Genomic DNA, 72089 nt, shown 5'->3' with positions numbered 1-72089 from the left:
CCCCTCCCCTCCCTCCTAAACCGTACCAGGCCACATACCCTCAACATTGGGAGGATGCTTTGGGGGTCTGTGACCCCTCAAAGCACCTTGTTCCCATGTTGATGAGGACAAGGGCCTCATCCTCACAACCCTGGTCTTATTTAACCATTTTTACACTTTATTTGTAAAATGGTAGGGGTACTTTTGTACCCCCTTACCATTTCAAACAGGGGGGGCGGGATCTGGGGGTCCCCTTGTTAAAGGGCGCTTCCAGATTCTGATAAGCCCCCCGCCCGCAGACCCTCACAACCACCGGCCAGGGTTGTGAGGATGAGGCCCTTGTCCTCATCAACATGGGGACAAGGTGCTTTGAGGGGTCACAGACCCCCAAAGCATCCTCCCAATGTTGAGGGTATGTGGCCTGGTACGGTTCAGGAGGGAAGGGGGGCCGCTCTCTCGTCCCCCCTCTTTTCCTGCGGCCTGCCAGGTTGCGTGCTCGGATAAAGGGTCTGGTATGGATTTTTAGGGGGACCCCCGAGTCAATTTTTTTTTAAATTTGATGCGGGGTTCCCCTTAATATCCATATCAGACCTGAAGGGTCTGGTATGGATATTTAGGGGGACCCCCACGTCAATTTTTTTTTTAATTTGACACGGGGTTCCCCTTAATATCCATGTCAGACCTGAAGGGCCTGGTAATTGAATGTAGGGGAACCCCCACGCTTTTTTTTTTTTTTTTTTTTTTTTTTTTTATCAATGAATGAATGAATTGTCGGCTAATACAGAGAACACTCATTGAGTGTTCTCTGTATTACAGGGAGCCGACAATTTAGCCGCAAGTGATTTTAAAAGACTTTTTTTCCTGCACAAATGACACTTTGTGCAGGGTAAGTTCTAAGCACCAGAAACATGCGCCCCTTCACAGGCATACTATAGACACCCCCCAGCTACGAAATTTAAAGGAATATTACACTTTTATTGTTTCACTTTAATCATTATTAAAATCACTGCTCCTGAAAAAACGGCCGTTTTTAAAACTTTTTTTTTGCATTGATCCACGTCCCCTGGGGCAGGACCCAGGTCCCCAAACACTTTTTAGGACAGTAACCTGCATATTACCCTTTAAAATTAGCACTTTAGATTGTGAACGTTCGAGTCCCATAGACTTTAATAGGGTTCTAAAGTTCACACGAAGTTTAGGTCTGTTCGCAGGTTCTGGTGCGAACCGAACAGGGGGGTGTTCGGCTCATCCCTAGTACCCGTCAAACAGGTGCCAAATAATTACTCTTTGGGTGTAGACATGTGCATTCGTTTTCGTCCAAATTTCAGCTATTTTCGTTTTCATTTTGACAAACGATAACGAAAGCACAGAATCCGAAAAACGAAAGATCCGACATAAATAAATGCTTTATTTTCGTTTTCATTGTTACAACAGTTCGATATAGAATAGGAGATTCGACGTGACTCTGACAATAACAATCTGTCTAAAGAACCTGTGGTCGAATGTGCCTAACCCTTCAGGTCTGGTATGGATATTAAGGGGAACCCCGCGTCAAATTAAAAAAAAAAATTACGTGGGGGTCCCCCTAAAAATCCATACCAGACCCTTTATCCGAGCACGCAACCTAGCAGGCCGCAGGAAAAGAGGGGGGGCGAGAGAGCGGCCCCCCTCCCTCCTGAACCGTACCAGGCCACATGCCCTCAACATTGGGAGGATGCTTTGGGGGTCTGTGACCCCTCAAAGCACCTTGTCCCCATGTTGATGAGGACAAGGGCCTCATCCCCACAACCCTGGCCGGTGATTGTGGGGGTCTGCGGGCAGGGGGCTTATCAGAATCTGGAAGCCCCCTTTAACAAGGGGACCCCCAGATCCCGGCCCTCCCCTGTTTGAAATGGTAAGGGGGTACAAAAGTACCCCTACCATTTCACAAAGAAACCTGTAACACAGGCAGGTTTCTGTTACATCAGAGGGGGGCGGGGTCACCCATACGGCACGGGGAACCCCGGGTTTCCCCTTGCGTCAGAGGGGGTGGGGTCAGGTGACGGGTGGCCCCGCCCTCCGTATATAAGAAACGTCAGGCCGCCAGGGGGCTTCCAGATTCTGATAAGCCCCCCGCCTGCAGACCCCCACAACCACCGGCCAGGGTTGTGGGGATGAGGCCCTTGTCCTCATCAACATGGGGACAAGGTGCTTTGAGGGGTCACAGACCCCCAAAGCATCCTCCCAATGTTGAGGGTATGTGGCCTGGTACGGTTCAGGAGGGAGGGGGGGCCGCTCTCTCGTCCCGCCCTCTTTTCCTTCGGCCTGCCAGGTTGCGTGCTCGGATAAAGGGTCTGGTATGGATTTTTAGGGGGACCCCTACGTCATTTTTTTTTTAATTTGACACGGGGTTCCCCTTAATATCCATACCAGACCTGAAGGGTCTGGTTATGGATATTTAGGGGGAACCCCACGTCAAATTTTTTCTTAAATTTGAGGCAGGGTTCCCCTTAATATCCATACCAGACCTGAAGGGCCTGGTAATTGAATTTGGGGGACCCCCACACTTTTTTTTAAATTTATTTATTTATTATTTTATCAATGACTTTCAATGAGTGTTCTCTGTATTATGGAGCCGACAACTCATAATAGCTGCGAGTGATTTTAAAGGACTTTTTTTCCTGCATAAATGACACTTTGTGCAGGGACAGTTCTAAGCACCAGAAACATGCGCCCCTTCACAGGCATACTATAGACACCCCCCCCCCCCCCCTACGAAATTTAAAGCTATATTACACTTTTATTGTTTCACTTTAATCATTATTAAAATCACTGCTCCCGAAAAAACTGCAGTTTTTAAAACTTTTTTTTGCATTGATACATGTCCCCTGGGGCAGGACCCGAGTCCCCAAACACTTTTTAGGACAGTAACTTGCAAATTAGTCTTTAAAATTAGCACTTTAGATTTTGAACGTTGGAGTCCCATAGACTTTAATAGGGTTCACAGAAGTATGCTATATACTAGTTCCATCGAATCTTCTTTATACATTCGACAGACACCATAAGCCTTCAAAGACAGATTCAACCGTAATTCATGTGGATTTTCGGACGAATGCAATTTTTGAACGAAAAACAAAATAAATAAAAACGAATTTCGGGAGTAACTAAATAAATTAAGTTTTCGGACAAAAACGAAATTCCGAAACGAAATATTTTACTCTACAAATGTCTATTTGGGTGTCAGGGGCACCTTTCTACCATAACCCTATAGAGGTACTCTTGATGAAAGCAAGAATTGGCCTTGCTGTAAAAAATTGCAATAATATGCACCTGTCAAACAGGTGCCAAAAAATTGGTATTTGGGTGTTAATTGTGCCCATGAAACCTATACCAAAAACATTCTTCCAGATGAAATGATTTAACACCCTCAAAGCTAGGCAGCCTCAACGTCCTGCAGAGATTCCACATCCCAAAAAGACTTAATCAGTGACATCAGGGGCTTCAAAGCTGGTAATCTAGGACTGATTAATTTTTATAAAAGTCAAACGGTCCACGGAGTCTGTGGAGAGACGCATTCTATTATCAGTAATGAAACTTCCTGCAGCACTGAATGCCCGTGAAAGCACGCTGGATGAGGGCAGCCCAGCAACTCAATAGCATACTGGGCATGTTCTGGCCAGTGGTCTATTCTCATGACCCAGTAAGTCAGTGGATCATCAGCTGGAAAGCTCTCCATCTCTCTTTTGGCCCCGAGATGATCAGCCACTGCTCATGTGATGCAGACGCTGCTGATGGGATGTGGAAGCTGACAGCCATGAGCGGCGAGGACTATTTTTTTTTAAGATGCCTCACTAAGACGGACACCTTCTCCAAAGCTCCTCTCTTGACCAACAGAAGACTCAAAACTATGTTTTTCACCACACTGTAACCTACTGGAGTCAGGAAAAAATGTTCAATTAAAACCTCTTTAACGTGTCCTCAAAGGGTTTTATCTTCTGAACTCTCTGTGGAGACGGGATGAGTTCTAAGACCTTCCTCTTATAACGGTAGTCAAGGAGGGTTGTCAATAAGTAATCATCCTTCTCCTTTATGCCACGTATTCTTGGGTCCTCTCGGCCTCCTTGGGGTTGTGACATCATCATAATTATCATCATCTCCATCTCCTCACCATTGGAGACAACTTGGCAATACGCTGCGGCTTGAGGAACATGAATGCCAATTTGTCTACCAGTGTTCTTCCCTCTATCTAGGCTCATGTTCCTGTCATCCTCAACCTCAGAACCAACATCTGAATCCAGTAATGTCTGGGCATCTTCAAGGAGCAAGTGGCTGACGCTGTGGTCAAATAACTCAGCTAACTCCTCAATGGCTGATGTTGGGGCTATGGCAGGAATAGATGTGGACAAGGAAGCAGGTTTATCCACTCTGGCAACTGCAGGGGACTGCACACTTGTCTCTGCTTGTGTGCAGAGGATGAGGAGGATGAGGAAGGTTTAGTAAGCCAGTCCACCACCTCCTCTGCATGCTGTGGCTGGATAGCATGGGCAAACTCACTAAACAATGGAAATGATTCCCTGCGTGTACTGACCACTAGGGATGAGCTTCGCGTTCGAGTCGAACGCATGTTCGACTCGAACATCGGTCGTTCGTGCGTTCGCCGAATTCCGAACGTTTGGGCCGTTCGCGGCAAAATTCGTGTGGCCCACAATGCACTGCGATGGCGCAATGCATTGCTGTCTCACGATTGGCCAAGCATGCACTGTGACCCCGCATGCTTGGCCAATCGCAGCGCCAGCAGAGAGGAGAGCCATGATTGGCCACAGGCATCCTGCCTGTGGCCAATCATAGCTCAGGCTGTGTAGTGCACGCCCCACACTATATAAGGCCGCCATTAAGGCGGCCTCGTGCAGTGTGTTGGCGTCTGAAGCAGTGGGTGTTCTGTGTACCTTCAACACAGTTACACACCAATCGTTTTTGGCTGATTTACTATCTTGCTCTTGTGTAGTGGTTACTGTCTGTGCCCTGACCGCAGTATACACCACTATATTCACCTCACCTATATAGCTAGTGATCTAGCTTTAATAATAGAGCTTGCAGTCAGTAGTGTTAGTGCGTGCTGTCTGCGTGCTCTGTACCCAGTACATACCACTATATACACTTACATAGCTGTTCTCTATTTGAGCCCGATTGTCATCTGCAGGAGTTATTGGAAGTTGTGTGTGCTTCCAGCACAGCACAGTATACATCTGTATATACCCCTTTAACTCTGCTGTTTTCTGGTTATTGTCTGCGTGCCCTGACCGCAGTATACACCGTGATATTCACCTCACCTATATAGCTAGTGGTCCATCTTTAACAATAGAGCTTGCAGTCAGTAGTGTCACTCAGGTGATAGTGCGTGCTGTGTGCGTGCTCTGTACCCAGTACATACCGCTATAATCCACCTACATAGCTGTTCTCTATTTGGGCCCGATTGTCATCTGCAGGAGTTATTGGAAGTTGTGTGTGCTTCCAGCACAGCACAGTATACATCTGTATATACCCCTTTAACTCTGCTGTTCTATAAAAAAGGCATCTGCAGGAGTTAGTGGGTGTTGTGTGCCTCCAGCACAATATAAACTACCCAACTACTGTTTTACCCAACTCCCTTCAGGCCATTACCATGTCTGGAAGGCCAGCAAGGAGAGGCAGACAGGCGCGAGCCGATAAAAGAGGGCAAGCAGGCTCTGTGTCTAGAGACAACAGTGCTGGTCGTGGACGCGGTGCATTGTCATCAGCACGTGGCCATGGGACATGCTTGTCCTTCTTTTCTGCAGCTGGACATGTTGAACCGCAACATGCCAACGACTTGGTAGAGTGGATGACCAAGCCCTCTTCATCCTCCTCATCCTCTCTCACCCAGTCTCAGGGTAGTAGAAAAGCAGCTGCCAACAAATCGTCGTCCCTCCTCTCAATGTCATCATCAGTGACTCCTTCCCTAGACCCACCACGTCCTCCTGAGGAGTCTCCTGAACTCTTTGAGCACAGTGTTGGGTACATGCTCCAGGAGGATGCCCAGTGTTTGGTGGGCTCTGATGATGACACTCAGCTAGAGAAAGGCAGTAGCGTGAGCGCAGAGAGAGAGGATGCTCAAGAAGCACAGCAATCTGGCAGTCATGTTCCACAAGCTGCAGCATACTGCCAGGTTTGCTACCGCGATGAAGAGGGAGGGGATGATGAGGTCACTGACTGCACGTGGGTGCCTGGAAGGAGGGAGGAGGAGGAGGAGGAGGAGGAGGCACATGTCCAACGAGGCAGGATGCCCTCCGGGGGCCAGCTTAGGGGCAGCACACCGACTGAATCACACCGCAGAGCTCCGCCTGCGCAGAGCGCTTCCTCTGCGCGTTATTCTAAAAGTTCTTTGGTGTGGGCCTTTTTTGAGACGAGTGCATCAGATCGCACCGCTGCTATTTGCAACATATGTCTCAAGCGTATCTCACGTGGCCAAAACATCAGCCGCTTGGGCACCACATGCTTGACCAGACATATGTTGACCTGCCATGCAGCTCGTTGGCAAGCATACCTCAAAGACCCACACCAAAGAACAAAGCGGACCTCTCCTTGCTCCTCATCAGCTGGCATCTCCAACCCCACTAGACCTTCAGTCCTCTCTGAAACCTGCTCTGAGAGGAATGAAGGTGTAGAATTAGGTGTGTCACAGCCAAGTGCTTCCGGGAACTCTGCTAGTGGTACATCCACGTCCGATTATAGCAGGCAAATGTCCCTGCCCCAGCTGCTGGACCGGCGGAAGAAATTTACTCCCAGCCATCCACATGCCCAGCGGTTGAATGCTAGCTTGGCTAAATTGCTAGCACTTCAACTGCTGCCTTTTCAGTTGGTAGACTCGGCCCCCTTCCGTGAGTTTGTACAATGTGCGGTTCCTCAGTGGCAGGTCCCCAAACGCCACTTTTTCTCACGGAAGGCGATTCCGGCTCTCTACCGGCATGTGGAAGGCAATGTCCTTGCCTCGCTGGACAGGGCGGTCAGCGGTAAGGTGCATATTACCGCTGACTCATGGTCCAGCAGGCATGGACAGGGACGTTACCTGTCTTTCACGGCCCATTGGGTCACTCTTCTGGCTGCTGGGAAGGATGCAGGACAAGGTGCAGTAGTGTTGGAGGTTGTTCCGCCACCACGCCTCCAAAATGCTACTATTGGTTGTGACACACCTCTCTCCTCCACCCCCTCCTCTTCTTCTTCCTCCATGGCCTCTTCCAGTGCTCTGTCCTCAGAATCAGCGGTGCTCCGTAGGCGTTGCAGGGGCTACGCAAGTACGCAGGCAAAACGATGCCATGCCGTGCTTGCGCTGGTTTGTTTGGGGGACAGGAGCCACACTGGGGCGGATGTTTTGTCAGCTCTGCAGGGGCAGGCCGAGAGGTGGTTGACGCCACGCCAGCTTAAGCCAGGAATGGTGGTTTGCGACAATGGCACCAACCTCCTCTCCGCCCTCCGACAGGGACAACTGACCCATGTGCCCTGTGTAGCTCACGTCCTTAACCTGGTGGTGCAGCAGTTCTTGGGCAGGTACCCCGGCTTACAGGATGTCCTGAAACAGGCCAGGAGAGTCTGTGTGCATTTCCGCCGATCATTTAATGCCTGTGCTCGGCTGGCTGAGCTCCAAAAGGAGTTGAACCTGCCCAAGAACCGCCTTATATGTGACATGCCCACCAGATGGAACTCAACATTGGCCATGCTGCAGCGGCTGCACACGCAGCAGAGGGCCATCAATGAGTACCTGTGCGACTACGGCACCAGGACAGGGTCAGGGGAGCTTGGTTTTTTCTCACCACGCCAGTGGGGCATGATCAGGGATGCATGCACTGTCCTGTCACCGTTTGAGGAGGCCACAAGGATGGTGAGCAGTGACAGTGCATGCATCAGTGACACTGTACCTCTTGTCCACCTCTTGGAGCATACGCTGCGTGGAATAATGGACAGGGCACTTGAGGCAGAACAGAGGCAGGAAGAGGAGGACTTCCTTGCCTCTCAAGGCCCCCTTTATCCAGACAGTGTTCCTGCTGTGCCACCCATCACACAGGAAGAGGGTGAGCAGGAGGAAGAGGAGGAGGAGGATGATTGTGTCAGCATGGAGGTGGAGGCTGGCACTCAGCATCAGCAGCAGCAGCAGCAGTCTTATAGGGATGATTTACAGTCCCAAGAAACACGTGGACTTGTACGTGGCTGGGAGGAGGTAGCTGCGGATCATGTTGTCCTTAGTGACCCAGAGGACTCCGGACCGAATGCCTCAGCTAACCTACGCTGCATGGCCTCCCTGATCCTGCAAAGCCTGCGGAAGGATCCTCGTATTCTTCGGATCAAGGAGAGGGACCATTACTGGCTGGCCACTCTCCTTGATCCACGGTACAAGGGTAAGGTTGCCGACCTTATCTTGCCATCGCAGAGGGAGCAGAGGATGAGACATCTCCGGGAGGCCTTGCAGAAAGCTCTGTGCAACGCGTTCCCAGAGACTGGGAGGTCACAAACTCCTGGTCCTGGACAACGTGTTGCTGAGGCATCAGTCAGAAGGAGCGGTGGAGAAGGTGGCCGTCTGACTGATGCTTTCAGACAATTTTTTAGTCCGCAGCCCCAAGGTATGATTGGTTCCAGCACCCATCGCCAGCGTCTAATTTACATGGTGCAGGAATACCTAGGGGCAAGGTCAGACTTGGACACCTTTCCCACTGAAAATCCTCTGGCTTACTGGGTCCTGAGGATGGATCACTGGCCAGAGCTTGCACAGTATGCAATTGAGCTACTGGCCTGTCCTGCATCCAGCGTTCTTTCGGAACGCACCTTCAGTGCTGCTGGTGGCTTCGTTACCAAACACAGGGTGCGCCTGTCCACCGAATCAGTTGATCGACTGACCTTCATCAAGATGAATCAGTCTTAGATCACCCACAGCTACCAAGCACCTGAAGCTGATGTAACCGAATAATTTTTTTTGAAATACCACATCCCTTCAAGACTGCCTATGCTGATGCTGAGTGACTGTCCTGTTATGTTGATTGTCTATCCTCTTCCTCCTCCGCTGATATGTTGGAAGAACATTTTTGGTTCTGGGTGATGCCAGCAGCCCAATTTTTCTGCCCCTGTTTAACAGGGGCGTTTAAGTACAATTTTTGATGCAATGCTTTGCAGCAGGGCTAATTCCTGCAAAAAAAACTAGAGTGTATGGCAGAGGTTGCAGTGTGATGGCACCAGTGCCTAAGGCCCAATTTTTCTGCCCCTGTTTAACAGGGGCGTTTAAGTACAATTTTTGATGCAATGCTTTGCAGCAGGGCTAATTCCTGCAAAAAAACTAGAGTGTATGGCAGAGGTTGCAGTGTGATGGCACCAGTGCCTAAGGCCCAATTTTTCTGCCCCTGTTTAACAGGGGCGTTTAAGTAAAATTTTTGATGCAATGCTTTGCAGCAGGGCTAATTCCTGCAATAAAACTAGAGTGTATGGCAGAGGTTGCAGTGTGATGGCACCAGTGCCTAAGGCCCAATTTTTCTGCCCCTGTTTAACAGGGGCGTTTAAGTACAATTTTTGATGCAATGCTTTGCAGCAGGGCTAATTCCTGCAAAAAAACTAGAGTGTATGGCAGAGGTTGCAGTGTGATGGCACCAGTGCCTAAGGCCCAATTTTTCTGCCCCTGTTTAACAGGGGCGTTTAAGTAAAATTTTTGATGCAATGCTTTGCAGCAGGGCTAATTCCTGCAATAAAACTAGAGTGTATGGCAGAGGTTGCAGTGTGATGGCACCAGTGCCTAAGGCCCAATTTTTCTGCCCCTGTTTAACAGGGGCGTTTAAGTACAATTTTTGATGCAATGCTTTGCAGCAGGGCTAATTCCTGCAAAAAAACTAGAGTGTATGGCAGAGGTTGCAGTGTGATGGCACCAGTGCCTAAGGCCCAATTTTTCTGCCCCTGTTTAACAGGGGCGTTTAAGTACAATTTTTGATGCAATGCTTTGCAGCAGGGCTAATTCCTGCAATAAAACTAGAGTGTATGGCAGAGGTTGCAGTGTGATGGCACCAGTGCCTAAGGCCCAATTTTTCTGCCCCTGTTTAACAGGGGCGTTTAAGTAAAATTTTTGATGCAATGCTTTGCAGCAGGGCTAATTCCTGCAATAAAACTAGAGTGTATGGCAGAGGTTGCAGTGTGATGGCACCAGTGCCTAAGGCCCAATTTTTCTGCCCCTGTTTAACAGGGACATGTAATTACAATTCTTGATATAATATTTCACAGGAGGGCCCCTTCCTGTGCCCACCCAGAGTAACTGTGAGGACTTATAGTGTTGTGGCACCAGCACCACAACCACCAAAGGTCAATTTTTCTACCACTGTTCAACAATGGCATGTAATTACAATTCTTGATATAATCGTTCACAGCAGGGCTCTCCAGCGCCCACCAAGAGTCACTTTGAGGGCTTACAATGTTGTGGCAAAACCAACACCTTGTTCCGCCATTTCTGCAGAGCATATAGGGCAGGCCCCTACTTTCAAACATCCAACTTACAAACATCTCCTACTTGCAAACGCAAGGAGACAGCAGCAAGTGAGATGAAAAAAGATGGACGACAAAACAAATTATACAGGGGTGATAACCCTTCCCTATGTTTTCCAAAAAGCTTAAAAATAGTTTTTTTGACTGGAGCTACACTTTAAAAATGTACCAGTTGAAAATTACAAACAGATTCAACTTAACACAACAAACCTACACAGTCCCTGTCTTGTTTGCACCACCTGTATACTGCTGTTCTGAGTATATAGGGCCTGGGGGCCACACACATTTCCTTTTTTTAATATGGGTACGGGGTTCCCCTTAATATGCGTACAAGACCCAAATAGGCTGGTAATGGGCAGGGAGGGCTACCCATGCCATTTTTCTGAATGATTTTCAACCATATTGCAGGAACCAGATATAACATTAAAACCGCAAGCAGTTTTAAATGGTGTTATTTCCGTTTAATGTCATTTTGTGCAGGGACTGTTCTAAACACGGGAAACACGTGGCACTTCACAGGCATACTACAGACACCCCCCAGGCACCATATTTAAAGGAATATTTCATTTTTTTTTTTTCACTTTAATCGTCATTAAAATCAGTGTTCCCGCCAAAACGGCCGCTTTTAAAACTTTTTATTGCATTGACCCATGTCCCCTGAGGCAGGAGTCAGGTCCCCAAACCCTTTTTAGGACAGTATCTTGCATATCAGCCGTTAAAATTAGCACTTTCCATTTCGAACGTTCGACTCCTATAGACTTCAATGGGGTTCTAACGTTCGTTACGAACGCGGGGTCCGTTCGAAAGTTCTGGTGCGAACCGAACCGGGGGGTGTTCGGCTCATCCCTACTGACCACCACATCCACCTTCGTATGTGGACACATTTGTTGCTGGCCCCCTTACACTGTCATGATGACAGTGTTCGTTCATGACTCTGACAGTGCTCAGTAAAATCTTCAGCCAATCAGGGCTTGCAATGCACTGTTCAGCGCCGCAATGCATTGTGGTCGATTCGGGGGGTTGAACAACAAAAGTTCGGCCCGAACTTATGCTTGAGCCGAACCATTTGCCCATCCCTATTCCTGTATCTTCATATCATTCCCAATTCCTGTACCTTCAGACCTCAGATGATTCCCAATTCCCACAACTTCAGACCTCGGATCAGCCCCAATTCCTGCACCTTCGAATCTCAGATCATGCCCAATTCCTGCACCTTCGAATCTCAGATCATGCCCAATTTCTGCACCTTCGAATCTCAGATCATGCCCAATTCCTGCACCTTCGAATCTCAGATCATGCCCAATTCCTGCACCTTCGAATCTCAGATCATGCCCAATTTCTGCACCTTCAGATCTCAGATCATCCCTAATTCCTGCACCTTCAGATCTCAGATCATCCCTGAATCCTGCACCTCCACACCTTGGATCAGCCCAATTGTTGGACCTTCAGATCTCAGATTATCCCTAATTTCTGCACCTTCAGACCACAGATGACCCTCAGTTTCTGCATCTTCAGACCTCAGATCAGCCCCAGTTTCTACTTCTTCAGACTTCACATAAGCCCCAGTTCATGCACCTAAAGATCTCAGAACATCCACAATTCCTGCACCTTCACGCCTCTGACCAGCTAATTCTCGCATCTTCAGATCTCAGATCTGTCATGGATCTGCAGTAATATTCCTGTCGACTTACCTCTCCTTGTGATCAGTTTAGAAGACTGGCAGCCTTTCACCTGGCTGCTTAACCACTTTCAGACCGGATCATTTTGCTGGTCAAAGACCAGACCACTTTTTGCTATTCGGCACTGCGTCGCTTTAACTGACAATTGTGCGGTCGTGCGACATGGCTCCCAAACAAAATTGACGTCCTTTTTTTCCCACAAATAGAGATTTCTTTTGGTGGTATTTGATCATCCCTGCGGTTTTTATTTTTGCGCTATAAAAAAACGCATTTTTTTTTACTTTTTGTTATAATAAATATCCCCCAAAAATATATAAAAAAACATTTTATTCCCTCAATTTAGGCCGATACGTATTCTTCTACATATTTTTGGTAAAAAAAATCGCAATAAGCGATTATTGATTGGTTTGCGCAAAAGTTATAGCGTTTACAAAATAGGGATAGTTTTATAGCATTTTTATTAATAATTTTTTATTATTTTTTTTTTTTTACTAGTAATGGCGGCGATCAGCGATTTTTATTGTGACTGCGACATTGTGGGGGACCCATCGGACATTTTTGACACATTTTTGGGACCATTGTCATTTATACAGTAATCACTGCTATATAAATGCAGTGATTCCTGTGTAAATGACACTGGCAGTGAAAGGGTTAACCAGTGGGTGGCAGTGTAGGGGTTAAGTGTTCCTAGGGATGTGTTACTAACTGTTGGGGGGTTGGGCTTTCATTTAGTGAACACTGATCTCTGCTCCAATCACATGGAGCAGAGATCAGCATCACTAGTTGCTAGGCAGAATGGAGAAATGTTGTTTACAACGGCACTTCTCCATTCGGCCGCTCCGTGAGACGATCGCGGGGATGCCCGCGGCAATCGAGTCCGCGGGTCCCGCGACCGGACTCACAGGGGCCCCGACCAGCACGGGAGCGCGCCGCCGCCGGCGCGCTCCCGATGGCAGGGCGGCAAATTTAAAGGGACGTACATGTACGCCCATTTGCCTGCCCGTGCCATTCTGTCGACGTACATCGTCGTGCGCTGGTTGGCAAGTGGTTAAGTAATCTTCCCTCAAGCATGGCTCCACCCCAGCCTCTGATTAGGAACACTATATTAACCAGTGCATTGCAAGCCAGCCTCGCTGATCAATATTGTGTGTTTGGCTTCTGTGTGCACATTGCTGTGTGTCCTACATCTGATCCTGTTTAACTACATTGGCTTGTTCTTGACTGTCCTTGTCTGTTCATATCTCGATCTTTGGTGTGTTCTTTGACTATCCCTATCTGCTTGATGCCCTGACATTCTTGTCTTGGTCTGCTGCTTCCTTTCTATCCTCCAGTAGTCTACTGTTAGCATGAGCTGGGAGACCCTGGGGGCTGTGACCTGGAGCCAGACTGCAGCGAAGTCCACCATCAGGGGCCCTGGTGAACACCCGCTGGCTCTTAGATTCCATGACCTGGTAAATCTCATACACTAGCTCCCAGTGTGATCTGTGTTGGTGCTCCAGAGTACCTGCTTTCCAAAACCACCCAGAGCTCCATCCACAGCAGTCAGCCGTAGGGTCTACTACCTCAGTGGTGCACTCTTGACCCCAACGGGGTGCATCTGTCACCTGGCCTCAGGTGACCTGACAAGATCATTCCAAATTCCTGCACCTTCAGAGCTCGGATCAGCCCCATTTCCTGCACCTTCAAAGCTCCGATCAGCCCCATTTACTGTACCTTCAGAGCTCGGATCAGCCACAATGCCTGCACCTTCAGATCTCAGATCATCCCCATTCCTGCACCTTCAGATCATCCCTGAATACTGCACCTTCATACCTTCAATCCAATTGTTGCACATTCAGATCTCAGATCAACCCCAATTCCTGTGCATTTACATCTAACATCAGTTCCAATTCCTGCACCCTCAGATCTCAGATGACCCTCAATTTTTGCACCTTCAGGCTTTAGATCAGCCCCAGTTTCTGTACCTTCAGACCTCAGATAGGCCCCAGTTTCTGCACCTTCAGATCTCAGATCTTCACCAATTTTGATACCTTTAGACCTCAGATCACCCTCAATTATGCACCTTCAGACCTCAGATCAGCCCCAATTCATGCGCCTTCAGACCTTGGATCAGCACCATAACACACCCCCTCAGTTCTCAGATCAGCCCCCAAACCCTTCACCTTCAGAAATACAAGGATTTTACATATCTTCTGAAGGGTTCAAACAAGGAAGAAGAGTGTAGAACAGCAGTATGCTTTTAGTCACATTGGGGACATCAGGGAGGTGGGTGAGCTATGGTCAGGCCAGGCTTTGTAATAGACAAAAACAAAGAAGGGGAAGGCGCAAACCCCTAGTGCAGTGATGGTGAACCTTGGCATCCCAGAGGTTTTGGAACTACATTTCCCATGATGCTCATGCACTCTGCAGTGCAGTTGAGCATCATAGGAAATGTAGTTCCAAAACATCTGGGGTGCCAAGGTTCACCATCACTACCCTAGTGCATTTATCCAAGTAAAAATGTAATTTATTAATCTAAAAAGCAACCAATAAAATGCATATTCACAAAGGTGCATACTGTAGGTATACAGCAAGTACATAGAAGGATGACATGAGGTAGAACATGTGTTTCTGTGGCCTCACATATGCACGCTAAATTGCTTCGGGGGCGCACCCCCTTCTTCAGAGCCGTGCTTCGTAATTGGCAGCCTAGTGAGTTGTCAATTTAAGCCAATTACATACAGCTCCAGGCCTTGTGTGCCCACCGCAGGACCTGCCTCAAGTTGTCAACCGCCAATTTAATATATCACCCATCATGGCTGCCACATATATGTGTGTGTTTTGCTGGTCCTACTAAAATATTATGTATTGTTTATTTTCCTTCTAACTGCAGAACTTGTTTAGAAAGCACCTCACAGCGACTTGTGAATGAAATATACTATGGGCCTATGTTTATGCTTATGTAAGTTTTACAGTCAATAATTTATATCAAAACGGTCCAAATGGCAGAACTCCAAAGCATTTTTGTGGGCTCCATCCTTCCAGTAAAATCTCCATAGGCCCTTACTTTGTCTGACATCATCCCTTTTATATGCCGGGTCCACAAGCATGAATTCACAACATGTGTTTCTCCTGAAAGCTTGGACACAACTGGTTTACCTCAGGTTGGAGTCATGCAAAATGGCTGCCAGGTTAAGCTCAGCAATTTGAGCTAGCAATTTTTTACTGTTGGTTTCAAGTAAATAAATTTCTCACACACAGAATTCAATCCACTTAGGAAAAGAATTACACTCAAGGTATACGTCCAAACTCTTTTTTTTTTTTTTGGATAGGGTGGAGAAGGATTAGAATCTTTGTCGGAATTTCATTGCTGTCTGGGGCTCAATTGGAGAACTTTACCATCATTTGCTGACTGGCAATGATTTCATCAGGCAGGAAGACAGCATCACAGCCAAAATGTATGCTTTGTTTTTTGTTCCTTTTTTTGCTATTCAGTTTAAAAAGGGAAATGTTTGATGGCTTTTTTTACCTATTTGGTCAAAATCCATGTTACATTGTAACTATTATTCAGCATCTCTGTGAATTCTTTGCCAGCGTGTAAGCCCTGATTAACTACTTGAGCTGCTGAAGATTTCACCCCCCTTCAAGAGGAACTGCAGTCTGCTGACTTGTAATAAAAACATCTTTGCCATTCTGAAGCTTCCCTCAAACCACTTTGCATATTACCGTATATACTCGAGTATAGGTCGATCCGAATATAAGCCGAGGCCCCTAATTTACCACAAAAAAATGGGAAAACGTATTGACTCGTGTATAAGCCGAGGGTGAGACCTGCCTGTCCATCCCTGTGTGTCCGTCCATCCCTGTGTGTCCGTCCATCCCTGTGTGTCCGTCCATCCCTGTGTGTCCAGCCCTGTGTGTCCGTCCATCCCTGTGTGTCCGTCCATCCCTGTGTGTCCGTCCATCCCTGTGTGTCCATCCATCCCTGTGTGTGCAGCCTTGTGTGTCCAGCCTATCTGTGTCCCGAGCCTGCGTCCCGAGCCTGTGTCCCGAGCCTGCGTCCCGAGCCTGCGTCCCGAGCCTGCGTCCCGAGCCTGCGTCCCGAGCCTGTGTGCTTCTGCCATGCCAGGATCGCCACTCTTCTCGTCTGACAGACGGCGTCGGCGCCTCGGCGGCCATTCCACTGTTCAAAAGCCACGCCTCCGTCTGTGATAGGCGGAACACTCAATTTCCCAGCAGTCTGTGTTCCGCCTATCACGGACATATTCTCATCCTCGTCCGTAGTATGAGGATGAGCGGATGTCCGTGATAGGCGGACCAGTGACTGCTGGGAAATTGAGTGTTCCGCCTATCACAGACAGGGAGGCGCGGCTTTTGAATAGTTGAATGGCCGCCGTCTGTCTGCTCGACACGCTGATCGGGTAGACAGACGGCGGTGACTCGAGTATAAGCCGAGGGGGGCACTTTCAGCCTCAAAAAAGAGGTTGAAAATCTCGGCTTATACTCGAGTATATACGGTATTTTATATATACTGTGATTCTGTACTTGCCAAACAGGCTGAAGAAATCTCCCTCCACTGAGTCTGGCTGTGACTATTTTAACTGTGGGCAGCTGAAGCTGCTGCCTGTTCACTTCCTGGATTTACACAGACACACACCCCCAGCTCTGCAGCTCTCATTGGCCCTCTTATGACTCACCCCCCTCCCTTTCTGGCAAACTCTCACGAGAGTGAGAGAGAGAGAGAGAAGGTTAGGCTAATGACCAGACAAGAAACAGGAAGTGGGCTGTATAAGGTATTTAATGGCAGGAAAAAATGTTTTACTATCCAAAATTAATACAACAAGGACAGAAGATTTAATAGATGGGTAGTTAAAAAAATTACTGAAGTTCCACTTCCATGATCAATAGACATGTGTGATTAGTTTCGTACAAATCGAAAATTCATATGAATTTCTGTAACTTCGTACATTCGGGAGGATCCGAAATACGAATTGCTAAGCTTCCAAATTTTGTGCGAAATACGAAATTTTGTTTCCAAATTTGGGATCCAAATTCCGTTACAAAGGAAACGTGACTGGTGTTTTGTTGACCAATCAGAGGTTTTCTTCTGCTGCTGAGTGTGGGTTTGGGAAAATGACCTTTTTTAAATATGGGTACTGGTAGTCGATGGGAGATTAAGAATCAGACAAAATAAGAATGTTTGTTAATTACGATTATTCGTTATGATGAAGTTAAAAACCCAGGAAGTCAGCACAGGGATGGTGGGAGCCCCTCATAATGAGCACAGCACAGGGATGGTGGGAGCCCCTCATAATGAGCACCGCACAGGGATGGTGGGAGAACCTCATAATGAGCTCAGCACAGGGATGGTGGGAGCCCCTCATAATGAGCACAGCAAAGGTATGGTGGAGCCCCTCATAATGAGCACAGCACAGGGATGGTGGGAGCCCCTCATAATGATAAATTCCCGAAAGGTTAACAAACCTAACGAAAATTCGTATTTCGTACGAATCCAAATTGAATTTCGGGCATGTATTACGAAATGCGAATTAACAGCTTATACAGAACGGAACTAAATAAAACATATTTTTTGACGGCGAACATGTCCAATGATCAGACCAGGCAATTTTTTGCTATTTTCACTGCTCTACTTTAACTCGCAACTGTGCAGTCATGCAATGCTGTACCTTAACCAATGTGTTTCTTTTTCATACAAATAGAGCTTTCTTTTGGTGGAATTTGACCACCACTGGGTCTTTTTTTAATTTTTTGTGATATAAATGAAAATAGACAGAATTAAAAAAAAATATATATATATATTTTCTACTTTCTGCTATAAAACATATCCAATAAAAAATAATAAAATTTAGGCCAAAATCTATTCTGCTACATGTCTTTGGTAAAAAAAACAATCCCAATAAGTGTTTATTTATTGGTTTGCGTGAAAGTTATAGCATCTAAAAACGATGGTATATATACTGGAATTTTTTTTTTATATACAAGTAATGGAGGTGAACAGCGACTTAAAGTGGGACTGCAGTGGGCAGTCTGACACTAGCTGACACTTTGTGGGAACTTATATATGTCAAAGTAGTGCTATAGATCAAATAAATAATCTACGAATAATTGCAATATGAAATAGCAAATAAAGTGCAAAAAGTGCAATATGGAACAGCAAACTATAAGTGCAATATGAGATAGCAACTATTTAAACATGCATGTTCCAATAAGAAACAGTAGATAAAGTTCCAGAGAATGCAATATGGAGCAGCATTCAGTAAATTACGGCTATACAACCAACACTTAACTGTGCATTAAAGTAACAACAAATGTGCAAACAAACACGGTGTATATATAAATGCCCTTATGACATAATATAAAGGGAATGGTTAAATCCATAGTGAGAACAAAGATCATTAGCATGTGTTTTTCTAAGTAAGGTGTAAAGAGATCCGCCACCGGATAGTAATATTCGTCATGCCTCTTACCAGAAAAGATAGGCCAAAAGTAATAATGGCCAAAAGCGCATAAGATGTTAATACAGGCTGGGCAGTCAGAAAGGAAACAATTGTCCTCACTCCACAGTCAATCCCAATTGAATGCCAGGAAAGAAATACAAATTTCCATTGTGAAATCTATAATAAACCTCAAAGTTTATTGAAAGCTTACAGGGTTCACTGACAAGCTTCACAGCAGGGTGGATCAGCAGGTTTATAGTGTAGATTAAGGAACACTAGATGGTGTTCGATGGCTAATAAGGTTGAATGCTGAGAGTAGCCAAACTCCTACATGTTTCGTCAGCAGGGACGTCTTCTGGGAGGATGGGCCACACTTTTTGGGAACTGACTAACTGCCACTGAGATCTCTAGTGACACTAATACAGTGGTCAGTGCCAATAATATACAGTGTCACTGTACTAATGATCCTGGCTGGGAAGGGCTGGGAAGTGGTTAACTATCTAATTGTTAACTGTGTGCCTAACAAGTGTTAGTGTGTGTACTGTGTGCTGTTTTTACCAAGCAATGTCCAAGCCGGTGTTTACTCCCTGCTTTGCAGAGAGAAAAAAAATCATAACATTGGTGTTGTAGAAAACCCTGTGTTGTTTACTTACACAGGGCTCTCTTCTGTCATTAAAGCGGGATTCCACCCTAAAGTGGAACCTCCGCTGATCGGAACCCCCCCCTCCGGTGTCACAATTGACACCTTTCAGGGGGGAGGGGGGTGTCGATACCTGTCAAAGACAGGTATTTTTACCCACTTCCGGGCATAGACTCCCACGGGAGTCTACGCCATTTCCTGCCCTGCCGCGCTGTCTGCTGGGACACACACGGGTCCCAGTGACAGCGCGGAGATTTCCTATTGCGCGGCGAGGCTCGCGCATGCGCAGTAGGGAACCGGGAAGTGAAGCCGATTCGCTTTACTTCCTGATTCCCTCACCTCGAATGGCGGCGGCAGCAGCCGAGGCCCGAGCGGTCGATCGCCCTCTGCTGCCGGCATCGCTGGAACCCGGGACAGGTGAGTGTCCATTTATTAAAAGTCAGCAGCTGTAGTATTTATAGCTGCTGGCTTTTAATATTTTTTTTTTGGGCTCTTTAACTTTGCCGTTTATCAAGTCCCGGACAGAAATCATTGGCTGAGACACGCTGATCGGCTTGTACTGTAGCAAATGGCAGGTCAAGCTCATGGATGTGCACACATTCAGATCCTGAAGAAAGCTTTGTCGTACAGGTACGCGATTGTGCCCGTATGAGCCGACCTGCCATAGTAAATGTACTGCATGGATAGACAATTGGTTAAGGAAGAGAGTGGAACCCCCAAAAAAAGTTGGCTTTGTGACAAAGTTTATTTAATTTTACCTTCCAATAAATCTGTGACTGGATGATTACATTATGGTGTTGTGCATCAATTTCAGATTCTAAAGGCCCATACACACGATCAGACTTTTTGACAACAAACATGCAAATTAGCTGTTTTGGAGCAACATCCAACCGTGTGTACGCTCCATCGGACAAACTTCTTTGGTTTTCATCGGACTTTTGTTGGCTGTGCGAACGGACAAACTTTCTGGCAACAAAAGTCAGATGGAGCAAAGTCTTATCGTGTGTACAGAAAATCATAGGACTTTTGTACAAAGTACAAACAGGCATGCTCAGAACCAATGCAAAAGATCAGACAACAATACAGAAGTTGACCACAGGTGGCGGTAAAGAGTAGAAAAACCACATGATTTGGTGAAAGTTGGCTGAAAAAGTCCTGCTGTGTGTATGCAATACAAGTTCACGGCCGACGCCCTTTGTACAAAAATCCAAGGGAAAGTTTGTACAAAGTCCTATCGTGTGTATGAGGCTTAATAGTTACAAACTAGTAAAACAGTTCTCATTATTGTACATGATTTCCCAATAACAGATACTGCAACCATAATAAATGCCTGGGTGATTCATCCATTTGGGAGTAACCCAACTTTCTTCTGTCCAAACAGCTAATTTCTTTTAATGATAACTTACAGTTGAAGCTTGCATTGAACACTCGATTTGTATACATTAAATGAATATAAACACATATTCGTCATGGATATTCTAGAACAACTGCCATATTATAGAAACCCATAATATAAATGAACTTTAAAGCGGAGTTCCACCCTGAATTTTTTTTTTACATATTCACAGACCTTTGATGATATAAAGAAACATTTGGGGAATTTTTATTTTTTATACTTACCAGAAACACCTTGTTGTTATGTATTGCTCCTAATCTGCCACTTCCTGGACCGAAGAGCCCCCCGTCACTTCCTCTCTCGCCTGTGCTCCTGGGAAATGATTTCCCAGTAGTCTGTGGGCCGTACTGTGATCAAAAATCATGTTATTTCCCGACAGGAAATTATGTGATTTAAGGTGGTTGCCACAACAACGGGGCGGGACCTTCCTCCATCACCGCCCATTGTTATGGCAACTTTTCGAAACAATTGGTGCATTGCACCTATCCATCGCTATTCCTGAGGCATCGATTGGGCTTCACATGCCCACAATCATCATGGCAATGACCAGAAGAAGATTTACTAAATTGTGAGTTTAAAACAAATATATTATCAACATCAACAATCCATAATCGTTTTTAATACTAGTAATGTATTATGCTCGGAACTCTGTTTTAACCACTTGCTGACCAGCTCACGCCGATATACGTCGGCAAAGTTGCACAGGTGCACAAAATCACATATGGGTACGTTGGGCCTTTAAGAGCCACCAGAGGGCACTGCATGGTGGGGGACCCGATGCACATGGCCAGCGGGCGCGATCACTGCCGGCCACACGGGGTCGCGCATGCGAGCGACAGCACAGGGAATTGTGTGTGTAAACACACAATTCCCTGTGCTGTCAGAGAAGAGGAGGCATGTCATTTGTTCCTAGTAAGTAGGAACAGCGATATGTCTCCTCTCCTACTCAGTCCTATACAGTTAGAACATAGTGAGGGAACACAGTTAACCCATTGATCGCCCCCTAGTGTTAACCCCTTCCCTACCAGTGACATTTACACAGTTACCAATGCATTTCTATAGCACTGATCACTGTATAAATGCCAATCAATATACGATTATTGTGGGTTTTTTTTTACCAAGAATATGTAGAATAATATATATGTTGGCCTAAACTGAAGAAGGAATTTGTTTTTTAAAAACATTTTAAAAACATTTTTGAGGATATTTATTATAGCAAAAAGTTAAAAATATTGTTTTTTTTTTCAAAACTGTCGCTGTTTTTTTGTTTATAGCGCAAAAGAATAAAAACCACAGAGGTAATCAAATGCCACCAAAAGAAAGCTCTATTTGTGGGAAAAAAGAAGCAAATGTTTGTTTGGGTACAGCATTGCATGACCGCGCAATTACCAGTTAAAGCAACGCAGTGCCAAATTATAAAAAGTGCTCTGGTCTGGAAGGGGATAAAATCTTCAGGGGCGGAAGTGATTAAGATACAGTATTAGTAGGTTGTACAACTGATGTTTAACACTTATGGGTAGAGATGAGAAGAGCATTGGTGTAGCGTCAGGGGTCGCAGGAGTCGCAATTGCAACCCCGTCCCATCTCCAGGGGGCCCGTGCCGCCTCCTTCTTACTTTACACTTTATGTCACTGTGTCTGTGTGGGTGGTGGGGTCACCTGAAAGGCCAGAGTGTGATGGGCAGGTGCTGAGCAATTCCCTTCACACAGGTGCCAGGCAGGATAGGTCCATTGAGTGGAGGAGGCAAGACACATGCTAAGAGGAGGCGGGTCACTTTCTGGTGCACAGATTGACTTGTCCCTGCTGCCTCCCAGCTCCATGTCCTTTCTTTCTCTGCCCCTCTGTGAGCTGGTCCAGCCACCCTTCTCCCTTATCTCCTCCCCTCACCTCTTGATCCAAAACAGTCCTTGCTGGTCTCCTTCTTCTTCTGTTATTGCCCCCCTCCCCCCTGACCCATCCTTAGTCATGGCGAGGGCCCAGCCGGGGGGGGGGGGTACACACTATCTAGCTGGAGCCGGTTCAGGTTCCAGAGAGGCTACAATGGGGCAGAAAGTTCATCAAGTGGGGCAAGGTTAGAGTGGAGCATTGGTGGAGAAGAAGGGGATGTGAGAATATTCTACAGTCCAGGACATAGGGCTGAGGGACTTCTGGACATTGAGGGGGACTGAGACTTCTCCAGACTCCCCTTGTACTGGGGATATCCCATGTGGCGGCTAGTGACAGGAGTCAGCCTAGGGGAGGGGTGAGCACTGGACATGCTAGGACTTGTAGTGTGCTGGCAGCAAGGGGACCCCTGGGCCTGAGTGACTTGAAGGAACCCCAACACTGGCATAGCGTTTGGACTCACCTGTGGGATCTCCCTGTTACACCTGGAAAGGAGGGGAGGCAGGGTGGCATATGGAAGAACCGATCCACTCCACTTTTCTCCTGCTGTCACTGAATACTGGCTTCTCCTCCTCTCCCTCCTGCCAGAATTCGGAGGCAGCAGGAGGAAAATTAAGTGGATCGGTTCCCCTATATGCCAACCCACTGCCCCTCCTGTCCAGGTTACTCTTATTTTTGCTGATTGGACCTTACTTCTGCTGCTTTATAAAAAAAATTTAGCAGCACGCTCCCAAGCCCCCCTGCTGCATCCATTGGCCCCCGCTCCCTCATCACTGGCTTTGATTGACAGCACTGGATGCCAATGGCTCATGGTTCCCCAGCAAAGCCAGGGAGCCCCGGAAGTCAGGGGAGAGAAGAGCTGCAGATGTGCACAGCGCTTGATCAAATGAGGGCTCATTTAAGTAAAAGGGGGGTGAGGGGGGAATGCATTAAGGTAAAAAATGTGTAGGCTTTAAAACATTTTAAAGCGGGAGTCCACCGGGACTCCGCGTTTTTTTTTTTTTTTAAAAGCCAGCAGCTACAAATACTGCAGCTGCTGACTTTTAAAATAGTGACACTTACCTGTCCAGCGCGCCTGCGATGTCGGCACCCGAAGCCGATCGCTAGGTCGTCTGTCGGGTCCTGCCGCCGCCATCTTGGGTATGGGAATCAGGAAATGGAGCCTTTTGGCTTCATTTCCCGGTTCCCTACTGCGCATGCGCGAGCCGTGCGGCGCAATCCGGACGGTCCCCGCTGCCTCTGGGAACTGTGTGTTTCCCAGCAGGCAGCGGGGCACTTGCGCAAAGGGGCGGGCAGTTGCGGAAAGGGGCGTAATCTACGCCCCTTTCCGCAGACAGCTATCCCGGAAGTGGGTGCAGTTACCTGGATTATCCAGGTAACTGCACCCCCCTCCCCCCTGAAAGGTGCCAATTGTGGCGCCGGAGGGGGGGGGATTCCGATGAGCGGAGGTCCATTTTAGGGTGGACCTCCGCTTTAAGCCTGTGTCTCCCTGTATAGCAGAGCTCGAACTGCAACAAAGAGTGAGTTAGCACAAGCAGTCAATCAGTTCTGCTGCTTTTTCTCATGTGCTAGCAAGAAACATGCTTGTGTGTAGGGTGCAGCATGGTGCACCAGGAGCAAACAATATACTCAGAGGCCAAGATGGATGAGACCAGTATATTAAAGTGTTACTAAACCCAGGACCCTGCATTCACTATACCTGATTCCCCACAGTACACAGAACATGGAAATGCAATTATTTTAGTAAATCTAAACTGCTAAATACCTTTTCTCATTAGCAGTATATAGCAGTCTTGTGACTTCTATCAGTGTCCAGCCAAGCACTGGTTAAAGCTTTTAGGAGGAGTCTTCTGACTGTCCTATGAGACTGAAAGACCCCTGACTCTCTGTCTGGACAGTGCTGATTGGCCTTGTGCTTATCACATGCAATTTCCCAAGGAAAAAAAAAAACCTCTCTAGAAATACACACCAAACTGAGCATGTGCAGCCTGACTCCAAAGACTCTGTGTTATCAGGAAATAATCAGGGGACAGTGGAAGGAGGGGAGGTGCAGAGAGGCCAGGATCGAACAGCATTTTTATACAATGTAGAGGATTAACCCCTTAGGTTTCACAGTGAGTATAACAAGCATGTTTTACTGCATATACAGACTGATTGTACTGTTGTTGGTTTAGTAACACTTTAAGAAAGTCCCAACAGTGTACATTGTGGCCCGGCAGGTAGGCCCAGCCAACACTTACGAACAGTAGCAGAGAATGGTAATCTTGAAATGAGGCCGACAGATTCCTGATAGAAAGCCTCCTGATACCTGTTTTTATTTTATTTTTTTACTTTTGCTTTTTTTCTTGCCAAGCTGCAATTTTCCTTTGTGGAAAATTGCAGGTAAGCATTTGGCTCATGAAAAAATTCTAGCTCATATCAATCGGCCTGTGGTTGCCGTCATCCCTTCTGATAAATACAGATTTGAAAAGACCTCTATTGGGTGGGATTTTACAGGCAACAAAAAAAAAAGATATATATATAAAACAATTTTGAATTTATTGTACAAAAACTTAATAATTATTAATTATTGAACAATGTATATCACAAAAAAACGAAACAATATATAATTGAAATGTTGTCTAAAAGCAATATTTAGTGAAAGAATGATACTATCCGCTTGTTTATCTCAGGACCTCCAGATGACTGGTGGTAGCAGAATGAGTGGGTCATGAGTGTAGGGCTCATGGCTGTGGTGAGGCCCCATGGGCAAGTTTGATAGGTGTCAGCCTGTCAAATTCTGAAGCCCTAGTTAAGAATGCAGTGGCCTCTAAGCAAAGCATTGTGGCCATGGCTTGTGTACAGCCCTGTCAAATGTTAGAATTCCAGGGGGGATGGGTGGGGGTCAGTAAACCACAGGTCAGCTGCCTGGGTTTACCCCCCCCCCCCCCACATCCCAGCTACCTGTGTGAAAGATCCCTTCACATGAGATATATTTTATTGGATTATTAATTACATCCTCTTAGGCTTAGAAATAGGCACTCCTCTGTAACGATGCAATGTGATTTCCCTAGCTGGAGACTGCAGGAATTTTTCTCAGATGCACCAATTTTAAGACCTTTTCATGAAAACAGACCTCTGTAACGGAATTCTGAAATCAAAACTGTATCTATCATTTCATCAGGAGGCCGTGTTTACAAATCCATAAATCTGTGCCCCTTAAACAGTCTGAATCTGATCTGCTGTATTTCAGTTGATCCGAGGCATTGTGAATTGGTATTTTTTTTTTTTTTTTTCAAGCCGAGTCCCAATTCAATGGAAGTTGTTAGGTGTTTAGTGTGATGAAATACAGGCTGAACAAATGCCCCATTGTTCGCTTAATGATAGGCTTTAGGTGAACAAAACAAGGTTATTCCCACTAAATATTGCTACGCTGCACTGCCCCGGCTTATTAAATCTCAGTGAATGATTCATATGTATCCTAGTATTATAAAGCACAAAAATAGCTGAGCAAGCTCAAGGGTCATTAAAAGAGAAATGACACTGCGTGAGAATGCACAAAAGGACAAAACTCATAAAAAGAGACTTTCCTCTCCTAAGTATGAACAGTTGTTCTAGAAAATGAGATGGTTTATTTAGTATGTGGAGTGATGTTAAGAATACACAGTTGACTTTTTGGAACCGTCTCTGTGACAAAATTGCCTTTGTACATTTCAATCAGCGGCTTGTTAGCGTACCCAAGTTGGTAGAAGAGAAGGACACTATTGTTAGTAGAGATGAATGAACGTTTCAAACTATGAATCATACTTGGTCCATTAATGGCAAAGATCTCTAAGGAATGTAGACTTGCATGAATAAGTTTGTCTTACTTTAACAGTACAACTCGATTTTGCATTAATGCTCATTGATGGCCCAGGACATACCTGCCCAGTGGCTCTTGATTTTTATCTTGACATTTAGCTTTTATAGCTGGCTACTCCACTCACTATATCCCAGTAACTTATGACACCTTTAGTATCTGAATTACCCTCAAAGTGCTACTGAACCTTTGCAGTAACATTTATTTTTAACAGTTTATCCAGTCCTACCCCCCCCCCCCCCCTGCATTCCCTGACAGTCTTATACTCACCTGTCCCCAATATAGCTAGCTTGCTCACACAGCTCACAACATTTTATGGGCCTGGCCCACCTGATCGTTCTGCGCTCCTCGTTTTGTTCTAGGTAGCAGTATTGTAAGCCCAAGCTGGCAAGATGACACACTCCTGGGGAGTGTATTCATGGTACCTTGGGCTCATAGAAAGTGAGTTAAATATGCTGGGTGCCAACCTGGAAGAGGACAGATGGGGAATGACAGATGGGGAGGCTAGCAGCTCTTGGCCCACCCAAGCGCTCTGCACATTTTATTCAATGCTGCAGTGCCGTGAGCCCAAGCCAGTGAGATGACACACCCCCTAGTGAGTGTATTCATGATAAATTGGATTTAAAGAATGCAAGTTAAATAAGTTGGGTGCCTGGAGGTGGACAGATGCTGGATAACAGACTGAAGTGTCTGCCCAAGAGCTGTACATGGCAACTAGTTGCTCTTGGCCCATGCAAGTGCTCTGCACTCTTCATTTTGTTCTATGCAGCAGTACTCTGAGCCCAAGTCTGTGAGATGATGCAACCCTAGGGGATATATCCATGGCACCTTGGACTCAAAGAAAGTAAGTTGAATATGTTAGGCACCAACCTGGAAGAGGACAGACACTGGATGACAGACAGAAGTGACAGATAGGGGAGCAAACAGCTCTCGGCCCACCCAAGTTCTCTTTATTTTATTCTACGCAGCAGTACTGTGAGCACAAGCCAGTGAGATGACACACCCCCTAGTGGGTGTATTCATGGTAATTTGGGTTCATAGAAGGCAAGTTGAGTATGTTGGGTGCCAACCTGGAGGTGGACAGATGCTGGATGACAGAATAGAGTGTCTGCCCAAGGCTGTGCGAGGAAGCTAGCAGCCCTTGGTCCACACAAGCACTCTGCACTCTTCATTTTGTTCTATGCAGCAGTACTATGAGCCCAAATTAATGAGATGGTGTAACCCTAAGGGATGTATCCATGGCACCTCAGGCTCAAAGAGAGCAAGTTGAATATGTTGGGCACCAACCTGGAAAAGGACAGATACTTGATGACAGACCAGATTGACAGATGGGGGAGCTAACAGCTCTTGGGCCACCCAAGTGCTGTGCACTCTACATTTTTTTCTATGCAGCAAAGCTATGAGCCTAAGTGGGCAAGATAATGCAACCCTAAGGGCTCATAGAAAGCAAGTTGAAAATGCCAGGCACCAACCTGGAAGATGACAGATGTTGGATGACACACTAGAGTGACAGGCAGGGGAGCTAACAGCCCTTGGCCCATCGAAGTGCTCTGAACTCTTAATTGTATTCAGTTTAGCAGTACCGTGAGCCCAATCCGGCAAAATGGCACAACCATAGGGTCTGTATCTATGGCACCTTAGACTTAGTCAGTTTAATATGTTGGATGCCAACCTGGAAGCGGACAGATGCTGGATGACAGACTGGAATGTCTGCCCAAAAGCTTGAGAGGAAAGCCAGCCTCTTTTGGCCCACACAATAGCTTATATGGCCTCCTCATCTAAGGATCGGTAAACCTCAATACATAACAGTTTCTTGGGGGGTTTAAATATGCTTTATGAATACAGTAACTATCAGATAGAAGTTGAACATGAGAAAATCATGTGACAAGATGGTGAAAGACCTTTTATTAAGCTTAACAAGTGCACTATAGATAGGTTTTTAATTTGAGTCACAACATAGAGTGAGGTCAAGGCCTTGGCTATGATTTCTAGTGTAGGTGCCTGGAACACAAGGCTGGCTGAACAGAATGAAAGGTTATTTGGCAGGTAAAACATTTCTCATATCTTTTTTTTTTTTTCAACTGTTAATGTATTTGAGTGCCTGGAGTCACATTCTTCTTACAAAAGTTAAAGATCATGGCAGGGCATGAACATGCTAGGTTAAATTCAATAGATTCTTCACACAAATAAAAGAAAGATTAGAAAGAACCTAATTTTGGGTGTGGTTCCCTGCCCTTAAAATATACAAGGGGTCAGTGAGAGAGGTAGTCTAGCAATGTCCAACTAAACTTGAGTTATAATTTTTAAATAAACCTAGCCTTTAAATAAAAATGTCTTGTTCCAAGATCACAAGAGCGCTGTCTGCTTTTTACAGTGTTGTTTCCTGATTATCTACAGAACTGTTAATAATAAACTTCTAAATATAGGTTGCAGTAATAGCTTTATTTCCTTTCAGCGATAATATGGCTTTATAAGACCTTACCGCATGTAATTGCAAATGAAATTTTAAAAAAAGGCACACAAATTGAATTATGTATATATACAGTGTCTTGCAAAAGTATTCACCCCCCTTGGCATTTTTTTGTGTTTTGTTGCCTCACAACCTGGAATTAACATGGATTGTTTGAGGATTTGCTTCATTTAATTTACAGAACATGCCCACAACTTTGAAGATTTTTTTTATTGCGAAACAAACAAAATATAGGACAAAATAACAGAAAAAGTCAATGTGCATAACTATTTACCCCCCTAAAGTCAATACTTTGTAGAGCTACCTTTTGCGGCTATCAGTCTCTATGAGCTTGCCACATCTTACCGCTGTGATTTTTGCCCGTTCCTCCTTGCAAAACTGCTCCAGCTCCTTTAACCACTTTCAGACCGGACCATTTTGCTGGTCAAAGACCAGACCACTTTTTGCGATTCGGCACTGCGTCGCTTTAACTGACAATTGCGACGTGGCTCCCAAACAAAATTGACGTCCTTTTTTTCCCCACAAATAGAGCTTTCTTTTGGTGGTATTTGATCACCCCTGCGGTTTTTATTTTTTGCGCTATAAACAAAAATAGAGCGACAATTGTGAAAAAAATGCATTATTTTTTACTTTTTGTTATAATAAATATCCCCCAAAAATATATAAAAAAAACATTTTTTTCCCTCAGTTTAGGCCGATACGTAAACTTCTACATATTTTTGGTAAAAAAAAATCGCAATAAGCGATTATTGATTGGTTTGCGCAAAAGTTATAGCATTTACAAAATAGGGATAGTTTTATAGCATTTTTATTAATAATTTTTTATTATTATTTTTTTTACTAGTAATGGCAGCGATCAGCGATTTTTATTGTGACTGCGACATTATGGCGGACACATCGGACATTTTTGACACATTTTTGGGACCATTGTCATTTATACAGTAATCACTGCTATATAAATGCAGTGATTCCTGTGTAAATGACACTGGCAGTGAAGGGGTTAACCAGGGGGTGGCAGTGTAGGGGTTAAGTGTTCCTAGGGGCGTGTTACTAAATGTGGGGGGGTTGGGCTTTCGTTTTGTGAACACTGATCTCTGCTCCAATCACATGGAGCAGAGATCAGCGTCACTAGTTGCTAGGCAGAATGGAGAAATGCTGTTTACACGGCATTTCCTCCATTCAGCCGTCCCGTGAGACGAGTGAGTTCCGAGACCGGTCTCACGGAGGACCCGACCAGCGTGGGAGCGCGCCGCCGCCGGCGAGCTCCCGATGGCAGGGCGGCATTGAAGATTGGACGTACATGTACGCCAATATGCCTGCCCGTGCCATTCTGTCGACGTACATCGTCGGGAACCGGTTAAGTTGGATGGCTTGTCCTTTTGAACAGCAATCTTTAAGTCTGGCCACTGGTTTTCTATTGGATTGAGGTCTGGGCTTTGACTAGGCCATTTCAACACATTTACATGTTTCCCCTTAAACCATTCAAGTGTTGATTTAGCAGTGTGTTTGGGGTCATTGTCCTGCTGGAAGGTGAACCACTGCCCTAGCCATCTCACACAGAGTGGTACAGGTTTTGCTCAAGAATATCCCTGTATTTAGCACCATCCAGCTTTCCCTCAACTCTGACCGGTTTACCAGTCCTGACTGCTGAAAAATGGTGATGGTGTGCTTTGGGTGATGTGATGTGTTGGGTTTGCGCCAGACATAGCATTTTCTTTGATGGCCAAACAGTTAAATTTTAGTCTCATCAGACCAGAGCACCTTCCTCCATACATATTGGCAGTCTCCCACATGTCTTTTCGCACACTCAAAACATGCCATTTTGTTTTTTGCTGAAAGTAATGTCTTTCTTCTGGCCACTCTGCCATAAAGCCCAGCTATATGGAGCGTACGGCTTATTGTCATCCTATGTACAGATACTCCAGTCCCTGCTGGGGAACTCAGCAGCTCCTCCAGGGTTACCTTAGGTCTCTGTGCTGCCTCTCTGATTAATGACCTCCTTGCCCGATCCATGAGTTTTGGTGTGCGGCAGTTTTGGTGTGTGGTCTCTTGGCAGGTTTGCTGTTGTGCCATGTTCTTTCTATATGGTTATGATAGATTTGATGGTGCTCTTAGGGATCATCGATGATTTGGATATTTTTTATAACCTAACCCTGACTTTTACTTCTCAACAACAGTATCCCTTACTTGTTTGGAGAGTTCCTTGGTCTTCATGGCAGTGTTTGGTTAGTGGTGCCTCTTGCTTAGGTGTTGCAGCCTCTGTGGCCTTTCAAAAAGGTGTGTATATGTAATGACAGATCATGTGACACTTAGATTGCACACAGGTGGACATCATTTCACTAATTATGTGACTTCTGAAGGTAATTGGTTGCACCAGAACTTTTTATGGGCTTCATAACAATGGGGGTGAATACATACGCACATGCACAATTATCGTTTTTTTATTTCTGAAAAATAGTTTTATGTATAATTTTTCTAATTTTACTTCACCAACTTGTGTTTTGATCCATCACATATAATTCAGATTAAAAAAAAAAACATTGAACTAAAGGCTGTAATGTAACAAAACAGGTGACAATCCAAGGGGGGGGGGGTGAATACTTTTGCAAGGCACTGTAGCATCCTGATCTTCTTATTTTAATGTCTAGAGGAGACAGAGTCAAGGGTTAGCTACACTTTTGGTATATTACATCAGATGATTTTTTTTTTATGTTAAGTGACCCTTTACCCTTATACTGGAACAATATGCTGAAACAATAAACACTTTTGGTAAAGTGTGGTCTGTTTAGTTTTTTTTTTTATTTTAGGTGAAAAAAATCTACTGATGAATATTATATTTTTTATGAGTGAGTTAGCAACATACTAACAAAGAATATTAACAGCTTTGGTCCTGGCATTTCCAATTGTTGGAATATTTGATAGCTATGAAAAAACATTTTTTACTCCATAAAATAAGCAAGCAGCATGTAGCAGTATTCAAAAATATGTAGAGACAACCAGGGACCCTCTAGAGCAGAGGTCTCCAAATTTTATTGTCCCTCAGACTTTAGGAGGGCTGGATTGTGGGCAGTGAGAGTAGAAAATGGCAGCATCCTTGGGAGTAGACATTGGGTTGAGTTACTGAAGGCAAATAGACTGTGTACTTTGTAAGTGCAATTGTACTCTGCAAGTACAGTTGCTCCAAAGCTTAGTAACTGAGGTGAAGCTTTGCTTTGCAAGGAAAGAATACCTAATCACACGCAAGGAAAAAAAGAAAAAATTGAGAAATAGTGCCCTATTATAGGTATTAGTTGGTGGAGTATTGCCCCATCGTTGGTATTAGTTGGAGGAATAGTACCTCATCACAGGTATTAGTTGGAGGAATAGTGCTTTTCATAGGTATTAGTTGGAGTAAGTGTGCCCCATCATTGGTATTAGTTGAAGGAATAGTGCCCCATTGTTGGTATAAGTTGGAGGAATAGTACCCATCGTTGGTATTAGTTGGAGGTATAGAGTCCCATCATTGGTGTAAGTGAGAAAAATGGTGCCCAATCAATTATATCAGTAGGGGGAATTATGCCCCATTTGTGGTGTCAGTGGAAAGGATGGTGCCTTATTGTTGGTGACAGTGGAAGGAACAGTGCCTCATATCAGTGGAAGTAATAGTGCTTCCTATCAGTGGTAGGGACAATGCCCAGAGGGCCAGATAAAGGCAAGCAAAGGGTTGCATCCAGCCTTCAGTCCACAGCTTGGAGATCGCTGCACTAGAGCGACATGAACTTGGGAGAGATTAAGCTCAGTGATCTGATGATACTAAGGTCTTTATTATCTAATCCAGCTGCCCAGGAATAGTCTACTGACCGCTAAGTTGCTGCAACTACAGTTGAATTGAAAGAAGGTGGTAGAGCATATCCAAGACTTGGGCAGAAGTCAAGACTCCATGTATAGCCTGGGCCATGGATCAAATGGCCTCTCATATGGAGATTGATTTCAAAGATGGAGATACTTATACCACAACTTGCCTGCACTTTAGCACTGTTGGATCTTTAGGCACATTTCCATCCTGGTCAGGTTCTTTTTAATGCTGTCTTGGATACCATAAGCCCTTGTACACACAGTCGGATATTCCGATGGACAATGTCCGATAGGACCGTGTTGTTGGATAGTCAGACAGTGTGTGGGCTCCATCGGACTGTTTCCATCGGAGTATCCGACGGACCAAGTTTTCCAACTTGTCTATAAAATTTTCTGACAACATGCTCTGATCGGACTTTGTCCGATCATGTGTAGAGAATTCCGATAGGACAAAGTGCCACGCATGCTCAGATCAAATTCCTAGACCAAAGCTATTGGCAAATAGCCTGAACATAGTCCTGTCCTAACGAAATAACGTCATCACGTTAAGTACGATCGGATTTTCTGACAACTTTGTCCGACTGTGTGTATGCAACAGTTTCGGACAAAATCCGACGGATTTGGTTGTCGAAATGTCCGACCGTGTGTACAAAGGCTAAGATACATGACAATACATATAGCTGGGAAGAAGTTGCTTTCTTGGCTTTCTCCAATCAGCTGCTTGTGTGATGTTGAGGTTTACTTGTAAGTGAATACAATACTGTAAATCTCAGAGATAGAGAAAATAGTGTAACTCAGTAACATAAAAGTCAATAGTGAATAAAGTCTAATCTAAAAAAAAAGGTCTCCATATAAAGTATCTTCAATAACATAAAAATCAACAAAAGGAAAAACAGTAATTACAACTTTTCTTCTTTATAATCCACTGCTGTGAAAAAAAACACTTCCAAAAACGATATCCTCTGTTCTTCAAGACCAAAGAAAACACCAATGTGTAACAATTACCTTCCCCCAAGTGTGTGCCAGAATAACTCACCAGAAATGACTTCTTCTTTTCCAAACCAACCTTCTCAGTATGTCTCTTCACATATTATGCCAAAGGTCCATAGTATTAAGATCAAGAAAAGATAAAAGAAAGCTTCCAATCGTGTGATACTGTTTAAATTATGAATTAAAAGGTTAAATGAATTGTACTCACATCATAAAAATATTATACATCAGTGACCAAACTACACCAATTCACTCTTAGCTGATGCCTTCTTTATCCTCTTTGCCCTCTACCAGAATTACAAACAGCATGAATAGACTCCTCCCAACATGTTTTGTCCATTGGACATTATCAAGAGATAACTTTAAGTATATGCAGGGAGATAGCTCAACTGCTTTACTGAAGATTGTATTGGTAAGGAATAGTTCTGCCGTCCCTGCTAGTCAGTGGTATATAGTGTATGGGAGATATCGTACGTTTAAACTCCTGATAATATCACATCTGACGAAACGTGTAGAGCAGAGCTTGATGCACTCACGTCTCCACTAACATCGTTCTACAGGATCAGTATCTATATACAATGCTGTTATTTTTTCTGACTGTGAGTGTTTTACTAATGATTTTAACATGTTGATTGCTACTAAATTACACTATTAGGTGATCTTTCCCTTTTTTGTCTCTCATATGGCTTATGCATTATGTGGAGGACTAAGTGAAGTTGAAGAATTACTGCATCTATTGTATGGATTCATTTGCTGTTTGAGGCTGTTTGACCACTCAGGCAATGGGGGTCATTATCTTCTGATAAATCTGCACTTTAAACACACTAGCTGTGTTGTTTTTGCTGTGAAAGCTTTGTAAATGGTTGCTTACACTCTTCCTGAGGTTACACTCATATTTTGTTATGTTTTATTTTATTTTTAATGCAGAATTAGCATAGCACTTATTATACACATACTTCAAGTGTATGTTAACCTAAAAAAAAAAAAATACAGTGCTGTGTAATCTGCCTAAAACAAAAACAAAAAAACCTTGCCGATCCTGCCACTTTCTTTGTTCCCCTCGCTGTGCTGACCTTGCTGTGCTGATCTTGCTGCGCTGACCACGATAATCAGGGCTCTGCAGCCCTGACCACCGTGGTCAGTGTATGTCCCTCTGTCATCCACAGCTCTGCTCTCAGCTCTCCTTTCTCCCCCTCATCCCCTCCTCCCTGCCTGTCAGCTCCCTATTCTGTGTCTTTGTCTCTGCCACCCCATCCCCATCGCTATTAGTATAAATAAACTTTTACAAATGTTCACTGCTAGCCCCTCTATTATAGGCAGGCATAGCACACTGTATAACTGTTTTATAAATAATGAGGCCTGTAAATACAGTTTTAGAGCCATTTACAGGCCGGTTACGTAACTGGCGGCCAGTCTCCAGGGTTACTGTGGGAGGGGCCATGTGACCTCCCCAGCTGTCATCAGAGGGAGATCTTGGTCCCTTCTGTAGAAGCCATGTATAAGAGATGTGCAACGGTGGTGAGTTACGTGATTGGCCTGAAGATCGCTCTAACAAAAAATTGACATGGCTCATTTTTATAAAAGACTTACACAGTGTGCTATGCCTGCCTATAATAGAGGGGCTGGCACAGCTTTGCACATTTGGGTTAATAAACACTTTAAGAAAAATTTTAAAGAAACGGTTTTCATTATTTTAGACATTAGTTACATTTCCAGCCAACAGATGGAGCTCCATGTTGCTATTACATGGTTACTATTCTATTCTAAAGCCTAGTACACACGGGACAAATATCGAATGCCTGTCGATGGGACATGTCCAAAATAGGTCTGCTGATCGGCTCCCGATCAGCGCTCACAGCCAATGGCTAAGAGCACTGACTGGAGTGTTCTGGAATGGGAGAGCCTCCCCCCCCCCCCCGTCAGAACCCAATAGCACAGCAGGGGAGATTGCTGTACTAAGATTGCATAGTTGGTACAACAGCTCCTCCTGAGCTGTCAGTTTCTTTTGATTGATTGATGTGATTGAAGTGTACTAGGCTTTAGCCTTTAAAAATGCTGTTTACAAAGCTCAATAGCTTAAGCTTTAGCTCAAATTTACACATTTGTATGAGTCACTCTTTTGATTCTTACAGTTATTTCAAAAGAGTAACTAAAATATCCTGCTTATTCTGTTCATAAGAGCTGTATGGAATTTCCATCAGAAAGAGCCAGTCCTGAAAGCAAATAGATTTTACTGCGTTGTTTCTCTTGGAAAATTAATAGGTCAGGAAATTGAACCCTGAATTAAATGCTCTTTGTAAATAAAATATTTTATAACAAAACATAAATATTTATAAATAGGAAGATGAGCTTGTACCTTGTCACATCTAAACAAAATGTTCACTATAAATATATATATATATATATATATATATATATATATATATATATATATATATATATATATATTAAAATAATTGTTTGATCAGATTTTTTTAAGTTTGCCCACTTACAAAGAAATGAAGGGTCTATATTTTTTTTATCAAAGGTGTATTTTAAATGATAGACAGAATATGTACCAAAAATCTAGAAAAACACATGATACAAATGTTATAAATTGAGTTGAAGTTCAGTGAGTAAAATAAGTATTTGATCCCCTAGGGATGGGCTTTATGTTCAGGTCAAACAAGAGTTCGCCTCGAGCATTAGCTGTTCGCCCGTTCGCTGAATAGCGAACAATTTGAGGTTTTCGTGGGCAAATTCGAAAGCCGTGGAACACCCTTTAAAAGTCTATGGGAGAAATCAAAAGTACTAATTTTGAAGGCTTATATGCAAGATATTGTCATTAAAAGTGTTTGGGGACCCGGGTTCTGCCCCAGGGGATATGTATCAATGCAAAAAAATGGCAGTTTTTTTTGGGAGCAGTGATTTTAATAATGCTTAAAGGGGTTGTAAAGGTTTTTTTTTTTTCTGGTCTTTCTTTGATGTTCTTCTTCTTCCTCCATCTTCTTCTTCCCCCGCTTCTTCCTCGGCTTCTTCCTCCGGTCTTCTCGTTCGGCATCTTCCTCCAGCTTCTTCTCTGCTTCATCCTCTGCCCGATCTGTCTCAGTGGGAGTCTTCCACTGTGTGACGCTTCTGTTGAGGTGACAGTTCTTATATAACGGAGGGCGGGGCCACCTGATGACCCCGCCCCCTCTGATGCACAGGGACTTCCCTATGGCTTACCCCGTGTTGTCAGAGGGGCGGGTTACCTGTATACATAAACAGGGTGACCCCGCCCCCTCTGACATCACGGGAAAAGCCATAGGGAAGTCCCCGTGCGGCCTGCCAGGTTGCGTGCTCAGATAAGGCTCTGGTATGGATTTTTCGGGGGAACCCCACGCCATTTTTTTAAACCCCCAGGTACAAAATTTAAAGGAATCTTAGGCTGCGTACACACGGGCGGACTGTTCGCCCAACTTTGTCCGCTGAACAGTGTTTCAGCGGACAGTCCGCTCGTGTGTGGGCTTCAGCGGACTGTTTCAGCGGACAGTCTGACGAACAAAGTTTTTCGGGATTTCCGTAAGACTGTCCGCCCAAACTTGGTTTCAGCGGACAGTCCGCTCGTGTGTAGGCTCGTTCGACAGACTAAGTTTCGCGCATGCTCAGAAAGGATTTACACGGCGAAGGTTGCATTGCAGTGTATTGGACGTCGAATTTCTCGTCCCGTCGTACGTGCCGTTCACGTCATCGCGCACGCTTTCAGCGGACTGTCTGCTCATCGTGTGGGGTCAAGTCCGTTCATGCAAATTTTGAGCAGACTGTTTGTCGGATTGTCTGACGAACTAAGTTGGGCGAACAGTCCGCCCGTGTGTACGCGGCCTTACACTTTTATTGTTTCATTTAAAGTATTATTAAAATCACTCCCGAAAAACGGCTGTTTTTAAAACTTTTTTTTGCTTGGATACATGTCCCCTGGGGGAGGACCCAGGTCCCAAAACACTTTTTATGACAATACCATGCATATAAGCCTTTAAAATGAGCACTTTTGATTTTTCATGTTTGTGTCCCATAGACTTTAACGGTGTTTGCGTGTTCGAACAAAGTTTTTGCCTGTTCACATGTTCTGGTTTCGAACCGAACAGGGGGGTGTTCGGCTCATCCCTATCCCCTACCAACCAATAATAATTCTGGGTCCCACAGACTGGCTACAGTAAGTGTTCATGTGGTACACAGATTTGTCCTGTCAATTTAGGAAGGTGCTCTTAACGACAACTCGTTATTTGTATAAAAGACACCTGTCCACAGAAGCTCTTCAAACTCATCAAGGGAAAGGCCAAAGGGCTGCCAAAAGACTTCAGGGACAATATTATAGATCTGCACAAGGCTGGCGTGGGCTACAGGACCATCAGCAAGAAGCTTGGTGAGAAGGAAAATGGAAGAAATACAAAATCAATCACCCTCGGTCTGGATCAACATACAAGATTTTATGGTGTAAGGATGACCGTGAGAAAGTGAGGGATCAGCCCAGAACAACACGAGAGGAGCTTGTGAATGATTTCAAGGCAATTGGGATCACAGCCACCAAGCAAACCATTGGTAAACAATACGCAGCCAAGGGTTAAAATACTGCAGAACCTACAAGGCCCTCCTCTTCAAGAAGGCACATGTACAGCCCAGCCTGAAATTTGCCAATGAACATAGAAATGATTCAGAGAAAGATTAGGAGAAACTGATGTGGTCAGATGAGACCAAAATTGAGCTCTTTGGCATTAACTCGACTCACCATGTTTGGAGGAAGAAAAATGTTGACTTTGAACCTAAGAGCACCATCCCTACAGTCAAGCAGGAATGTGGAAACATTATACTTTTCTCTTTTCTTTTCTCTACTTATCTGTTAAAGGTACAGGCCAACTTTGCCACACTGAGGGGAAAATGGACAAGGGCCATGTACTGTAAAATCTTGGTTGAGAACCTTCTTCCCTCAGTCAGAACACTGTAGATGGGTCATGGATGGGTCTTCCAGCATGACAATGATCCAGAACATACCGCAAAGGCAACAAAGGAGCAGCTCAAGAAGAAGCAAATTGAGGTCATGGAGTGGCCTAGCCAGTCTCCAGAAAATTTATGAAGGGAGTTGAAACTTTGAGTTGCCATGCGCCAGCCAAGAAACCTTAAGGATTTAGAGAAGATCTCAAAAGAAGAGTGGACCAAAATCTCTCCTGAGATGTGTGCAAACCTGGTAACCAACTACAAGAAACGTCTTACCTCGCTTGCCAACAACGTCTTACCTTGCTTGCCAACAAGGGTTTCTTCACCAAGTACTGTTTTACTTGGGGATCAAATAATTATTTTACTCATTGAACTGCAACTCAATTTATAATCTTTGTATCACGTGTTTCTGTATTTTTGGTTAATATTTTGTCTCTATCATTTAAAATACATCTATGATACAAATTATGGACCCTTCATTTCTTTGTAAGTGGGCAAACTTACAAAATCTGTAGGGGATCAAATAATTATTATCCCCACTGTATATACTGTATATATATATATATATATATATATATATATATATATATATATATATATATATATATACACACACACTACATTACCAAAAGTACTGAGACACCTGCCTTTACAGGCACATGAACTTTAATGGCATCCCAGTCTTAGTCCATAGGGTTCAATATTGAGTTGGCCCACCCTTTGCAGCTATAACAGCTTCAACTCTTTTGGGAAGGCTGTCCACAAGGTTTAGGAGTGTGTCTATGGGAATGTTTGACCATTCTTCCAGAAGAGCACGTGTGAGGTTCAGGCACTGATGTTGGATGAGAATGCCTGGTTCACAGTCTCTCTAATTAATTCCAAAAGTTTTCTATTGAGTTGAGGTTACCACTCTGTGCAGGCCAGTCAAGTTCCTCCACTCCAAACTTGCTCATCTGTGTCTTTATGGACCTTGCTTTGTGCACTGGTCCAAATCATTTGGTGGAGGGGGGATTGTGGTGTGGGGTTGTTTTACAGGCATTGTGCTTGTACCCTTAGTTCCAGTGAAGGGAACTCTAAAGGTGTCAGCATACCAAGACATTTTGGACAATTTCATGCTCCTAACTTTGTGGGAACAGGTTGAGGGTGGCCCCTTCCTGTACCAACATGACTGCGCAGCAGTGCACAAAGCAAGGTCCATAAAGACATGAATGAGCGAGTTTTGGGTGGAGGAACTTGACTGGCCTGCACAGATTCCTAACCTTAACATGAATTCAGGATGTAAGTATATGTACTGTACTATCAAATGGCATTACAACAATTTTAGTTGGGATTTTTTTGGCTGATTCCCTTGCCTAAATCTTTTAGATATGGTGTTACCTGAAAAAACCCCCGATGAAGGAGAATACCACTCATCTCTGAAACGTCGTTGGGTTTGGGTTACTCCATTACACCTATCCATGATTTTTTTGTGTATTGTTATGCATTCTTGATTATTTATATGTTTCTGTGATATTGTAACTATGTATTTCTTTGTATAATATTTATTTTTTTACATATTTTCCTACATATGTAAATATGGTAGTACCTATAAAGTCCCACATCTAGGGGGTTCCTCCATTTTTCAACCTTAACACGATAGAACACCTTTTGGATTAATTAGAGTGGAGACCGCGAGCAAGGCCTTCTCTTCTACATCAGTGCCTGACCTCCCAAATGAGCTTCTGAAAGAATGGTCAAATATCCCCATAGACACACTCCTAAACCTTGTGGACAGCCTTCCCAGAAGAGTTGAAGCTGTTATAGCTACAAAGGTTGGGCCAACTCAATATTGAACCCTATGGATTAAGACTGGGGTGCCATTAAAGTTCATGTGCGTGTAAAGACAGGCGTCCCAATAATTTTGGTAATATAATGTATATCTATATATAGATAGCTATAGCTATATATACATATTTCATTTACATAGATACAGTATCTAAAAAATAAAATAAAATGACTAGTTTTTGTTCCATCCGCTATCTCATATCTGTACAGCTTTCGGAGGCTCCAGCACAACGGGATATCGTTGCTAATGATAGGATCACTTTATCCTTCTAAGCACAGGGTTTGGAGAACCTGTTTAAAGAACAAAGCCTTATTTCTGAACAATTATGTAAACAAAGTGGATTAGTGAGAATTGGCACCTTGTTGGGCTGATGTGCTCTCTATGCCAGCCTGGCTGATCAGATGTATTGTTTCTTCTGTCTAGAATCAGGCAGAAGCTGGTCACACAATGCCGGCGCTCTCACGTGGCATTTTGTGGGATTATGGAAAGTGCAGGCACGGTGCAATCCTATTAATCCTTCTCTGCAAACTTTCTCCTACAAAGCACATTCAGCCATGATGACTGATGGCTTATGTTGCGGGCTAATAGGGGATGTTAAATGTTATCAGTTTGTATATATTACAGTGTATGTTACCCATGTTGCCGTTGGATGATGCTCTGAAATTCACAGTTCAGCAAGGTTCAGCTTCCCAAAACAATTTCCACTGACAAATGACTTTTACAATTAAGGGAGACGTTAACGTATTTATTTGCCTAAGCTGCCAGCCGGGGAGACATTGTGCTGTTTTCGAACATAAAAAAAGTCATTGTATTTAAAAATAATAGGCTCCCTGTCTGTAATTGTTTGTGTATTTTCCTTTTCTATGCATGTTCGTGGAACATGGCAGAATCTTAAAGTAGATGTTAACCCAAGTAGTAAATTCTCATAAAAGCGTTTACATGTTAAAGTCATTTCAAAAGTAATTTACATTATTTTCACACGTGCAGCTGGTATGAAAATGATAGCTAATAACCGATGATCCTGCCGTGAAGGTCCTTATTCAAGCACTTCCTGTTAAATCTTTCTGTGCGTGGTCAGGCTTCCTTGTGGCACCTTATGATTCCATATCATGGGTCCCCCCATGTTCACTCCGGAACATCATGGGAGAGGTCCGGCCTGGCCTGACTGAAAATACAGACCACCCTCCATATCCCCTAGGGCGATCATGTGACTACGGAGATTGGTTGCGACATTGGTCACATGATCGAAGTCAGTCCACCTGCCTACCAATCGTTAGTGGGGATCAAGAGCATGTCTTTGACAGCTTGGTCTCTGTGCTGGGAACGTGCAGTGAGTTCGCTTTCAGTACAGAAACATCTGCTAACAAGACGCCTCTGTGATAACATTGAGCGGGTGACAGGCCTTGTTAATGGAGTCATCAGGGGTCTATTAGATCCCCAATGTCTCCTCTGCCTTCCAATAAACCTAATCAAGCACAATTCATGCTTAATTAGGCACTTATCCAAGCACAGCAGCCTTATTAAGCTATCAGGGGTCTATTGGACCCCTAATGTCTCCCCTGCCTTCTGATGGAGCTTGAATAGCTGCTTCCCCATGCACAACAGCCAAGGAGAGCTGAACACTTCTATCTTCATTGAAACCAGCAGGGGGTCCAGCAGGATCGCAGTATTCTGTCCATACTGTAAAAGCACAGCAGCCAGGTCTTTCTTATGGAGTTACGAGGGGTCTATACGACCCTCAATGTCACATCTGCCTTCCAAGCCAGCTAATCAAGCACAGATTGTGCTTGATTAGCTGCTTCACTAGGCACACCAGCCATATCTTCTTATGGGGTCATCAAGGATCTATTAGACCCCAAATGTCTCCCCTGCCTTCCAATGCTACTAGTTAAGGGCAGATCATGCTTGACTAGCAGCTTCCCCAAGCACAGCAGCGAGGTCTTCTAATGGAGTCACCAGGAGTCTATAAGACTCGCAATGTCTCCCCTGCCTTCCAATACAGCTAATCAAGCACAGATTGTGCTTGATTAGCTGCTTTGCTAGGCACAGTAGCCAGGTCTTTTTTATGGGGTCATCAAGATTATTTTAGACCCCCAATGTCGCCCTCCTTCCAATGCAGCTGATCAAACACATATAATGCTTAATTAGCTGCTTCCTCAGACACAGCAGCTTGGGTGAGCAGGTGAGCTGAGTGCTTCCAGCTTCTTTAAAAGCAAAGGTGATTATGGAACCAGTGGGGAGTCCAGCAGGAATGAAGCACTCTGCCCACACTATAAAAGTGTCCTACACCCACCCAGATCACTGGGAGTCAACTGAAGAAAATAGATAAAAGTCCATGGCTGCAGCCATGAACTTGTTGTAAACTATTCACACTCTGTAGTACATTTACACAGGTGAAGTGGTGGTTAAAGGAGCTAACCCATATTGCACAGGGTGGCAGGACTCTGTTCCCGACTCCCAGTTGTGCTCCCGCATTGTGACCGCAGTTTCCAATAAAGTCTATAAGTGACATTTCTACAAACATTACATACTGTAGGTGCAACCCACTGATGCCATCAGAGAGAAACCTACCATAAGAAATGCCATGTAGACAAAAAAGTTTTGGCTGGACATATAGAGGTTGATTTACTAAAGCTGGAGAGTGCAAAATCAGGCTCACTTCTGCAGAGAAACCAATCAGCTTATAACTTCAGCTTGTTCAATTAAGCTTTGGCAATAAAACATGGAAGCTGATTGGTTTCTATGCAGAAGTGAGTCTGATTTAGTAAATCAACCCTCTCCAGCTTTAGCAAATCAACCCGATAGTTTAAAGCTGACTGTCTCCAGCCTTCCCTTTAGTCTTGCACGAATGTACAGGCTCCTCTTTTGTACTGAAATTTCTTAAACTGCTTAAACTGCACACTGTGGGCTTCCCAAGGTGTACATTAGAAGTAAAACACGCTCATCCATGTCTTTATGGACCTTTGTGCACTGGTGCGCAGTCGTGTTTACAACAGGAAGAGGCCATCCCCAAACTGTTCCCACAAAGTTGGGAGCATGAAATAGTCCAAACTGTCTTGGTATGCTGAAGCCTTCAGAGTGCTGAAGAACTAAGAGGCCAAACCCAACCCCTGAAAAGCAACTCCATATCATAATCCCCCCCTCCACCAAATCATTTTGACCAGTGCTCAAAGCAAGGTCCATAAAGACATGGAAGAGCGAGTTTGAGGTGGAGAAACTTGACTTGCCTGCAGAGAGTTCTGACCTCAACCCAATAGAACACCTTTGGGAGAAATTAGAGTAGAGATTGCGAGCCAGGCCTTCTTGTACAACATCAGTGCCTGACCTCACAAATGCTCTTCTGGAAGAATGGTCAATCATTCCCATAGACATACTTAGCCCTTGTACAGACTGTCGGAGATTCCGACGGAATGTGTCCTATCGGACCGTTTTGTCGGATATTCCGACTGTGTGTGGTCTCTATCGGAACTGTTTCCGTCAGAATATGTGACGAACCAACTTTTCCAACTTGCCGGTAAAATTTTCCGACAAAATGCTCCGATCGGACATACTCCGATCATGTGTAGCCTACTCAGACGGACAAAGTGGCACGTATGCTCAGATCAAATTCCTAGACCAAAGCTATTGGCTACTAGACATGTGCATTCGTTTTCGTCCGAATGCATTTTCGTCCGAATTTCAGCTATTTTCGTTTTCGTTTTGACAAACGATAACGAAAGCACAAAATCCGAAAAACGAAAGATCCGACATAAATAAATGCTTTATTTTCATTTTCATTGTTACAACAGTTCGATATAGAATAGGAGATTCGACATGACTCTGACAACAATCTGTGTCTATAGAACCTGTGTTCGAATGTGCCTAACCTTACCTCTATTAGTCCAAGATTATATAGAGAAAATATTCTACAGAGAAAAAAGATTTGACAGAGAGAAAAGATTCTGCAAGATACTGTCCTAAAAAGTGTTTGGGGACCCGGGTCCTGCCCCAGGGGACATGTATCAATGCAAAAAAAAGTTTTAAAAACGGCCGTTTTTTCGGGAGCAGTGATTTTAATAATGATTAAAGTGAAACAATAAAAGTGTAATATTCCTTTAAATTTCGTAGGGGGGGGGTTGTCTATAGTATGCCTGTGAAGGGGCGCATGTTTCCCGTGCTTAGAATTGCCCCTGCACAAAGTGTCATTTATGCAGGAAAAAAAGTCCTTTAAAATCACTCGCAGCTATAATGAATTGTCGGCTCCCATAATACAGAGAACACTCATTGAAAGTCATTGATAAAAAAATAAATAAATAAATAAAAAAAAGAAAGCGTGGGGGTCCCCCAAATTCAATTACCAGGCCCTTCAGGTCTGGTATGGATATTAAGGGGAACCCTGCCTCAAATTTAAGAAAAAATTTGACGTGGGGTTCCCCCTAAATATCCATAACCAGACCCTTCAGGTCTGGTATGGATATTAAGGGGAACCCCGCGTCAAATTTAAAAAAAAATTGACGTGGGGTTCCCCCTAAAAATCCATACCAGACCCTTTATCCGAGCACGCAACCTGGCAGGCCGCAGGAAAAGAGGGGGGGACGAGAGAGCGGCCCCCCCTCCCTCCTGAACCGTACCAGGCCACATGCCCTCAACATTGGGAGGATGCTTTGGGGGTCTGTGACCCCTCAAAGCACCTTGTCCCCATGTTGATGAAGACAAGGGCCTCATCCCCACAACCCTGGCCGGTGGTTGTGGAGGTCTGCGGGCGGGGGGCTTATCAGAATCTGGAAGCCCCCTTTAACAAGGGGACCCCCAGATCCCGCCCCCCCCCTGTTTGAAATGGTAAGGGGGTACAAAAGTACCCCTACCATTTCACAAAGAAAGTGTAAAAAATGTTTAAATAAAACAAACACACTTTTGAAAAATTCCTTTATTAAAAATAAAAAAATAAAAAAAAGATTCCAGCGGCGGTAATCCACTCTTGCTATCCAGCGACGGACGGTCATATCTCCAGCGATGTCTCATGTCATCCAGCGCAGCGCAGCATCCTTCTTCTGTCTCAGTGGAGGAGACACTGCAAGGATTCCGGCGGCTGACGTTTGTTATATACGGAGGGCGGGGCCACCCGTCACCTGACCCCGCCCCCCTCTGACGCAAGGGGAAACCCGGGGTTCCCTGTGACGTAGGGGTGACCCGCACCCCTCTGATGTAACACAGGCAGGTTTCCGTTACATCAGAGGGGGGCGGGGTCACCTATACGTCACGGGGAACCCCGGGTTTCCCCTTGCGTCAGAGGGGGGCGGGGTCAGGTGACGTGTGGCCCCGCCCTCCGTATATAACAAACGTCAGCCGCCGGAATGCCTGCAATGTCTCCTACACGGAGACAGAAGAAGGATGCTGAGCTGCGCTGGATGACATGAGACATCGCTGGAGATATGACCGTCCGTCGCTGGATAGCAAGAGTGGATTACCGCCGCTGGAATCTTTTTTTTATTTTTAATAAAGGAATTTTTCAAAAGTGTGTTTGTTTTATTTAAACATTTTTTACACTTTCTTTGTGAAATGGTAGGGGTACTTTTGTACCCCCTTACCATTTCAAACAGGGGGGGGGCGGGATCTGGGGGTCCCCTTGTTAAAGGGGGCTTCCAGATTCTGATAAGCCCCCCGCCCGCAGACCTCCACAACCACCGGCCAGGGTTGTGGGGATGAGGCCCTTGTCCTCATCAACATGGGGACAAGGTGCTTTGAGGGGTCACAGACCCCCAAAGCATCCTCCCAATGTTGAGGGCATGTGGCCTGGTACGGTTCAGGAGGGAGGGGGGGCCGCTCTCTCGTCCCCCCCTCTTTTCCTGCGGCCTGCCAGGTTGCGTGCTCGGATAAAGGGTCTGGTATGGATTTTTAGGGGGAACCCCACGTCAATTTTTTTTAAATTTGACGCAGGGTTCCCCTTAATATCCATACCAGACCTGAAGGGTCTGGTTATGGATATTTAGGGGGAACCCCACGTCAAATTTTTTCTTAAATTTGAGGCAGGGTTCCCCTTAATATCCATACCAGACCTGAAGGGCCTGGCAATTGAATTTGGGGGACCCCCACGCTTTTTTATTTATTTATTTATTTATTTTTTTATCAATGACTTTCAATGAGTGTTCTCTGTATTACGGAGCCGACAATTCATAATAGCTGCAAGGGATTTTAAAGGACTTTTTTTCCTGCATAAATGACACTTTGTGCAGGGACAATTCTAAGCACGGGAAACATGCGCCCCTTCACAGGCATACTATAGACAACCCCCCCCCCCCCCTACAAAATTTAAAGGAATATTACACTTTTATTGTTTCACTTTAATCATTATTAAAATCACTGCTCCCGAAAAAACGGCCCTTTTTAAAACTTTTTTTTGCATTGATCCATGTCCCCTGGGGCAGGACCCGGGTCCCCAAACACTTTTTAGGACAGTAACTTGCAAATTAGCCTTTAAAATGAGCACTTTAGATTTTGAACGTTGGAGTCCCATAGACTTTAATAGGGTTCTAAAGTATGCTATATACTAGCTCCGTCGAATCTTCTTTATACATTCGACAGACACCATAAGCCTTCAAAGACAGATTCGACCGTGATTCATGTGGATTTTCGGACGAATGCAATTTTTGAACGAAAAACGAAATAAATAAAAACGAATTTCGGGAGTAACTAAATAAATTAAGTTTTCAGACGAAAACGAAATTCCGAAACGAAATATTTTACTCTGCACATGTCTATTGGCTACTAGCCTGAACGTAGTCCCGTCGTAACTAAATAACGTCATCACGTTATGTACAATCGGATTTTCCGACAACTTAGTCCGACCGTGTGTATGCAACATCACTTCCGGACCTCTTCCGGAATTAATCCGTCGGAATTACTCAGACGGATTTGGTTGTCGGAATCTCCGACCATGTGTACAAGGGCTAAGAGTTGCCACCATATTCCATTAAACCCGAACACATATGAATTATACAGATTCTGAGGCTAATTTAATGCAGATAAAGCACCAAGTGAGTTTAAGTACCACCTTAATCAGCCACAGAACCTGTGTAATTAATATGTGTTGAGTTTTAAAGGGATGAGGTGGCAACTGTAGACACACTCCTAAACCTTGTGGACAGCCTTCCAAGAAGAGTTGAAGCTGTTATAGCTGCAAAGGGTGGGCCAACTCAATATTGAACCCTACAGACTAAGACTGGGATGCCATTGAAGTTGATGTGCGTGTAAAGGCAAGTGTCCCAATACTTTTGACAATATAGTGTAAGTAAAAAAAATTGTTAAAACTTTTATATACATATATGTCAATGTTATCAGTGGCCCTTGCAACTTTTTAAAAAACGCTATTGATCCTTTAAAAAGAGCGCCTGGTAACCCTCCAGTAGTTTGAGATATGCCAGCCCCTCAGGCAATGACAGAACAGGCAGATTGTCATTTGGGGCCAGGCCTTCAGTAAATCTCTCACGTCAACACAGGGCAGCTGCATGCATGGCACTTATAAACAATGGATTAGCTTTTGTTATCTTTGGTGCTGTAAAGCTTACCAGAGACACCACATCGCCCCAGCTAACACTTTTCCCCATTGTACTTTAACCCCTTCTAGGCCAGAACATTGTTCTCCAGTCTTTAGCCTCTTTGTCCAGTAACTGCCCCCTGTCCCCTGTCTAATTTTCTGTATTTTCAAATAAACCCTAACTGGACGGCATTTTGTTTGCTTAATTATTATTATTTATACAGGATTTATATAGCGCCAACAGCGCTTTACAATGTATAGGGTGGACAACACAATTACAGTACAACAGTTCAATACAAAAGGTACGGGAGGGCCCTGCTCATAGAGCTTGCATTCTAAAGGGAAAGGGTGGAAGGTAATAGCAGTGCTTAACCCCCCTGACGGTATTCCCGAGTCTGGCTCGGGGTGGAATTTTCATACCAAAAGCGGTATCCCCGAGCCAGACTCGGGACCGCATCGCTGGATCCAGGAGGAGGTTTACTTACCTTCTCCCTCGGATCCAGCGTTGTCTCCCCGCTGTACGAGCGAGCCGTGTCTCGCTCGATGCATCACATCGCCGATCTCCGTGCCCTGCGAGCGTTGCGACGCACGGGGACGGAGATCGGCGCCAAATTCAAAAACTGAAACAAACAGTTAACATACAGTATAATGTAATCTTACAGATTACATTGCTGTATGTAAATATTTCACATCCCCGTTGTCCCTAGTGGTCTGTCCAGTGTCCTGCATGCAGTTTTATATTATAAAAACTGTTCTTTATGCCTGGAAACTGGAGATTGTCCATAGCAACCAAAACTGTCCCTTTACATCAAAAATGGTTTTAGACCAGCTAGAAAACAGCGATAATAAATTGGAATCACTCACAGAACTGAGCGATAGCGATTTGTGGGGAGATCCGTCATCAAATACTGAAAAGTAATGACAGTGACAATTCTGCAACTGAGCAAATTTCAGTGTTTTTGATTTGATTACGTTATTGAATAATTGTTATTATTGTTATATTATTATTTGGTACAATTATTTATAATTATTTATTATATTATAATTTATGATTTCATTTTTCAAACTTTATTATACCTGGGATGTCTGCTAGACTCTGGTTTGGACAGATTTAAGTGAGTTATTCCTAAGAATTGCAGGACTACAATATAAAACGCCAAATTTTCATGCAAAATAATGGTACCGCTTTTAGCACCTAAAATCCGAAATAATCGTACCGCCAGGGAGGTTAATGCACTCTGTATCAAAAAATCTGTTTTTCCTAAAATATTGCGTTTGCCTTTTCTTGCATTGCCAGGGCTGCTGATCAGCCCTTCTCATCCACTTCCTGTCTACTGCACATGCACCAACTTGGACTGCACAACATTGCCCTGAACTGGCTTCCTGAGAGTGGCAACAAGAAATCCCGCCTGTGCAAAGTGTATTGGCATGGTTGCATGACTTCTTGTCATCTCTTGAGCTTGACTGTAACAACTCAAGAGCACAATTGGGAGACAGCGGTCAACCTGTATAAGGAAATTCCTTAACAAGAACCTTCAAAAGGTCAGCGGTTATTCTTTTTTCGATTGAATTCTATAGTTTATTAAGCTCAATACATTCCAGGTGAATCAAAGCAAAAGGTATTAAAGGTCATTGAGTTTACTTTCTTTCTAAAGAAACCACAGACTGAGTAGAAAAGTCTATCACCTGCCAGCAGCTGCAGCGTAGGAAGCTGTGGTCTCATTGCAGAGATCTGACATGCACCCTGCTGCTCTAGATTGGTTTTGTGATGGACCAAGCCTTTCCAATGTGTAATAGCATGATTGAATGGTTGTTTGTAGTCTTCATCAGGGGTGCATGTGATGTGACAGAGGGACACCTCAGGAGCACAGTTAGGAGAAAACTGTCAACCTATAACAGTAAGTTTTTACACAAGAACCCTTAAAGGCAGGATCACAGAGTATTTATTTTAACCCTTTGAGGACCATAAGATTACTGTCATCAATATGAAAATAATTATATTTTTCCCTTTAAGAATGTATTTGAACAATAAATAAAACCATTTCCACACTTTTGTCATTTTTGGGGGAGGAGTTATGACAACCGTTTGTTGTCATAATTCCTAATATATATAGAGAACCTTAGTGAATAAACAGCATCACAAAGGCCAAGGAACACACCAGACAGGTCAGAGGTAAAGTTGTGGAGAAGTTTAAAGCAGGGTTAAGTTATATAAAAAATATCCCAAGCTTTGAACATCTCATAGAGCACTGTTCAATCCATCATCCAAAAATGTAAGAGTATGGCACAACTGCAAACCTACCAAAACATGGCCGACGACCTAAACTGACAGACCGGGCATTCATCAGAGCAGAAGCCAAGAGGCCCATGGTAACTCTGGAGGAGCTGCAGAGAACTGCAGCTCAGGTGGGTGAATCTGTCCACGGGACAACTATTAAAGTGGAAGTAAACTCCCCTATCGTTTGCTGCTATCTTTGCCTCTGTTTAATCTTCAGCTGCCACAGTGCTGCACATGTGATCCGTTATGACACCAGCCATTGGGTGGTTTGACAGTTTGGTTGAGAGCACAGCCAATGTGCAGTTAGCATTCCCGGCATGCCATTTTTTGAAACTGTTTAAATCGATGGGTTTACTTCCACTTTAACAGATGTCAGTCTCAGTGCCTTAGTAATTATCACAGCCGTTTCATCTGAGGAAAATCCTGAAAACATGAGCTGTTGGGCGTCCTGAGGACTGGAGTTGAGATACACTGCCTTAAACAGACTAAAAATGTTAAAGCTCATTTAAGATTTTAGTGATCAAGTTTAGATCTTCTTTAAACATCCAGTCCATATCTTTCTATTATAGTGATTCCTGGTGGCCCATAAATAATCCAGCCCAAACAATATAGCTTGTATAATGAATCAATAGGCATTGTCTGTGACGACCTCCCTCCTGGTGGAATTTACCACTGGGAACCTAGGGAGAAATTAACATAAGAAAAGCTCTACAGTACTCCAGGAAAATGTCAAACAATTATGTATGTGTAAATTACAACTGCTGTGCACCCCGCTCCCTATTAGCGACTCAAAGAACAAGCGTCTCTTTCCCCTGCAGACAAAATAATTTTTTGTTGGGATAATAAGGTAAACGTCATGTCTCATTGTATATAAAGCCAGTGTTTAGTGTGGGTTGTGCTTGTATAGATAACGGCACTCTGTTGTACCTATCAATGTCACGAATGGCGCATTTGTATTACCGTAGGTGGATGATGCTGAATGCACTGAATTCAGCCTTAACAACTGTATCTTATGTGGATCCCTATAACATGTTACAAAAGACAATGGATGACATTGGTTGAGCATTAAATACTGTAAAGCGTCGGACACCGTAATGTGAGACGGAAGGATCACTTGAAAGGCAACCTATTGTATTGTACTGTATCTAATCAAAGAGGGTGAAAAGCTGAGCATTCATTACTATCCACTTACGGTAATAAAAATGCACCGTTTGTGACATTGAACAGATCACCATTATCTATTCAAGCAATAAATAGCTACAGTATATGTATTTCATCTGTGCATTTAATAGTTTGCCTTTTTATCCATTGATATATTCATGAAATAAAAAGCAATATTATACAAAGATAAGGGTGATGGCAATCATGGCATATTTCTTTAAGCCCTCTTTGTAGAAAGGCTATGCCAGATATGCACTAGACCAGGACAAGTTGTATGCCATGGAGATGTGGCAAGTGCCACCCCCCACCTCCACTTGCCTGCAGAAGACGAGACACATCCACTTCTATGTGACCTTCTTCAATATAGAGGATCAGAGACCCACTTACTACATTGTGTAGCAGACTTACGACATGCGAGCAAAAGGAGCCCTCGCAGGTTAGATAAAGCTGAAGTACACTCCAGAGTAGACTTGTGCACAACGGAAAATTTTGTTTAGATTCATTTCTTTTTCATTCGTAAAATACATAATTTTGTTTTGTTATATTTGTTATGTTTTGTTAATTCGATTTCAGATAATTCGTTATTTCTATAGAGTGTAGATATTTGTCGATTCGTTTTGTATGCATAGCGATTAAATCCGATATTTATGTATTTACGTATGTGAAGCGCCCTTTACTTTTAGGCAGGGTCTCTATGGTATTTTTCTATTAGTGTAGGATATAGACAGGCAAATTTAACCAGGGCCGTGTTCTTTACTAGGCTTGGTTGTTGATTCAAGGTTGGAAGTGTCAGAATAGAAGGGGGTGTGGTCGCCTACACTTGGGCTCAGGAATACCTTCTCTGCTTGACAATGGATTGTGCTGGAAAGAGAGAATGGGCTGAGACCTGAGTGGAAGAAAATGTGAGAGGATTGACCAATGGTTAATTTACTTGGTCAATGAGAGGTCTCTCATAAAAGGTTGAGTCACATGCGTTAGGGGAGTTTGGAGTTGGAGGTTCAGAGGTTCAGGTCCGGAGGCCCGGGAGTTCAGAGCTCCCGGAGCCTCTGGGAAGGAGGCGAGTCCAGGGAGGCCGAGAGTCTGGCCCCTGGAAACAGAGTTAACATCTAGCGCTGGGGAAATACCGGGCGTCCCCAGGCGAGGGATGTGCCGGGCAGCATCAGAGGAGGAGGAAGTAGGAGCAAAAACTGGGTGATCGACTTTCTGTGAGTAGAACATGGATTGTTGATTGGGAGAGAGTAAAGGGAGTGCAAACCCAGAGGAGCTAAGTCAGAACTTCATACTGTGCATCCAAGGAACACAGTATCAAGCGCTTTCAAGGACTGAGGGAAGTGTGACATACAAGTCATGGAAATAGGCAGCAATGGCCTGTGACTTTGAGTTCAATACCCACAGGATATATATCAGTATGGCAGAAGGGATTATTCAGAGTAATGCTTATCTGTCTAACTTGAGAGTGCTGTATCATAAAGAGAAATGGAACCAGGAAAGGATCACTACAAGGGGTTTAAAGTGGAAGTAAACTCCCCTATTGTTTTAATCTTCAACTGCTATGGTGCTGCACATGTGATTGGTTATGACACCAGCCATTGGATGGTTTGATAGTTTGGCTGAGAGCACAGCCAATGTGCAGTTAGCACTCCCGGCATGCCTTTTTTTTTTAACTGTTTAAATCGATGGGTTTACTTCCACTTTAAGTAACAAATCTACAGCTATAGATTAACACCTTTTAAAGAAAAATGGGATCAGAAGGGGCATCTCATATACCTCACTGAATAGCCCCACTGATTTATTCTCAAATAAAGCAATATAAATCTGGAATTCTGGCTGTTTGGTGTCATGTGATTGCATGGAGAATCGGAAACAGAGTGATCAGCAGAAAGCTACATATGTATATATATTCGTGATAACGATTCGTAGTTTGGAAAGTCGTTTGTTTATTGAATCCATTAACACACACACTGACAACGTCTCTTCTCCTCTGCTCAAATACAACACCCTTCTCACTCAGTTCTCAGGAACGCACTTTGCCAGTAATCGATCCTCCAGCATAAAATGAATCAACTAATTGGACTGTAAGGCCGCGTACACACGAGAGGATTGTCTGCCCAACTAAGTTCGTCAGACAATCCGACAGACAGTCCGTCCTACTTTTGAATGAACGGACTTGACCACACACGATGAGCAGACAGTCCGCTGAAAGCTTGCGCGATGACGTGTACAGCACGTACGACGGGACTAGAAATACGACGTCCAATACACTGCAATGCAACCTTTCGCCGTGTAAATCCTTTCTGAGCATGCGCCATACTTAGTCCGTCGAACTTGCCTACTCACGAGCGGACTGTCCGCTGAAACCAAGTTTGGACGGACTGTATTACGGAAATTCCAAAAGACTTAGTCCGCCAGACTGTCCGCTGAAGCCCACACACGAGCGGATTGTCCGCTGAAACATGTTTCAGCGGACTAAGTTGGACGGACAATCCTCTCGTGTGTACGCGGCCTTAGATTTACACCGATTTGACCTTTTGTTTCATTAGACCTTTAATAAATGAACGCATCATGTCAAATTCATTAGTTATTTTCACTGTAATTTCTTTCGTATTAATTGAAATTCATTATTTTTTTCTTCGGACATTTGAATGCATCCGAATGTTCGAAAGATGGAAAAATTTGGCCGGATTTCAATTCGTTATGAAACCAATTACACATGTCTACTCCAGAGATATTTTCTCTATTTCATATTTATATATATTTAATCTCAGAAGCTAACTCTAGGAAAGATTTAGGAACTGTAAGGAAAAAGTCTAGTGCTGACTCTAGGAAAGATTTTCCCTTGTGTCATGTCTGCCAACCAATTGAGCACACAGCAAAGTAGAACTACGAGAAAAACTTTTTTTTGTGGATAGAATAAATTTTTTTTTTTCACCATTTGTGTCCCATTGAGGAAATTTCCTTTAATTCCCTGTCCCATAGACAAACAGGAAGTGGGAGGAAATCCCGGCAAATTAAGGGAATTCCTTGGGGACCCCCCAGGCCACCAGAACTGGTAGTCACTGCCACTACCTCTGCATATGGATATATTTAATATAGTGACAGTGCAAGGCTCTGGCACTGGGAAAACTGTTGTAAAAAAGCATGGATTGTGAGCAGAGGAAACAGTTTTTTTAGCTTTCTCCAGATTTTGGTTATTCCCAGATTATGATCTGGAGTCTGAAGGCTTTAAAGAGTCTTGGGTGGGACAAAGTCTTTAAAACAGTGTCCGGGTCTTGTTGGAGAGATACAGGGTGTGGGTGCAGGTGTTCACAGCCTTTATAAAGAAGGACCCGGGTATAGTGCAGTGCCCCTGTTAGGGGATAGGTGTGCTCCATCAAGGTGACAGGTCTACTCTGTCAAGGGCACAGGTGGGCTCCACTCAAAAGCCAAGAAATCTAAGTCAACTCCAGTCCTTAAGGCGCCCAAACAGGTCATGTTTTCAGGATTTCTCTCAGATGATTTACTAAGGCAGTGAAACTGATACATTCACCTGTGCAAAATAATGGAAAGCCTGAAAACAAGACCCGTTGGGTGCCTTGAGGACTGGAGTTGAGAAACATTCGTCTAAAAAATAGAAGAGCTATGAAATAAAAGAGCTAATTGAAATCCAAATGAATTTGAAGTGTAGACTTTCAGCTTTAGTTCAATGGTTAAACATAAATATCAAGTACAAATCGAAAACAAATTGGAACTGCAACCATTTTTATTCACAGTCTCCCCATTTTCAGGGGCTCAAATGTATTTGGACAAATGAATATAATCATAAATAAAATGTTAATTTTTAATATTTTGTTAAGAATCCTTTACTGGCAATGACTGCCTGAAGTCTGGAACCCATGAACATTACCAAAGACTGGGTTTCCTCCTTTCTGATGCTTTGCCATTCTCTAACTGCAACTGCCTTCAGTTGCAGTTCTTTGTTTGTGGGTCTTTCTGTCTTTAGTTTTGCCTTCAGCAAGTGAAATGCATGTTCAATTGGGTTGAGATCAGGTGATTGACTTGGCCATTGCAGAATATTCCACTTATTTTCCTTCAAATGCACCTGGGTTGCTTTTGCAGTGCATTTTGGATCATTATCCAGCTGTACTGTGAACCACCATCCAATCAACTTTGCTGCATTTGACTGAATCTGGACTGACCGTATATCTCTAAACAAGCAGAATTTATCTGGCTGCTTCTGTCTTCTGTCACATCATCAATAAATATGAATGATCCTGTGCCACTGGAAGCCATGGATGCCCATGCCATCATACTGTATCCACCATGTTTTACAGATGATGTTGTGTACTTTGTATCATGAGCTGCTCCAAGCCTTCTCCACACATTTTTCTTCCCGTCATTCTGGTACAGATTAATCTTAAGCGCCATACACACTATCAGATTTTCTGCTGAGTTTTTCCTTCAGATTTACCAAAACCATATAATATGAGGACAAACCTTAGGAGTTTCATCAGGAAAAACTCAGCAGATAATCTGATAGTGTGTATGGGGCTTTAGTTTAATCTTAGTTTCATCCATCCAAAGAATGGTTTTTCAGAACTGGTCTGGTCTTTTTAGATTTTTTGGCAAATCTAATCTGGCTTTTCTATTCTTCAGGCTTATGAATGGTTTGCACCTTGTGGTGAACCCTCTGTATTTACTCTCATGAGGCCTTCTCTTGATTTTGGACTTTGACAATAAAACGCCCACCTCCTGGAGAGTGTCCTTCACTTGTCTGGATGTTGTGAATGGATTTTTCTTTACCAGGATCCTGTGATCATCCACCACTGTTGTCTTCCGTGGACAGCAAGGCCTTTTTATGTTGCTGAGCTCACCAGTGCGTTGCACCTTCTTTCCTCGGAATGTACCAAACTGTTGATTTGACAACTTCTAATGTTGCTGCTATCTCTCTGATACATTTGTTTAATTTTTGAAGCCGTATGCCGCATACACACGAGCGGACTGTATGGCGTACTTAGTCCATCATACAATCCGACGGACAGTCCGTCATACTTTCGACTGAACGGACTTGACCACACACGGATGCACAAACAGTCTGTCGAAAGCTTGAGCGATGACGTGTACAGCACGTACGACGGGACTAGAAATAGGAAGTCGAATACACAGCAAAGCACCCTTCCGCCGTGTAAATCCTTTCTGGGCATGCGCCATTCTTAGTCTGTCGAACTAGCCTACTGACGAGCGGATTGTCCGCTGAAACCAAAGTACGACGGACAGAATATCGAAAAATCCGAAATACTTAGTTCGCCAGACTGCACGCTGAAAAAGTCCGCTGAAGCCCACACACGAGCGGACTGTCCGCTGAAATGTGTTTCGACGGACTAAGTACGCCATACAGTCCGCCCGTGTGTACGCGTCCAAATATATATATGGACCTATTTGTATATATAGTATAATGTCATATAGCAGAGATGTTGAAATAACAGGCCTAATTTAGCATAGTGGCATATATTTTTAAGCTCTAAACCCGTATGTTACAGTGCCCAGATAAAAAATAGGCGTTATGCATTCATTAAAAAAAAAAAAAAAAATCTTTAAACTAACATTAAAATGTTACTAGTATAAATGTATAAATTAGATTTTCACAATCTTCTGCATAGTAGAAATCAGACTGAGATAGAGAGGTTATGTGATGTGTGTGCTAATTAGGCTCTATTTTGTTGGTCAATGATGCTGTCAATCAAATAGGTTGTCAGGCAGAGGGGGGAGTTGCAGAGGAGATGTTTAGAAAGACATGGAGTACTCCAGTTTGTGATGATTCTATTATATATTCCAGTAAGCAGAAAGCTTTGATGGCGTCTACCAATGTATTGTGACAGGGGGCGTGAATCACGAGAACGGCCAAGCAGAATTACAAATATTTTGGCAAGCAAATTTATTGCGCATCTTTTTTTTTTCCAACTTCATAGTTAGCTGTTTGGCTGGAGTTGTACTTGAAATGTTGTACAAATATAACTCCAAAGCCTTATTTATGGGGACAAGCTTGCTGCTTTTTGATTAAGCACTACAAAGATGATGCGATTAGATGGCCAAGAGTGGTGAGTGAATATTTCATATCCTTCCATATCTAGAAAAAGATCAGCGTAATCCTAATCATTCACAGCTTTATAGTAGTAAAACTAAAAGCTCAGATGTTCCAAGCGTGAGAGTTACGCTTTGATCCCTAACAAACTTTTATTGCAGATGAGCTTGTGTGGCTAGAGTATTAATGATAGAACGTGCTAAGAAAAATAACTGTTCAAACTTTAGATTTTATTCTGTCGTCTGAAATGTAAAGAAAGATGTGAAAATACTTCTTTAGGAGAATGGTGTGAGGGTTTTGTGACCACAGGAAATGGAAGAACGTCTTCTTTCCGTAAAGTGCCTACCAGAACAAGTTCACCTAAAGCCAACATTGCACTAGGAAGCAATGAGCAATGTCTGCGTATTACATCAATAAATTCCAAATTGGAAGCTGCACCCCGACAGTACTTGACCTTTGGATAAATGGTGGGTGCTCAAAGTGATTGCTATGGATGGTACCATGACAGAACCAGATGAAAAGGTACACTAGCACTCCATATATATGCATTTCCTATGCTGTGGAGTCAAATGAATGCCAATAATTCAGGACCTCACAGGGACCTTACAGGGACCTCACAGGGACCCTTCCGCAAAATGAGATGACATGAGTTATCACCTTGAAACCCTGAAAAGCCCCAAAAGGTTTAGAGTAATAGGTTGATGGAGCATCATCTCAAAATGATGGTGAGCAAAACTTTGTTACTCAAAATGCATGGTGGGCTAATGATATCTCCATGGGGCATTAGGGTAATGAAGGTGATGAGTGGGTAGCCTGAGGGCACCATTTTATTGGACATTAGTGGGACAAGTGCATCACTACATTATGCCAAATGAGAGAAGGAAATCCCTTACATTTCTGTTCATAGGGAAAAATGACACCCCAAGACTTGTCCACACACACTTTGGTGTCTAATACTTGATCTGTAAATGACTAATCTATCCGACACTGTCCCAGCTATGCAGCACTTTCCTCTCTTCCTTGTTTTACAGCATACACAGGCTCCTGCTGCTGTCAGTCAAATCTTGGGGGGGCAGAGGTTGGGGGGTGGATGTTAGGACTGGCTGAGTTGTGGTATCTACTGATGTATGCAGCATCTGGCTTGGGAGCATACCCACATGGGTGCTCACTCAGAAGAAACAGTGCTGGTGGGGGACTCCAGAAGAAAAGGTAAGGGCCCTCTCTGTGCAATACAATTGCACAGAGGAAGCAATTATAATACATTTTAATAAAAAAATAATAATATTTACAATCACTTTAACTTCTTCCACCCCTGCTTCCGTTAGCTATTTTTCTGGTCATTTTTTCCCCTATTTATTGTATTTATTTATTTACAATTTTCATGTTCATGGATTTTGTTTACTATTGAATAAAAATAATATAATAATAATAATTATATATATATATATATATATATATATATATATATATATATATATATATATATATTGTGTATGTAGCGCCCTGCTCCTAATGAGCAGACGCTATTGTTTTTGTAAATTTAAGTTGCCTGAAGCTGCAGTTTGGCTCAGACTAATTATCTAGTTATGTCAAAGTTCTGGTTTCTGTACCAGTTCAGCTGGGTTGTGCTAGTTACCACTTGACCGTGGGTGTCGCTGTCACTACCGGTAAGTGTTGTAAATGCAACAGGCTGAATGCATTGGGTGCCCCTTTTACTCAGAAATAGCCCAGTGGGAGTGGTTCACCTGCTGTGCATTTTGGGTAAGGGTACTTAAGGTACAGGTGCCATATTTATGGGGTTCGTTATCCCGACCTCATGGCCCTCCTGGCCTGAGGTGTGTGCTGCCTGTCTCTATGTCTTGGGGCTGGTTGGTAGGAGGCTTTGTAACTGAAAGAGTGGGCCAAAAGTCTTGGGGCCTACCAATCCAGGGGTGGTCCTGTGCTTTCTTGCCTGCGGGGAGAAGCCAAGCGACTGGAGGATCCAGGCTAGGACTTTTTCAGGAGAGGATCGAGCAACAAGGCTGGTATCTCTGGAAGAGCCTGGAGACTCAGACTCATCCCGGGCCACCTATCACACAGTATCCCTGGACCGGCTGAAAGTAACTGGTACTGTGTGACAACTCTTTAATTTCTCAACAAGTTGCTGGTTGTGCTTTCCTGTGGCAGAGGATTGCAAAACGATTTTGTTGAATTGACAAGTCTGTGGCAGAGACTTTATCCAAGCATCTCATCGGCTGCTAGGTCAGTGAGAGAGGCCTATCCGGTGGTTGCTAGATCCAGCCTGTGGAAGCTGTTTGTCCTCTGAATCAAGAAAATACCTATAACCTGCAATTACAGGGTACCTGAACTCCCCTTAACCCTCTATCCCTCTATTGCAAAACTTCATGTTTCTTTCAAATAAATCTTTGGAAAGGACTAAGTGTTGGAGCTAACATACTTTAATCCACTCTACAATGGGACCCCTAAGACGGACACAGTGAGCAGGTGAGGTAACGGTAAGCCCAACAAAAACCAGCAACTCCCTCAGGGGTCAGTGCTACATGTATATGTATATATGTGTATATATATATATATATATATATATATATATATATATATATATATATATATATATATATATATACAGTATTAACAATAACATATAATATAATAAGGGTGCTTTTCAATAAGAAACATAATTTTTGTGGTATTTTACATGGGACAAATGATATGCAAGGTAATTGAGTAAAGTTACAAGACTGTCTGTAGTTCAACAAACTAACAGCTACAATACTGTGCAAACAATTTAGTTAGGTGTGAAATAGTTTATGCTTATCAATTAACAAAATGGAGATTAAAGGAACAGAAGAAAAATCCAAATCCAATCAATATTTGGTGTGACCACCCTTTGCCTTCAAAACAGCATCAATTCTTCTAGGTACCTGTACTTGCGTACAGTTTTTGAAGGAACTTGGCTGCTGTCAAAGGGAAGTAAGGAAAGTGTGTCTTTCATTTGCTGCATTATTTTTCTTTGGCTGACCACTGCGTCTATGTTGCCTGTTTCTTTGTGCTTCTTCAAAGAGCTTTAACAGCACACCTTGAAACCCCAATCTGCTTTGAAACCTTTGCCTGGGAAAGACTTTGCTGATGAAGTATAACTTCAACAACCTCACCTTAGTAGCTGAGTTTGGCTGTTCCTCGACCCAGTTTTAAGCTTCCTACACAGCTGCTTCTGTTTCAGGTAATGACTGTGTTTCAACCTGTGTATGAAATTGATGATTGTTACCGCATTCTTGTTATAATTGTTTAATCATACACCTGACTCTAGTCCTATAAAATCCTTGATTTTGTGCAATTGTACAAAGTGTGCAAGTGTTAGAACTGATGTGGGTTTGAAGCCAAAGGGTAGTGTAGAGCTGACATTTTTGCCTACTAAAGCAATGTTAATGTGAATGCAATTTAAACCTATGGACAATGTTATTCTTTAGTATTTGGCACAATCCAGTAACCAAAACTGGAAATGGACCTAAGTTATTTTCTTTGCTTAATAATGTTGAAAAGATAACAGGAAAGGACTGTTGTTTACATTTTGGCTATGACCTTACCCACCCAGAAGGCCAGGTGACCTACCCATGATCACCCTGTACTGAACTGCATGCTGGGTAGGCTATATAAGGGCCTGCGCAGCCAATTCCTCTCTCTTCTGGAGGCATGACCTGCCTGTAAGGACCTGTGAGGGAGAGAGAGAACTGCAGCCTGCGGAGCAGCAATCTGAAGCCAGAGGAGGACTTCACACCACAGCGTGCTGGGACAGCAGTGTGGTCGGATTGGGAAGGATTCAGAGGCACCCTGACGGAGGTAACTGAGAGCTCCTGGTGACCCTGTGAAGCAGAACAGCGTGACAGCATGGCCACAGCAAATGGACTGAGACCAGCGGAGTGGAGCTTTTTTATTCTTCAGACCCAGTTTGGTGAGAGGGCTGTTGGCCACAGTTTATTACGCACTTTGTTACACACCTAGACTTTGACACAGTGTTGCTGGGACCTTTAGTCCCAAGGAGGAGAACCTAACGAAGAGACTGAGTCTAAACAGGCCTCAAGCCTATTCAGCACAGCACTATTAGCACTGTGTTATTCGAAAGCAATTACACCAAAGGGAATTATAATTGGATTACTGTTCGATTACAAATTGTCACAACACCAATAGCTAGCAGAAGACTGAAGAGTAAAGAGACTGCATCTGATATTGCAAGGCCTTGCATCCTATTAAAGTAGGGGGAGCTCCCTTGCAGTGGTGTTATATTTCATTATTGACTTTGCAATTTTTGTATTCACCAGAGTGCGCTGGAAGTGGGAAGGTGCCCAGCGTAAGGCTTAGTCACTCTGAGACCCAGTCCCAATTGGAGCCACATTCTCACGGATCATTTGAAACAACTGTACATGTGCAATCTGTTGTGTATACCTACTGTACTGTTACGTTATGTCTATGTGACAGTGCAAATGTTGTAACTACCATTTTAGATTACTCAATACAAGTTCCAGTAAAAGTATGTTTCTGGTTAAGTACTTTGGTGTGGAGTATTGTTCCTTTTCCAGCAGGTGGATCCATTGGATACCCAGGTAATAACAAAGGTATACTGTTATTATATTGTATATTGCAGGGTTATCTTTCACCACTAGCTCCACACAAACTTTGCACCACAGCTGTGTCAAGGGGACTGAGCCAAGTCAGTGGGGGTTCACTAGCAGAGTACAGGCCCAAACAAATTCAGCAGCTCATTGGGGATCAGTGCTACAGTAGTCACACCAAATATTGATTTGATTTAGATTTTTCTTCTGTTCGTTCACTTTGCATTTTTTAAACTGATAAAAAGAAACAATTAAAATATGTACAGTATTTTTTAAAGCATTCTTACTTGACAACCTTTCATATCTGCCTAAAACTTTTGCACAGTGCTGTATATCCTATATTATAGACAAAGAACTGGTGGACTGTAAAGCACATTTGTAGGAAAGCTTTGCAAACTTTTATTTTAGTTTTACAATAATAATTGATGAAACATGCTTGCTGGCCTAAGGATTCACTTTGTGTTGTCAAGCCTTTCATCTGTGATATATATCTGTGGGTTCTGGATGATTGTGTAGTCACAGTGAGAAGCTCCGCCCACTATCTTTTATTGTTGGATTAATAATAGAAGTGTGAACATGCCCATACGTTCTGTTCTCAGAAGTCAGTGCTGATCTGTAGACATCTATGGTGTTTTAAATTCCTTTAGGCTTCTTGACACCAGAATTAAAGGTTATTTCTCATTCAGAGCACGCTTGGCTAATGCAATACACGTGCGCGGCGTGATCAAATAAATGTGAAGTCTCCTGTACATATTTATTTACATTCTGTGATTGGTGTAGCAAAAATATGTTTGCGAAATGGCTATATCACATTAACATGTCAGTCAGTTGTTGGCATTATGCAAATTGAAAATGTAAACAGCTGCATTTCAGTGTGTGTGTGTGTCCTCAGCATGTTGGTGTGGACTGTGATTTATGTCTATGCATGTTATATGCCTAGAATTTCCTCTCACGCTAATTGTTCTAATATAGTACACCCAGGTGTGGAGCTTCTTTGCAATTAACATTTTCCCTGCAGGTGTTTTTGGATGTTCTTCACAACTGAACATGGGGATCATTCATTGGATTGACAGAAAGTAGACCCCATTTCCAAGTCCTGATTGGCCAAAAGAGCCCTCAGTCAGGGCTGTAGCCCAGAGCACAGAATATTTCCTATCACTAGAGCAGTGGTTGCCAAATTATGAGTTATAGATGGCCTTAAAGTGGTTGTAAACCCTTACAACACACTTTGACCTACAGGTAAGCCTAGATTAAGGCTTACCTGTAGGTCCAAGAAATATCTCCTAAACCCATACGGCGCATGCGCCGCAGACATCGGCGCGCAGATGCACTGAGCACGGCATCTCTATCGACGGAGATGCCGCGCGTGTCGGCTCCCGTGCGCATGCGCGGGAGTGACGTCATCGCGGCTTCGCCGAATGACAGCGGCGGAGCTGCGAGACCCCACCGAGAAGATGGATGCGCCGGACTACAGGGGACAGTGGTGACTTCGCTGGCTCCTGTGTCAGGTAAGTGACACATAATGGACTACTATGCGATGCATAGTAGTCCATTATGCTTTGCATTTGCAGGGAATGAAAGAGGAAGTAAACTCATCAGGGTTTACTTCATCTTTAAATGCAGCTCATGATGTCACCACACATAGGGGGTTATTTATGAAAGGCAAATCCACTTTGCCCTACAAGTGCAAAGTGCACTTGAAATTGCACTGAAAGTGCACTTGGAAGTGCAGTCAGTGTAAATCTGAGGGGTAGATCTGAAATGAGGGGAAGCTCTGCTGATTTTATCATCCAATCATGTGCAAGCTAAACTGCTGTTATTTTTCTTTTTTTTTCTTTACATGTCTCCCTTGGATCTAGGGGTAATTAGGAAAATGTCCTTTTGGTTGTCAATGGGAAGAATGTCTACCTTACAGTGGTGGTTATAATGCCACCCTTCCATACAGCTAAAAAGAACATTGGCTTTCTGTCACTGGCTTTGCCAAGTGGTGTAGGACCTGGTATTATGCAGGCACCATCAAATGGGAGGTCAGTCTGCCATAGGTCAAGGAATACCTATGCAACTTCCGAACAAGGGTTGACGGAACCCTGGTTGAGAATGGCTGATGTACATTTAGCTGCATTTATATATTTATGTGTATATGTATATGTATATAGAGATAGAGATAGAATGCTCTGAAAAAGTATTCATACCCACTTTTTGTCATGTTACAACCAAAAACATAAATGTATTTTTTTGGGATTTTATGTGATAGACTAACACAAAGTGGCACATAATTGTGAAGTGGAAGGAAAATGATAAATGGTTTTCAAAATTTTTACAAATAAATATCTGAAAAGTGTGCCGTGCATTTGTATTCACTGCAATTACAGCTGCAATTCTTTTTAATGATGTCTACTATACCAGCTGTTTGCATCAGGAGAGAGTTGTTGCAAAATAGTTCAAGCTCTGTCAGATTTGCTGGAGAGTGTCTGCAAACAGCAATTTTTAAGTCTTGCCACAGATTCTCAATTGGATTAAGGCCTGGAGTTTGTCTGGGCCATTCTAACACTTGAATATGCTTTGATATAAACCAGGGATATGCAATTAGCGGACCTCCAGATGTTGCAGAACTACAAGTCCCATGAAACATAGCAAGACTCTGACAGCCACAAGCATGACACCCGAGGCAGAGGCATTATGGGACTTGTAGTTTTGCAACAGCTGGAGGTCCGCTAATTGCACATCCCTGAATTCTAAACCATTCCATTGTAGCTCTGGCTGTATGTTTAGGGTCGTTGTTCTGCTGGAAGGTGAACCTCCGCCCCAGTCTCAAGTCTTTTGCAGACTTTAAAGCCTCGTATACACGATTGGATTTTCCGATGGGAAATGTGTGATGATTTTTACGCTGCATTGGACAATTGTGGTTGGATTTTCCGCTGACAGTCTTTTGTAGACTCTAATGTCGCGTACACACGACTGGACTTTCCAGCAAACTAGGTCCGTCGGTCTTCCCGGCGAACTTTCGATGGAGTTCTGATGGATTTTCCGAACAAACGGACTTGGCCACACACGAACGGACTAAGTCCGTTCGAAAGTCCATTAGTTTTGAATGTGATGACGTAAACAGGACTAAACAAGTAAGTTCAATAGCCAGTAGCCAATAGCTTCCCTTGCGTTGCATTTGGTCCGTCGGACCATCATACAGATGAATGGTTTTCCTGCTTTTAGTCAGTCGGAATTGAGCCCGTCAGATAGATTTGAAACATGTTCTATTTCTAGGTCCATCTGATTTTTTTTTTTTTTTTAAACGATCGGACTAGCCCACACACGATCGGATTGTCCGACGGACTAATCCCTTCGGACCTAGTCTCCTCGAAAGTCAGGTCGTGAATACGCGGCATTACAGGTTTTCTTCTAAAATTGCCCTGTATTTGACTTCATCCATCTTCCCATCAACTTCGACCAGCTTTCTTGTCCTTGCTGAAGAAAAGCATCTCCACAACATGATGCTGCCACCACCATGTTTCTTCACGGAGCTGGTGTGTTCAGGGTGATGTGCAGTGTTAGTTTTCCGCCACACATAGTGTTTTTCTTTTAGGCCGAAAAGTAAATTTTTGTCTCACTTGACAAGAACACCCTTTTCCACATGTTTGCTGTGTCCCCCACATGTCTTCTCACAAACTGCAAATGGGACTTCTTATGGCTTTCTTTTAACAATGGCTTTCTTCTTGCCACTCTTCCATAGAGGCCAGGTTTGTGGAATGTACAACTAATAGTTGTCCTGTGGACAGATTCTCCCACCTGAGCTGTGGATCTCTGCAGCTCCTCCAGAGTTACCATGGGCTTCTTGGCTTCTTCTCTGATTAATGCTCTCCTTGCCCAGCCTGGCAGTTTAGGTGGATGGCCATGTCTTGGTAGGTTTGCAGTTGTGCCATACTCTTTCCATTTCCAGATGATGGATTGAACAGAGCTCCATTAGATGTTCACAGCTTGGAATATTTTTTTATAACTTAACCCTACTTTAAACTTCTCCACAACTTTATCCCTAACCTGTCTGATGTGTTCCTTGGCCTTCATGATGCTGTTTGTTCGCTAAGGTTTACTAACAAACCTTTAAGGGTTTCACAGAACAGCTGTATTTATACTGAGATTAAAATACACACAGGTGGACTATTAACTGATTTAGTAATTGGGTTACTTCTGAAGGCAATTGGTTATACTAGATTTTAGTTGGGGCGTATCAGAGTAAAGGGGGCTGAATACAAATGCACGCCACACTCTTCAGATATTTTTTTTTGTAAAAAATTTGGAAAACCATTTATCATTTTCTTTCCACTTCACAAATATGTACCACTTTGTGTTGGTCTATCACATAAAATCCCAATAAAATACATTACGTTTTTGGTTGTAACATAACAAAATGTGGAAAATTATAAGGTGTATAAATGCTTTTTTTAAGGCACGGTATATATATATAAATATATATATATATATATATATATATATATAGTCAAAGCCCTCCGTCCTCAAAAGATATTGAAGGAAAACATAAACACGCCACATGACTAACAACATAAAATAGACCTGAAGTATGCCCTGGTCTGCTGTAAGGTAAGCCCAGGTGAGCTGGGCAGTGAGCCCTGTGCTGCTGGGCGGTATGCTAAGAGAAGGGCTCACACCTAGAGAAAGTAATGGATGTTTCTGTCGAGAAACGTGTTTTGAGAGTACTGTGAGAAGGGGAATGGGTGGGAGGGTACCGCGCACTGAAACCGACACTGAGTGATGTGGGAGGTCTGGTTAAATACCCTCCGGGCTCCTCCCATAATTACGGGCCACCATACTGGCCCTCATATATATATATATATATATATATATACATACTGTATATATATCGTAAATATATAGAATATGTATATTATTTGCATTCAGAAGTAGGCCGACCACAAAATCTCAGTAGGATAGCTTATTATGTCCATTGAAAGAATATATTTTTACCATAGGCGGCTTTTTAAATATTCCTTGTGCAAGTTCCTCTATAAAAGCCAGATGTTGCCTTTGCAAGGGTAATGCCTTGGCGAGGTCAGCGCACACAATCAGTGACTCTGCAGGTATATAGAGTGTAAAGTGTGAGCCTTCCCCGGCATCCAGATGTGGAAGTAGTGAGTCGCCCAACAGTGTCTTGTTGCTGCAGGCAATTTGGACTGATTCCATCCGAAACAAAACATATTATGATTAAATGTAAAGAATACATAGAAAATAAAGCTGTAATGTAATATAGGATGCTTGATAAACCCATAGACAAAACTACTTCTCCAAGAGATCTTTATTGGACCACATTCAACATTATGTCATTATTGATTGGAATAGTATTTTTAGAGCTGAGTGGAACTGCTTAGTAAGCGTAGAGAGAGCATCTAATGCTTGCCGCATTCACACATCCTCATGTACAAATACATTTATGGGCTTATTCGTTAAAGTGTATGCAAACCCTACCACCCTATATAACTATATAAGCTTTAACATGTTAATGGCATTTCAAAATTAATTTCCAATATCTTTAAAATTGCAGCTTTTCTTAAAACTATACCTAGTGATCCTGCCATGAAGATCTTTTTAGGCATTTGCTATTACGGGGTAACAAAGCTCTGTCCCTATCTCCCAATTGCTCTCCTGAGTTGTCACCCTCTGCCACAGACTTCCAATGAGACTTACAAGTTCCCGTTTCAACAAATATTATGCAATTCACTGTTGCATTCAGTGGAAATCCTCCCTAAACATTACATGCAGCCATGGTTGCCGTGCATGTAGACAGGACGTGGCTGTAAAGGGACTATAGAAGATCAGCAGCACTGAACTGTAACAAAGGATGTTAAAAAAATGGAAATTGTTTAACCTCCCTGGCGGTATGATTATGTCAGATTTTTGATGCTGAAAGCGGTACAATGTTTTGCATGGAAATTTGGCGTTTTATATTGTAGTCCTGTAATTCTAAAGCCGCGTACACACGGGCGGACTGTCTGGCCAACTAAGTCCATCAGACAATCCGACGGACAGTCCGTCCTACTTTCGAATGAACGGACGATGAACAAACAGTCCGTCGAAAGCTTGCGCGATGACGCGTACAGCACGTACGACGGGACTAGAAATAGGACGTCCAATACACAGCAATGCAACCTTTCGCCGTGTAAATCCTTTCTGAGCATGCGCCATACTTAGTCCGTCGAACTAGCCTACTCACGAGCGGACTGTCCGCTGAAACCAAAGTTGGATGGACAATATTACGGAAATTCCAAAATACTTAGTCCGCCAGACTGCACGCTGAAAAAGTCAGCTGAAGCCCACACACGAGCGGACTGTCCGCTGAAATGTGTTTCGGCGGACTAAGTTGGACAGACAGTCCGCCCGTGTGTACGCGGCTTTAGGAATAACACACTTAAATCTGTCCAAACCAGAGTCTAGTAGACATCCCGGGTATGATAAAGTTTGAAACACAAAATCATAAATGATAATATAATAAATAACTATAAATAATTATAACAAATAATAATATAATAATAATAAAAATTACTCAATAATGTAATCAAATCAAAAACACAGAAATTTGTTCAGTTGCAGAATTGTCGCTGTCATTACTTTTCAATATTAGATGACGGATCTCCCCACAAATCGCTATCGCTCAATTCTGCGAGTGATTCCAATATATTATTGCTGTTTTCTAGCTGGTCTAAAACCACTTTTGAAGGGACAATTTTTGGTTGCTATGGACAATCTCATGTTTACAGCCATAAAGAACAGTATATATAATATAAAACTGCATGCGGGGCACTGGACAAAGCACCAAGGCCAAAAGGGAGGTGAAATAATCTGATACAGTAATATAATCTGCAAGATTACTGTGTACTGTATGTATTGCGTGTTTTTTTACTTTTTGGATTTGGCGCCGTTCTCCGTCCCCGTGCATCGCAACGCTCACAGGGAATGGAGTTCGGCACTGTGATAGATCGAGTGGAGGACGGTTTGCAAACACACAGCGGGAGGACATCGCAGGATCCTGGGGACAAGGTAAATAACTTTGCCTGGATCCTGCGATGCAATCCCAAGTGTGGCTCGGGGTTACTGCTTTCGGTACTGAAAATTCACCCCGAACCGCACTCGGGATTACCGCTAGGGAGGTTAAGATAATTGTTTAGGACAAACTGGGGTTGATTTACTAAAACTGAATAATGTAAAATCTGGTGCAGCTGTGCATGGTAGCCAATAAGCTTCTAACTTCAGCTTGTTCGATTAGGCTTTGGAAAAAAAAAAAAAAAAAACTTGAGGTTGATTAGTTTCAATGTAGAGCTGCACCAGATTTTGCACTCTCCAGTTTTAGTAAATCAACCCAACAGTGCTATAGAAAACATCTACTTTAAAGCAATGCCAAGGGGTTTATTTACTAAAGGCAAATAGGCTGTTCTGTTTCAAAGGTAATTTTCACTTTGCAAGGGCATTTTCCCCAGAGCTTACTAAATAAGGTAAAGCTCTGCTGACATCCATCATCTAATTATGAACAAGACATTTTTTTATTTTTTTTGTTTTTGTTTTTTTGCACACGATTGGATATTTTTTGCAAAAGGAAACTTCACAGTATTTATTTAGACCAAGAGGATAGTCTATCGCAAAGTAAAAATTACCTTGCAAAACTGCCTAATTGTGGGGCCGGAGGGGGGGAGGGTTCCAATGAGCGGAAGCTCCACTTTAGGGTGGAGCTCCGCTTTAAGGTTGACACTTTTCCCCAGCTTCTACCTGCAGAAAGGAGGTGACATGACTTCTTACAAGAAAAAGACTTACCTATGTACCTGAGATATAACTTGTCACAGGAGATCTCTCCAACACTAATTACTCTCAACCAGCTCACCAGTGCCAAAATACCCCCCTCCTCCACAAGGTTTTCAATTTAACAATACAAAAGTTAACAGTTAATAAACATAATAAGGGCTAACCAAAAATGTAACCTCAAATGCTAGGGTTATAAAGTCGAATTAGGTTAATTATTATTATTATTAATTACACATTTTATTCTGCAGTTTGTCTCCTTTATAAAGGTACTAGAATCATGTTTTTTTAAGGTACAAAGCATTTTTTGGTATTTGGCAATACAAACACAAATTTAAAGAGGAGCTGCACCTAAAAAAAAAATATTAAAAGCCAGCAGCTACTAATATTGCAGCTGCTGACTTTTAATAAAATCACACTTACCTGTCCCAGGTTCCAGCGATGTCGGCGGCAGATGACGAGCGATCGCTCGTCTCGCTGCTGCCACCGCCGCCATCCTCTGTCAGGGAATCGGGAAGTGAAACATGACGGCTTCACTGCCCGGTTCCCTACTGCGCATGCGCGAGTCGCGCTGCGCGTCTCTTATGGTCCCCCGCTGTGTCTCTGGGAACTGTGTGTTTCCCAGAACACAACGGGGGGGGGCGGAGCGTCTGCGGGGGTCTGCGGCGGTCTGGCCGGAAGTGGGTGCAGTTACCTGGATTATCCAGGTAACTGCACCCCCCTCCCCCCTGAAAGGTGCCGATTGTGGCACCGGAGGGGGGGAGGGATAAGATTAGCGGAACTTCCCCTTTAGGGTGAAGAACCGCTTTAAGCAAAATGAAAGAAGATGTGAGGGTTTTGCATGGGTCTGATTTTGCAGCTGTCCCTCACTGGCTCCAAGCCCGAAAACTGATCACTCCGTTCTCGGACTTAAATGAGCAGAGAACAGTAACTGTCAGTTCCCGGCTCTCTGCTCTGCCCCACCAGCACTCAATAAAGTTCCAGTCTGAGGAGGGGCAGGAGCAGCTGGCTCCAGCTCTCAGTGGTGTAATGAGAGCCTGGATCCCGACAATATGAATCCTGACAATACGCGTGACATCACATCACGTGACTTCATCAGGGGATGCATCCCCTGGTGAAGTCACATGATGTGATGTCACGCGTAGGGACGGGAAGGAAGCTGACTGTGGATGCACTTGCTGCTGATTACTAGAAAAAGGCTTTTTTCTATCTATTAATGTGTGAGCACCCTGTGTATGAAAATTTTTAATAAATGCTATTTGTGAAATACTACACTATGGTATCCCCTCTCTATTGATCTATTGGGTCCTATGGAGCAATAAGAATAAAATTCAAAGGAGAAGGTGACCGAATTTACCAGGAGAGAAGACATATAAAGAAATCTATATACCTCTATGCGAATCCCTCCTTGCTATAGGTAAGAGGTCACTGCCCACTAAAGTGTGATCACAGCGGGATTAAGCACTGGGAGATCCGCACCTCAGTTGAATTTGCACAAGTTTGCACAAAGCACTTGCACTTAAAGGAGACTGTTGTTTATTTATGGACTTGAATATTTATATCTTTTTATTTTTGATGGATTTCAATATGTATATTTAATCTATAGAGGCCGGATTCATTCTGATATAACGTATGTTACAGCCGGCTCTGTAGTGCGTTTACTACTATATATATTTTTTGTTTATTCTAAAGTTTATTCCCATGTGATCAGGAGAGGTTACCCTCTTTTTGGTCTAGGTATACTCTTTCTTATTTTCTTGTATATTATTTGTTTATTATTAGGGTGGTTCACTTATATCACCTCTGGAGAGTGTTTATTTATTTGCACATTTATAAGACACACTTGGCACTTTATGATTAATTCACTGTTTTTTGGCTTTGCACTCAATTGAAGCAGTTGTATTTCCGTGGAGGTTTTCAATTGACTCTGTAGTGCGTTTACTTTTTTTTTTTTTTTTGCATTTTTTTGCATTTTTTCTGCACTTTATCAAAATAGTAATTTTTTAAGAGACTGTTTTTAGTTACTTACCTTTGTTCACTTGATTTTCATTTATTTGGATTCTATCACCTTTGTGGTGTGTTTATTTTATTTTATTTAATGTAGCACTTTGCACTTTTTGATACTATTCAGTAAACATTTATAGATATATATTTTTATATTACACTATTGATTTATGTAACTAGACATTATACTTATCACCCTCGGAGGGTTATTTAATATAGGGACAGCGCAATACCAACATATCTTTA

This window comes from Lithobates pipiens, unplaced genomic scaffold, assembly GCF_037356315.1.
Source record: "Lithobates pipiens isolate NorthernLeopardFrog02 unplaced genomic scaffold, aLitPip1_a1.2 Scaffold_23, whole genome shotgun sequence".
NCBI classification, from domain to species: domain Eukaryota; kingdom Metazoa; phylum Chordata; class Amphibia; order Anura; family Ranidae; genus Lithobates; species Lithobates pipiens.
Note: the sequence above shows the minus strand (reverse complement) of the source record.